At 41.7% G+C, this 72,089-nt stretch overlaps 1 long non-coding RNA gene across 1 annotated transcript; it reads right to left on the bottom strand.

Moving 5' to 3' along the window:
* Positions 1-23,607: 23,607 nt before the first annotated feature.
* Positions 23,608-38,036, bottom strand: LOC137096438 (uncharacterized). The gene is made up of 3 exons (XR_010909475.1): positions 37,775-38,036; positions 28,603-28,690; positions 23,608-23,673 (listed from the first exon to the last, which is right to left on the bottom strand). It is a non-coding gene; the product is annotated as an uncharacterized lncRNA (long non-coding RNA).
* Positions 38,037-72,089: the final 34,053 nt, after the last annotated feature.

Genomic DNA, 72,089 nt, shown 5'->3' with positions numbered 1-72,089 from the left:
ATTCAGGAAAAAACTAAAGACCTGGGTTTGGGACCAAGCCTTTGGACACGCTGGCAGTTAAATTAAGGATCTGACGACAGACAAGGACAATGGAATGGAATGGATATATGGACTCTGTACCCGAGCATGTGATTGTTTTAATATTTTATTATGCGCTGATGTTTTAATTCTAATTGTTGAACTGTTTTTGTATTTGTATTACTGTCAATTGTTAGGCATCTAATTGTGCCTCCTCTGTAAGCCGCCCTGAGTCCCCCCCCCCCCCCCGGGGTGAGAAGGGCGGGGTATAAGTAAATGAAATAAATAAATAAATAAAACTGTATTTTTATGGATGGTAAAGGTGGTACATTAAATACATTTCCTGATGATTTTGATTACTTTTTTTTCATTTGAAGGGAGTCAAATGATTGTGCGTCATAAACTGATAAAGCTGTTTGAGAAGAAAGGAATTTATTTTACAAATGTATTGAAATTCCTTGTCTTGAGTTTGAATAAGCTGCACCAGGAAAAGCAACAGTAAAATGGAAAAGAAGAGGAAAAACACACACATAAAACAAAAACGAAGTTTCAGAAATACTTGTCAAATATATGTACATTATGGATGATGGATGATAAACAGCTCATTTTCTAGCACCAAAATATTCAGAAAGAGAGAGCGGGGGAAAGAAAGAAGAGGAGGAGGAGGAACAGCGTTGTCGCTTACTTCCACAGCATGTAATCTGTGATAACCATGCACAGTAGGATAGTTAGTTCGCTACCACATGCAAAGCAGAAAGCAGATGGTATAGCTGATATAGATCACAGGAACGTAAGTGACTGTCAGTGTGCCTGTCTCTGTACGTTCGTGTGTAAATCAGCAAGGAGTTTGACATTGACATACTCCATCAAGTTTCGTTTATAAAGAACAAGTAGTTGCAACATTCTGTGCATCTGGCAATGTAACACGTGCTGTCAATCTGTGGGTACTACTGACATTGTACTGTTAGCATCACTTCCATCTGTGTTGCTTATAGAGGGCTACTTTTCTTACACTATGAGAATTGGTGGGAAACAGAGTGGGTGAAAGGATTCCGGATCAGATGAAGCATTTGCTTGTCACGCTATTTGGGTTGTATAACACACGGTGAAGCAGTTTCAGAAAACAGCAGCTAGGGTTGTTGCCCCTGTCTGCTCAGACCTCAAAACTTGCAAGTTTGTGATATCTGTCTATAGACAGACAAAAGAGAGAGAGATGGAAAGATGCTATCTGAAATACATTTTAAAAGGTACAGGTTGTTTTTTTTTAAAGACATATGTGTCAGCCAAGGATCTTTAGGTACCTTGGTGGTGTTAAGGTGGGCTGGCAAGTGATCTGGAACTTTTCTTTTGTTTCCTGTAACGTGTTATATTTTCTAAGGACACTTTATAAGCAAACAAGTCTTTCTATCTTCATTATTATTTCAGGAAAACAGATCATATCTGATCGCAAATAGTTTTGATGGGCTTGTTCCATTGTTAATTCAAATGGCTTAAAGGTTTAGCATAAAGGTTGCATTTTCCCATAACTAGCCTATAAATTGCTGACAACACTCAGGTTGTGTATTAATGTAATCAATGTGTTGTTGTTGATAGTGACAAGGTGTCATGACCTCCTTTTCTGGTTTTGTGGGAAATCATGAAAGTAGGCCATGCCTTGGCTGGTAGCACACCTGAAGCAAGAGAGAGCTGACCAGAATGGAGGGTCTCCATGGAAACAGGGCAGACACCCAGACACAAGGGAAGGGCCAGGGTGAGGGGTATGAGGAGGTGAGAGGGAAAACAACGTTCAGATATAACTTTGCTTTGTAATTGTACTGTACACTTTGAGAAATAAAAGCCTTCCAGCCTGCCTGTGAGGCAATATTGTCTCTAGAGAGCTGCAGGGTAGGACATAAAGTTCTGAAAAACACCTCTTCCTGGGGATCCAGTGAGAGGAACTTGCCTGAATAATGACAGAGGAGGAAGCATGCCATAAGCTGGGTAATACGACTCCTGAGGAGACATCTCCACAGGGGGCTGAGGGCTTAGCAGAGGAGCCTGCGGGTGGCATTATCGCTGGAAGGTGAACCTGGAGCAGTGCTGAGCTCAACCCAGTACCCTGCAAGGAAAGGAGTCACTGTTTGGAGCAAGAAAGAAAAATACCCCATCTGGGGGTTTGATGAAACTCTTCCCTGAATTGGTGCTCTGGAAGCCCAGATGGAGTCAATGGAGGCTAATTTGCAAACTATCTCCCTTCAGCTGAGATGTAGGGAGGAGCTCTAAGAGCAGATCTGAAATCTCAAGCCGAATACTGGAATATATGGAAGGGGGATAGGGCCAAAGGGGCCCAGACACACCAGAAAGCTCCACTTCACTATGAGGCAAGAGGAAGAAACCTTAGGTGAGGCACTCCCTGGGGAGTCAGCACAGACAACCCATCTGAGCCAAATGGGTGCTGGCCTCTGAGGAGAGCTCGAAGTTACATTCAATGGGGAGCCGAGTCAACTGCCATACTTCCTCACAAATGTAAGGCATTACATGCAGGACTATGGTCCAAAATTTCTGTCTGAGGAAGCTAAAGTGCACACAGTGGGAGCCAATTTAAAGGGGCCTGCTGATGACTGGCTAGTGCAGATATATGAGGTAGAAGCACCAGAACTGTGTAGGCTGAGAGACTTCTTTGCTGCCTTAAAGTCCCTCTTCTAAGATCCATTAGCTGAGATGAAGGCAAAAGAGCAGATTAAATAGCTGAGCCAGGGTTCACAAGAAGTGTCCGAGTATGCTTTCGAATTCAAAGTGGTGACAGGGAAAATCAGAGACTGGTTGGAAGCCACCAAAATAGAATACTTTATAGAAGATTTGAAGCCTGATCTGCTAGAGTGGGCATTGCATAGAGATGACCCTGGAAAAATTGGAGGAATGGGTGGTGCTAACTGGGCAAAATTCCATTTGAAAGTTGTTTTCCTTCTCACCTGCTCATATCCTTCACCCTGGCCCTCCTTTTCATCATGCCTGCTCCATTTCCATGGAGACCCTCCATCCTGGTCAGTTATCCCTTGCTTCAGATGTGCTACCAGCAAAGGCAAGACCTATTTTTGTGGTTCCCCACAACACCAGAAAAGGAGGTCATGACATATCTCCACACCTTTTTTAAAAAAACCCAGAAAACAGTAGAATCAAAAAGTGAAAAGAAAATTAACTACATGAACTGAAATCCAAGTTGTTGTACATATACTTTGACAAGTGCCTCACCAAGGATTCACTGGGTATTTTTGATGGAACACTGCCCGCAAATGTGGAACCCTGACATGTTGGCTATCCATCCACTCTGGCTGGGCAAAATCTTTCCTGACAGTTTTTAGGTGTGGCTTGTTACTGCCTGGGGGAGTAACAAGTATATGGACAATTTCAACAGAAAAGAAGAAACCATGGAAATGAACAAAATCTGGCTACCAGTATTTTTAAAAAAACTCTAAAATTATAGCAGTAAATAAAGAACAACACTCAAACAGGGGAACTCCAGAGAAAGTAAGATTGCTTACCTATAATCATATTTCTTCGAGTGATCAACTATGAAATTCACACCTGTGGTATTTCCTGTGTCCACACAGCTGATTCAGATCCTTATTGAAAAGCTTTTGCCAAATCAGGGACTCCAGCCCCACCGATCCACTCCAGTAATAAAGCCAGGCAGCGGGGCTTGAGGCCTTAGTTCCTTCCGTCCGCGAAAGCAGCAACAACTCGGTGTTCTCTCCTAAAACAACTATTGGTTTGACTCAAGGACTCCAGTTTGACTACTCTAACAGACTACTATTCCAACTTGTGTTCTGGGGCCTTTGTTTATCCTACTAAGGCCACTATGGCATTTTCTTCAACTTCGAAATGTATGGCTTATGGGGAGAAGTTACTCCAGGGTGACTCCCACCCCCTTTGTGTTTCTTGCCACTGGGAGGACAAACCCACTCCCTCCTTCCAAGGTGCCATATCCTCTGAGGCGCAGGCTTTTTTGCCCTTGGCAATGGGCAGTAACTTACCTTCTTTTTCTTCTGTTCCCTTTGCTCAGAAAGCGGAAGGGAACAAGACTTTTAAACAGCCTTTGCAGAACCAGGAAGTGGCAGAGCTTGTGCCAGAAAAATGCCAATGCGGCTTGGTACCAATAGCTTTGTTTTGGGTTGCAGCCTAGCCTCTCGGCTGTTTCTATCTTTGGAGGACAGCTTGCTCACACTGCCCATGCTTCCCTGGCCTATTTACCCCAGCAGGGAGTGGACGCTGCAGCAATCCCTGCCATGCTTTTGCCCCCCTCAGGAGAGGGGAGGCTCAAGGCTGCCAGGCCGCCTATGCGAGTGATGGCTAGCCAAGGCTTTGGGGCTCAGCCCATGGAGTATAAATCCTTGGAGAGGGCTTCAGGCTACCATCCTCCCTCTGCATCTTGCCACCTGGAAGCTCCAGTGACGGCTCAGAATGTAAGCACTGTGTCTTTTGGGCCCCATCTGCCACTTGGCCCATGCCTCAACAGGTAGGTTGGTACTATTTTGAATAGGCACCGTCTGAACCCTCTTTTTCCTCTCAAGGTTTTAGACTCCCTTCTTTTGGTTTTCAGGAGTTTAATAAGATTTTCCCCCAAGATCATTCTGGTGCTTCCTCTCAGCTGCAACCAGTCAATGAATCCGATGTAGAAATCTGACTCCTATGAGGAGCAGATTTCTCCTACTCTTGAGGAGGACTTTTCCATCCCAACTTCCATAGGAGATGAGTTACCTTATTTTTCCTCCTTGATTGCTCATCTGGCTCATTCCCTTCAGTTGCCTTCTATATCTTCTTTTGATACACCAGTAGAGGAATCTGCCTTTCTCAGTTGAATAACAGCAGAAACAAGCTCCAAGTATAGTTCTCCCAGTACTTCCATACTTGCTTAAGCTTGCCCCCCCCCCCAAAAAAAAAAACCCAAAAGGCAACTCCAGCTTCTGTGTCTGGGATTTCTAAGTTTGTAAATGCTCTTTATTGCATAGGCACCTCTTCAGCAGAGTGATTAGTTAAGACTACTAAACCAAACTTTATTGTGGTCAAAGTCATTCAATCCAAGAAAGCTAAGAAACCTCAAACCAGTCCACAGTGGTAAGAAGATCCACACCACTGCTAGCCTGCTCACTTGCATGATTCATTACCATGCTTGTATGGCAGCCTATCAGTGCTCTTATGGCATAACTTAGCACCTTATTTGGATCTCCTTCCCATACAACATCAAGAGATCCCAAGGGTTTTCTGTCAGGACGCTCTCACCATATCTTCTCATCAGAAAGATATGGCAAAGATGTTTGCTGCTGCAACAGCCATCCACCACCATGCTTGGTTGAGTTTGTATACCCTCTCAGAACTGCCCATGGCAGAACATAGTCTGTTTCATCCTGATACAGACTCTCAGTTCAAAAGTACACAAAAGATTTGACAGGCTGCTTCTTTTCACCACAATCCTTTTCCAGCCTAGATTTTGGTGGCCAGCCCCTCAGCTTAATTATCATCAACCTTCATGACCTGTTTCCTTCAGGCCTCAGCAAGGCCAGAACTCTAGTACCTCTGTACTTGGAAGACTTAATTTTTCTACCAGGGGCGACAACAAACTAAAGGGAAAGAACAAGATCAGGGCCAACAGTGTTTTTAGCATACATTTTCCCTTCTTTAATAGCCTTCAACCCTTCCGCTCCTATTTTCGGAGCTTGACTACATCATTTTTATATGCATGGCATCAGATCACTTCTGACTCATGGGTGTTGGAGATTATAGGACATGTTTATGCTACTGAATTCCTCGAACTGCCCCCAGTAGGGACTCTACGGGCTACTCCTCCTTCTCCTGCGTTATGGCAGGAGGTACTTACTTTGCTTCAGAAAGGAGCAGTAGCTTCTTTACATCCTTCTATGTTTCCTTCTTTTTCCCTTTTTCCCAAATACTTTTTGGTTTGCAAGAAAGGCAGAGGGCTTTGGCCAGTTTTGGACCTTAGAGGACTTTATGCATATATTGCATATCACAAATTTCAGATGTTGTCATTACCAACCATCCTCCCTCTGTTATCCAGCGATGCATGGTTCAGTAGCATTGTTTTGAAGGATGCCTATTTTCATGTGGTGATTAAACCACAAGACGGTAGATCTTTGTCACTTTTAACTAACAGTCAGGCCTTTTCATTTCAAGTTCTTGCTTTTGGTATCTTCATAGCTCCATGGGTGTTACTAAGGGGATGGCTGTGGTGTCAGCTTATCTTTGGGTTCACGGGGTAGTAGTTTATCCCCATATTGATGGCTGGTTGTTGGTGGCACGGTCCTATGAGTTTCTACAGAGGAACTTGCAGTTTACTCTGTCTTTAGAGCAGAAGCTTGGTCTAGTTATCAACAAGGAAAAATCTCTTCTTCAGCCTAGCCAAACAACCCAATCCACTGGGGCTGTATTGGATTCCTGGCATGCAAGGGCCTACTTGCTAGAAGACAGGTTTCAGAATCTGCATGCATTAGCTCTTTGAGTTTGGCAGAAGCCATTCATCCATGCCAGGGATGTCCTGTGCCTTTTGGGACACTTGGCATTCACCACAGCTGCCACTCCTTTCTCCTGTTTGTACCTTCGGCCCCTCCAGAATTGGTTTCCAACAAACGTCTCATTGTCCCTTTGGCCATCCACAGGTCTCTCAACTAGTGGACTCATCATTCCAATCTGTGTTGGACATATTCTTATGTCCTCTGAGACCCTCAATAATATTAGCAACAGACACTTTCCTCTCAGGATGGGGAGGTCACCTCAAGGGTCACACCATCCATGGTCCTTGAGCGGCCATAGAGGGCACAGAGCACATCAACTATTTGGAGTTACTCACAGTGGAAACGGCACTGTACCTTTTCTGTCATTTGCTCATGGACAGTATTGTCCAGCTTACTGCCCACAACACGATTGTGATATTTTATATTAACAAATAGGGTGGGATGCACTTTCACACTTTGCTTGCCCTCATCATCAGAATCTGGGACTGGTATATAGCCAAAACTATAACCATCAGTGCCGTTCATCAAGAACTCTCTTGCCGACTCCCTCAGTCAGACAGTTTAAACTGACCACTAATGGTCCCTTCATCCTTCCCAGGCATGGCAGCTCTTTTTCAGATGGCAAACTCCCCTTGTGGACTTGTTTGCCTCTCTTGCCAACACGAAGTGCCAGTTCTTTGGAGAACGTCTTCCTCGCCACCACCAGACAGGCTGTTTGAGAGATGCCTTCCTCCTGGATTGGACATCCGCCCTCCTGTACATCTTTCCACCACTGCCACTGCTGTCCAGAGTGGTCTCTCGTCTTCAAGCAGAGCTGGTCAATTGCATTCTCATTACACCATGGTGACCCCGCCAGCCATGGTTTGCCACTTTTCTCCAATTTGCAGATAGCTATAACATTCAGTTGCCACTCAGACTGGACTTGCTGACTGTAGGCAACAGCCCAGTCCCATACTCCCAGATCACTCAATCCTCTCTCAACCAGTAAAGGGCATTTTGGGCCTTGCCCTGAGACTTGCCACCAAACATTCTTACATTTGTAAGTGGTGTCGTTTTTGCATTTTTTTCATAAAAGCATGGGGTTCAGCCTCTGTCTGCTCCCACTTCCCTCCTCCTTGATTTTTTGATTTCTCTGTCAGATTCAGGACTCTCTTTGTCATCCTTGAAGGTCTATCTGGCAGCTATAGCTTCGTTTAGAAGAGAGCATTCTCTTCCCTCTCCTTTTGCTGATCCTCTTGTAAATAGGTTTCTGCAAGGCTTTAGAAATTTCCAGCCGCAAGTACGGCCTGTGCCCCCCTCTCGGAGAGGTTGTTCTTTCTGCCCTTACAAAACCACCATTCGAGCCAGTGGCCACTTTCGACATGTCCCATCTATCATGGAAAACAGCATTTTTAATGTCTATTACTTCTGCTCGTCATGCTAGCAAGCTTACGGCTCTTCGAGTCAATAGTCCTTACCTGAAATTTCATAAGGATAAGATCGTGATGTGCACATAAATTTCCTTCTTACCTAAGGCAGCATCACAGTTTCATATGTCATAGCACATTGTCCTTAAAACCTTATTTCCAAACCCCTCTACTCCTCTGGAGAAGTCTTTACACCTTCTTGATGTGGAAAGAGCCCTTGCTTTCTATGTCCACCGCACAGCTCCATTATGAAAGTCACTAAGACTTTTTGTCAAGTACCGTAAGGACTCTGTAGGCCTTCCGGTTTCTACCCAGAGATTGGCAGCCTGGATAGTCGCAACTATCCGACTAGCATATCAGATGGCAGGACTAGACTTACATGTTCAGATCCATGCTCATTCCATTCAAGCAGTGGCAGCCTCTATGGCATTTTTGCATGGTGTGCCACTGGATGACATTTGTCAGGCGGCCATTTGGTCGACACCAGACACATTTGTCTCCCATTAGAAATTGGACTTGGCCACCAAAAACTGGTGGCTTTTGGGAGAGCAGTTCTTTTTTCTGCACTAGCATGATGCCCACCATCCATGGGACTGCTTGCTAGTCTACCACAGGTGTGGATTTCAAAGTGACCACACTGAAGAAAGTAAGGTTGCTTACCTGTAACCTTGTTTCTTCGAGTGGTCAACTGTGAAATTCACACAACCCGCCCATCCTCCCCGCACTCCATCATGCCTTCTATCTTTGACTGGCTTTCATGGTACGGAACCCTGCTAATAAAAAAATCAAAGTGGTCCCTGGTCAAAAAAAAAAAAAAAAAAAAAGGTCAGGAATCACTGCTGTACACTGTGATGTGATCTGGGGCTAGCATGTTTGAGGGACTTCTTTTCCTCACAGGAACTGACTGAATTTATTCTAAAAAGTACATCTCAAGTGCCATCAGAAGTACAGTCAACATGAATGGATTAATGGAACTTAGGAGAGCAGAGCTGTTTGATTGCCACACTTCAGCTCTGGAACTAACTTCAAAAAATTACCTCCTAACTTGATTTGTTTGCATTTCTTTGTTGAAAACAAGATTTTTTACCTTTGCTTCAGTAGCTTCTGCTTTTTAAAAAATGTATGACAGCAAAGGTGCAGGGAAGTAGAGATAGAAAGAATGATCATAGCTATCCTTATATAGATTCTGCCTTTGTTTGATCTTTTTATGATAACTGGGGAAGTGGACATTTAATATGTCCTTTATGTTGATGCAACCTACTTGCTAAATAATGGTTCTCTCTATAACAATATAGAGTTTGGTGGGAAAGGCAATCAGACAACGTCTGGATGGGTTTTCAAATCCAGATGTATATACCAATCATAATCTTCCCAGAGGATATCTGCAAGATAGCTGCGTTTTTCTGCATTCAGATATCAAAAATAGCAAGATCCTGCCTAACCACCTACCCCAGTCATTTGGTGATCATGGGAATACATCAGAGGCATCCAGGTAGGTTGCATGTTTACAGAAGGAGAATGGAGCTATGTTTAGGAGAGCTTCACATATTGCCGAGTTGATGTGGGATCTTGGTATGCAAGTATGCATTCATCCATGCATGCATCCATTCATCGTTTGAATGAATGTACAGATGGGATTGAGTAATATGATCGCACATCATGTTTGCCATACCTCATAAGTAAAACTTCAGATCTGGAAATATGTGGGAACCTATACTAGGATTGTTTCTCCTATTCATTCTCTATAAGATGATTGTAATAGCTGCTGTAATAATTTGCAGTGAAAATGTGCTTGCCCTTGCAACAGAGAGAGAGATATTTGTCCAGGAGTGGGGGAGTCAATGAGTTCTGTAGTATCACAACTGATTATGGTACTTTGGAATTTAAAGTTCCCCCCTAGTGCATGGAAGAATGAACCTTTGCCCAAAGTTCTGGCATTCTGGAGTGTATTAAATAATGACACAAGATGCTCCAGTGTAATGGTTATGACACTTCTCCTTACCAGACAAAGCAACAGAAGGTAATTATTGAAATTGGAAATTGGAGAAATGAAAGCCAGCTATCAAACTAGCATCATCACAGCACAAGAAGAGACTCAATCTTGTATGCTATACAAGATTGGTTGGCTGCCACCTTTGACTGTATTCCACCCAACCTGTTCCCACAGACTAAGTGCATCCAGATCCAAAAACTCAATCAAGGAAGAAAAAGATTGGAAGCCAACACTGATTTGCACTGATTTGCAAAATAACTGACAACTTAGAGTTGAAGCATAAATATGATGCATGTATTGAAGTTTGTAATATTTCCAAGGCATTTGAAACAATTTGAACTTTAGAAATTTATTCTCTCCCCTCATGTCATGGTACATTAACTTACTGCTTACCTCCAAATTTTATGTTCTAGTTAAAGAACTTCCAAGGGCTGTTGCTGGCTTTCATTTGATGGGGCAATCAAAGTATGTTGTGGTGCCTCTAGACCATGACCATATAACCTGAAAAAACCTACAACAACCCTATGTTGTGGTGGCTGGTAGTTTCAAAGTCACTGACATAGTTCCATTCTGAGTTTTAGTTTGAACATGCAAGAGTTATGGTTGTTTTGGAGATATGAATTCCCATCTTAGATAGCTCCTCTAAAAATCTAAGATTAAAACCCCCAGTTGATCATTGACATTGAACCCACTAACCAGCACAGCATGCTTTGACACATACTCTTAATTCTTCAGAGTACCCATCTTCTCATATGTGTGTGTATGTGCCTTCAAGTTGTCTGATGACTTATGATGATCTCATAAAGTTCACAAGATATTTTTTAGCAATACAACCAATAGGCTGAACCACATGTCTTTGCTCTGGAGTGCATTCATATGGCATGCTATAACAGTTTGAGTGCTATCATTCCATCCAATGAACAGCTGTAAGGCTGAAGCTCACCTTTTCTCTCTTTTAAGCGTGAAGTACTTCACCAAACAATGAACCCCAGCATTCTATAACAATGGACCATGACAGATAAATGCTACAATTGTTCAATGTACAACAAAACCATAGCCTCTGTTCTGGTTTGGGTATTTGTCATTTTGGCTGATCCCTTCACATTGTAGAATAGCTAGCATTAATTTCTACCTTTCCTTGTGTCCTTAAATCAGGAAAAGGGAAATGTTTAGTAATGAATTTTTGCAGTTTTCAAAAATAGGCCTCTGCATTGATGTCCTGCGTAACATGGAATTTTAGTCTGGGTGCTAAATGCACCTCTAAAAGTAAACTCTGTTTAAATGTGTGGCAGATACACCAAATTTTCCATCACACTAAAGGATCAGCTAGGCCAGGAAGATAACAGAATACATTCTTCTTCACCTGGGACAAGCCATCTCTATTTAAGACAAATCAGTAAGATTCCAAATTCATTTCGCTCGTGGTATATAATGCAGTCTGCTAACCAAATCAGATGTGACCCGTTCAACACAGTAAGCCTCTTGTCTTCATAATCAAAATGCAGTTTCACCAATTCAAAAATGTTTTCACCCTGAACTCCCACTGTGTCGAAGCAAGTGAGATGATTGACTCAAATTTCCTTCTGGCTGTCAGGTATCACCTCAGGCAGAATTCTAATTTTCTTGGGTTTTTTTTTCCATTTAGATATTTTTCTACTTCAGCTATTTACAGCACTGTTCAACAGCAAACACAATCCTCAGTCTGAGAGTAAGGTATGCATTTGCCTTCATTTGTTGAAGCACCTGCTGAGCAGTCTCTTGTCCTCAGTGTCTAGATGGATTAACTAAATCCAGCCAGAAAGACAGCTAAAATATGTTTACTGTGAGCAGAGTGTCCCGTTGCTCTCCTTGTATATCCCATCAGATACAGAAAATAAATTATCAAAAAAATTAGGTATACCCAGTTTAACCATTTGCTTGAAATTAGTTGGAACCAAAGTCAAAATCAGTGTGTGCAGAATGTGTGGTCATAATAATAATAATAATAATAATAATAATAATAATAACAACAACAACAACAACAACAATAAACTTTATTTGTATCCCGCCACTATCTCGATAGGGACTTGGAGCAGCTTACATGAGGCCAAGCCCAAACTAAAAATACATAAAATAAAACTGAAAATGCAAATAATAAACAATAATAACGTAATTACATAAAAGAAATGAAAACATAGCAATATAAAATTACAATAAGCACAATCACAATCACAATGGGCAAGCTACATGTAATGAGTTTAAAGAAAGGCTGATTAAAAGCAGATTAAAAACTCAGGCGAGATAAAAGAGAAACAGATTATTTGTGGAGAAGAGCTCATTATAGTGGAGGTCGTGGAACCAAGCTTTCCCACAAGGGGGGGATGTCCTCCAATGACAAAAAAAACAAAACAAAAACAATAACAAAAACTGTTGAGGCTGAACACTAGTGTGAAGATGTAAATCTATTCATCAAATACGCAGAGGAAGAGCCAGGTTTTAAGGTTCTTTTTAAAGGTTTCTAAGGTAGGGGCTTTCCTAATCTCTCCAGGTAGTGAGTTCCAGAGTCGGGGAGCCACAGAGGAAAAAGCTCTCTCCCTTGTACTCACCAAGCAAGTCTGTGAGACTGGCAAGGGCGAAAGAAGGGCCTCCCCAGAAGGAGGGCCCGAGTTGGTTCATGGAGGGAGATATGGTCACGAAGGTAGCCGGGTCCCAAACCGTTTAGGGCTTTATAGGTGATAACCTGCACCTTGAATTGGGACCGGGAGGGGGGTTGACCGCTCCCTGTAAGTTGCCCCAGTTATTAGTCTGGCTGCTGAACATTGGACAAGTTGTAATTTCCGGGTCGTCTTCAAGGGTAGCCCCATGTAGAGAACATTACAGTAATCCAGTCTAGAGGTAACTAAGGCATGGACCACCATGGTCAAGTCAGACTTCACGAGGTAAGGTCGCAGTTGGCATACAAGTTTTAATTGCGCGAAGGACCTCCCGGCCACCGCCGACACCTGCGCATCAAGCGTCAGCACTGAGTCCAGGAGGACCCCCAAACTGCAGACCTGTGATTTCAGGGGGAGTGCAACCCCATCCAGCACAGGTTGCCACCCAATACCCCGTACCGCGATCAGCCAAACGGCTGACCTGGATGACCTCTGTCTTGTCAGGATTGATCCTCAGCTTGTTCTTCCTCATCCAGGTCATCACAGCAGCCAGGCACTGGTCCAGTATCCTTGGGGCTTCCTTGGAGTCAGATGGAAAAGAGTAGTTGAGTTGGGTGTCATCTGCATAGAGATGGCACCGCACTCCAAAACTCCGGATGCCTCTCCCAGCGGTTTTATGTAGATGTTAGCATGGGGGACAGAATAGAACCTTGTGGGACCCCACAGGTCAATGGCCAGGGGTCCGAGCAGGAGTCCCCAAGTTTCACCAGCTGGGAACAACCCTCCAGGAAGGACCGGAACCACAGCAAAACCGTCCCCCCGAGTCCCATTCCAGCGAGTCTCCCCAGAAGGATACCATAGTCGATGGTATCGAAAGCCACTGAGGTATCCAAGAGAACCAGCAGGATCACACTCCTCCTGTCCAGTTCCCTACGGAGGTCATCCACCAAGGCGACCAAAGCTGTTTCGGTACAGTGCCCAAGCTTAAAGCCAGACTGCGAGCGATCCAGAAAATCGGTGTCATTGAGGAATCCCTGGAGCTGCAACCACCTGCTCCAGAACCTTGCCCCAAAATGGGAGGTTGGAGATTAGTCTGTAGTTGTTGCATACCGTCGGGTCAAGGGAGGTCTTCTTTAACTAAGGTTTTACCACCGCCTGCTTAAGGCAGGTCGGGAATTTACCCTGGCCCAGTGAGGCATTAATTATTGCCACAAACCACTCCAACAACCCCTCTCTGGCCAGCTTCACTAGCCAGGTAGGGCAAGGATCCAGAACACAAGTGGTTGCCCTCACAGTCCCAAGAATCCCCTCCACATCATCAGGTAGAACAAGGAGTATATGAACAGCAAAAGTTTCTTTGATTCATTAATGAAGATGCCAGCTGTCCCTGTACAGGTTGAATTTCCTCTATCCGGAATAACTTCGGACCAGAAGTGTTCCGAATTTTTGTGTTTTTTAAAAAATTGTGAAATACTTCCCTATATACATATCATGTCTTTAGATTAGCATAGATTGAGTGGTTGCTGCTATGCCTCAGGTAACAAAGTGTCTTGATCTGGCCTTGATCTGGGAAGCACAGTGAAAATCAAACACCTGATGTGAGATCCCTTAATCTGAATGTATAGGTTTAAAATAGGTAAAATTATATAGTACATAGAAACACTGTGGTTTCTTCACATGTCTATAAAGAAAACAAGCAACAAGCAAATAACACACCATAAAGGCATGACAAGGCAGGAACACATTTTGCTATAAATTCTTGCTATAAGTGCCAATACCCCTGCTTTATATGCATATGGAAACTTGGGTTTCACAGATGCTGTAATATCAGGAAGCTAAGTGTTGCATTCCCATAACTTACAAGAATATTGTCAGTTCTTAAGTCGACTGAAATATCATCATCCACCTTCACTTTTTTGCCCCATCAATCATTGCGGCAAATCCTAAGACTAAAGCTGGCATTGACTTAGAGCTTTTTTTTCTCTTTTTTTCTTTTTTTTCTTTCTTTTTTCTTTTTTGCAAAAACACTTGCAAAGGACATTAACACTTAACAAGATCTGGACTGTGCATAAATGTTACCATTTCCTTTAGTTATACATTTAGATTTGAGCATATGGTGTGATCTGAGGGGGAGAGCAGCCCCAAGCCCTGAAACAGGAGACCAGTTGAGATAAACATAAGGTAACTAGAGTACCTAGCACTTAGATATAGGAACTGAAAGGTTATGTACAGACAGACTGGTGAGTTAGAGTGCATGAAGCTTTTAGGTTCCCTCTGGTTTCACGCTATTCCCTTTCTACATCTCAATTATGAGGTTATGATTGCAAGTGGAAACAAAGAACCAGTATGGTTTTGTAAATTGTTCATATTTTTTTCTTATCATTTGTTAATCTAGGTACACCTGAGTGCCAGTGAATGCTATGCATTCCCTGTAGAAGCAGGTCATTAGTTCACTTACTATATGTTTTGCAACAGCGATCCACTCCCTCCTCCATTTGTTTAAAAGCCTCTGAATGAACAATGATGGACAGACCCAAGGCTTTTAACATGCTTTATACTTTTGAACAACAAATTCCCACTATTATAAAATTTCCAATGCTTTTTAAAAAAGCATCTTCCAGTGCAAGAATCCGTCAGACATATTGTGCTAAAACATTGCAATGTTTCATTTATCACATAATTACGATGATGTGATATATCATTGTGACGATATATCGGTAATTTTATCTGACTAAGTATTGAACAAAAAACAAATTACACACTAGTTCTGGTTTGTAATATTCACTTTGACCCATTCTACACAGCTATATAAAATCCACACTGAACTGGATTATATGGCAGTGTGGACTCAGATAATCCAGTTCAAAGCAGATATTGTGGATTATCTGTTTTGATATTCTGAATTATATGGCTGTGTGGAAAGGGCCCTTTGTCTCTCTCCCTCCCCCCCCATGCCTTCTTAAAAGCCCATGGCCTTAAAATTAAAGTCTAAAAAGTAAAGAACCCTGAGGTCAAGATAGTGTAAACTGTGCTTTAAATTCCAGAATTAAATGGAGATTATGGCCCTTCTGCATGAGAAAATGTGAAAATTGGAGGAAGACACATTCAGTTTAGGATATATGGATGACACCATACTACTAGCAGAAGATAGCAAGGATTTGGAACAATTGCTAAAGAAAATCAACACAAATAATACTACAGATGTTTACATAACTTTAAAGTTTATGATGAACATATTGAAATTGTTCAGGTTTGTTTTATATACTTTGGCTCAGTCATTAATCAGAATGGAGGCTACAGTCAAGAAAAGGATATGGAAGGAAAACTATGAAAGAACTAGACAAGACCCTGAAGCATCAAGATGTATCATTGAATGCTAAAGTTTGGATTGTTCATTCCATTGTATTTCCAATTTCTATGTATGGTAGCAAAAGCTAGAAAGTGAAGAAGTAGTAATAAAATTATAATTGGAAAAAACCACACGGAGCATCCAGTCCAACCTCCTGCCATGCAGAAATCCAACAGAAGTGCTTTGATCCAGGCTCTGGATTGTGGATTGGTAAAAAGACAAATAAATGGATCCCAAAGCAAATCAGCCAGAACTGTCCCTAGAAGCCAAATGGATTAGATTATGAATACAGTACTGTACTTTGGCCATATCACAAGAAGACCCAGCTCACTAGTAAAGACAGTGCTTGGTAAGATAGAAAGCAGTAGGAAAACTGGAAGCTCATATTCTGAATAGGTAGATTCACGCAAAGAAACCATGGCTGTAATCTGCAGGACCTGAGTCCTGCAGATTTGCTGTTGATAATAAGGTGACTTGGGCTTCTATCATCCATCCATTGCCATAAAAGAAAGTCAATCATAGCAGTTAAAAACAACAAATGTTGTGACACTGGCAGAAGTGCCTATGTGACCAAAAAGAAGGAGAGAGGATAATTCATCTTCTTTATGCTGTTCACACACTGGCACCCATCCTGATACCAGCAAGATTCCTATGCCAGTCAGAACCTCTCATGGAGCTCCCTGGCCAACTATCAGTGGTGGTGGCAGCAGCAACACAGAACAGCTAAGATGCACACCACATCTTATAGTAAGTATTTCTTGGGAGATGGCAGATCACCTTTATCTCCAGATACACAGGGCACAGCTTCTTGTTGCACGGCTAGCATGGAGCCCAACAGAGCCTCACCAGAAGTAGCCCAGTGTCATTTGATGGGCTCTGGCAGACTCCATGCCGGCAGCACCAAGAAGTTGAGAAAAACACCAATGTGACGAGGTGGATAGTTAGATGTTCTAGATCTCAACTGCATTTTAAACTCCAATAATCCCTTTAAGTCTCTTCCTAACAATGCCTCTTGTTAGTAATATCCAAATAACATTAATGTACCACTACATATTTTTGCAAAGTTTTTTTCTTCCTTAAAAAACTCTAATGTCTGCAAGGTAGGCTTCTTCTCCCTCACTTTAATTAAAGTAATAACTGATTTGATTAAAAAGTAGAGATGTGGGTGGTGGACAGCAAGAAACCTGCTGCTACTAAAGTCCCCAGAGGCAGAGGCATTAACAAAGACTTTCAATTTTACAAAATTAAGTGCCCATGCCACTATTTGAATGGGCAGACTTACTTGGCTCCCATCATCTGATGAGAAAAAAAGTACCATAGTTTAGAGAGCCAACTGGGAGAGACTGGTTTGAGGCATCTCTGAAAGAAAGTGCATCTGAAAAGATTTTAGAGGCCTTAGTTTTGCGAACTAATGAGCATATTTGGAATTTTGAACCATTTCCTATACAACTAACTGATTAGAGCAAAAGAAAAATACGTACTGTATCCAGGAATTGAAAGGAGAAACAGAAAAGCATTCTTTGGAACACCAGGTTTTCTGCTTGTAAGATGTACTTCACAGAAAACAGAAGGGTCGAGGCTCAGAGCCAAGTTACTTGGTGAAGAAACTGTCACTTATTTCACTCACTTACATGTACACATAGGTGAATACTCAAGCACAGCACTAGGTGGACACCATCTTCATTGATGGTGTCTATCCATCTTTTCTTTGGTTGTCCACGTGGTTGTTATCCTGCAATCTCCAAATGTAGTGCTGTTTTTACTACTGATGTTGGTTCTTCTCTCATGAGATGGTCGTACCACCATAGTCTTTTTTCCTGCATTTCCTTCCTGATCGCTTTTATTTCTAGTCTTTGATGGATGTCATCATTTGGCACATGGTTAAGAAGTGTCAAGCCAAGTGTCAATCTCAGCATTTTCATTTCGATTGTGCATGTTTCTTTGTTGCTGCGCAGCAGTCTGCCCTGTGTAGAAGGTTGCTGGGTGAACAACTGTAGTGTAGATCTTAGCCTTGAGTTGTTCAGGCATTTTTGAGTCACACAGAATGCCAGTAGTTTGCCACCATTTCAACTAGGCTACATTTATTTGTAGCCGTACATTTGGCATTGTGTCATCATCTATTGAGACCAGTGACCCTATGTACTTAAATTGGGTGGCCTTCTTTGGTATTTGTCCATTAATTTGAATTGTTTTTCCAGTTTGAAGGCCACATTCCAGATACTTTGTTTTGTGTATGTTCAGTTGAAGACCATTTTCACTCAATCACTCAATGTCCCAGCTGTCAAATGATGGCGGGGGGGGGGGGGGTGCCATTTTAGAATGGTTGCAGAAGCTATGCTCTTAGGGTTTGAGCAAGTTGGTATGAAGAGATGCGATAGGATAATTAAGTTGGACCTGAACCATTTAAAGGTCAAAACCAGCACCTTAAATAGGGCTTGGAAACAAACTGGCAGCCAGTGTAGGTGATGTAGCAGGGCGTGGTGTGCTCCCTGTGTTCAGCACCTGTAACCAATCTGGCTGCAACTCTTTCAACTAGTTGAACTTTCCAAGCAGTCTTCAGGGGCAGCCCTATATAGAGCATGTTACAGTAGTCAAAGTTGGATGTAACGAAGACATGGACCACCATGGCCAGATCTGGCTTCCCAATTGTGCAAATGCCCTCCTGGCTATGGCAGACACCTAGGTTTTAGCAACGAGTCCACGAGGACCCCCAAGCTGTAGACCTGTGATTTCAAAGGGAGTGTTAGGCCATCCAGCACAGGATGCTACCCTGTACTGTGATCTGCCTTGTGACTGGCCAGGAGGATCCTTTGTTGGGAGGTGAATAGCTGGCCCTGATTAGTTCCTGTCTGGAATCCCCCCCCCCCCCATTTACTGCACAGTCCTACTCTATAAATGGTAAAAAGTCTTAATTGTACAATCTTGAGTATCATTTTACTTGTGTTAGAAAATTAATGTAATGAACCAATGGTTACTGCTATCCTTGATTCAGAACTGAAAAGCATTTTGAAAATTCTTCACATGCCTCTTTGTAATGAAACCATTTAGGGTTGGCTTGTTTTTTATTGTTATCTGTGGTAGTTGAATCCTATTCAAATTATTTTGTTTGTTTGTTTGTTTGTTTGTTTGCTGTATTTGTATACCACCTTTCTCAGCCCACAGGTGACTCAATTATATTATATTGCCACCACAACAGTATACCAGCAATTTGTATATGTAACAGCACACTGCAAATAAAAACAAACTAAAAAATCACTGAGCACCAAAAATTCTCCCTCCCTCGCTTTCCTCACCCCCCTCTCATTTTTTTTCTTTCCAAAGAGAGGAAGTGAAAGGGATTTTCAGATAAGTGATGTCATGGGAAGTGTCCAGTGGTTGCCACTGGTGTGATAATAGTGCCTCCACAGCAACAGAGCAGGCAAAATTAGAAAGAACTGGGCTCAGTCAAGGAGATGTGGAATCATATTTCTCCAGTAACTCCAAATACTGAAATAAAAGCTGGGAGAATTTATGTGACAGAGATGGGTTATCTGTTACATAAGGTGTATCTGCTGTGTGTGTGTGTTAGATAAGTTACTCCTCACCTTTGTGTCCTATATCAGGAACCAACCGTGTATGTGTGTGCATGCGCGTGCATGTCAGTGTGTCATGTAAGTATCAGCCGTTTCTCTTCCACCCACTCTTTCCTTCCTTCCTCTCTAATAGCAAATTGTTCCAAAATATCTTGTCAGCAGACCCTTCCTGAATGTGTGACTCACTGCTTCTTGAAGTCCTGTGAACTAATCTTGCTTACTTTGCTCTCACAATGCTCCTAACAATTCCTGTTTGTGAATGAAGTGTCCTTCACAACACATAACTCACACTAATGCTAATGTAATTAAAATAATAGGCTAGAGCCAAATTGCCATTTCCAATAACTGGGGTGTGTATTGCACCGTATCAAAAAAGTAATGTTTACAGACTGCTGTCACACTGTAGTATTTTACTATTTTTGTCTGAATGTATTGTATTGTTATCTTTCCCCTTTAAAACAGAAGGTAAGGAACTCATTGAATAGTTCTATAGTTTCTCTTCACAGTCCCAAGTCTCATTTCTTTATCTTTTCAGTATTTGGCCTATGATGGGAAATAGGTTGCTAATGCTATTTAGTGGTTTGGTCTGCAGTCCACCCTTAATATCTGCAGGTGATACGTTCCATAGTTACCTGAAAGTGTGGACAATATTAACCATATATTTTTACTATATTGGCCCACAAATACTTCTAGGGGAGGGATCTTTTTGGAGCATTGGTAAGTGAAATTGTGGGTATCAAATCCATGGATAAGAGGATTATACTGCATAATTATTGCCTACCTCTTTCTGTTCCCATTTTTTTATTCTGTATTTGATTGTTGTATTTTCACATAGAAGAGTGGGTATACATGTCTGTATCTGAAACACATTTTTGGATGAATAATGTTTGCAAATTACTGGCAGTCCTATAAAATGGAAATAGAAATAGAAATATGAATAAAATATTTTTTGAATACAATATTTGCTCAAAAGTAAGGCAGTGTTATTGGGCTAAAATGTTTCTTTCATTGTTTAAATTTTTAATTTGTCTCCAATGGCTAAAAATATTTCAACAGTAGGTTTGAAGATCAACAATATTGTGTTATTCCTGCTGAAATAACCATGTAAAAAAGCAAAATAGGCCTTTTTAACTTGCAATGGTGGGTTTGAATGTTTGGCTGATATTGATTTAGGGCACTTATTGTTAGTGAACCATACAAAATACTTTCTGTGCTGTTAGTTGAGCATAGTAACCTTAGGGGGAAAGGACAACTCATAGAGCAAGTCATTCTTTTGATGTAAACAGGAGAGGTCAAGACTTTCTAACAGACAGTACTCATTGTGAATACAACTTCAAAGATGAAAGATGCAAGTATATATCTGGACATGCTTTCTCTTCATATCTACAGGGATACCAGAATAGCAGGAGTTGTACATGGCTCCTTTTTTCCTATTGTCCTTCATACATCTGATCCGTGCCAAGGTACATTACAATAACATTATACATTAAGCTGTGAGAGCAATGGGACTTTTCTGTCTCTATCCATCTCCTCCTGCCCAGCCCTTCCCCTTGAGACATTTCTCTCAAGAAGTGCTGTGGGGGCTTTCATTTCCTCAACCAATTCTTTTTGAGCTTATTTATAGAACAAATTGCGATAAAAATAGCTCCTGAGTTGACGCATTGGCTGTTCTCTAGGGTGAGAGCTGACCTGTCCCTTCATGTCATGTGCTCTGCTGGCTGAAACTGGCTGATCTTCTGAAATCGTTTGTGGGAATATTCCCGCACTGTTCCAAAACAGAGTTGTTTTACAATTTATGGCAAGAAGCACTATTTTTAAGGAGTGTTAGTCACAGAGTATGTTACCCTTAGGGTATTTTGCAGGAATTGTTTGATTTCCATCTTAGGGTGTATCTACATTGTAGAATTAATGCAGTTTGATACTACTTTAATTGTCATAGCTCAATGCTATGGGATCCCAGGCATAGTACTTTTACAAGGTCTTTAACCTTCTTTGGGAAAGAATGCTGAGGCTTCACCAAACTACCAATCCCGTGGCTTCATAGCATTGAGCTCTGGAATGTAGGGCCTGTTCAGACAATACCTTTATCCCCGGAGCTTCCAGAGCAAACAGGAGGGTGGCCAGACACCTTTCCCTGTAAACGCGGAGGCAATCACTACAAAAGGCAAAAAATATTGAGATTTCCAGGTGCAGGAATATCACTGTTTTGAGCCAAATACATGCATCTTTGCATATCTGTATGACCTTGCACTCGGAAATCATGGGATTTTTAATCTGGCTTTGTTCTCAGAGTTTAGATGTTTGTTCTTGATGGGTTGGTTCCTAAAAAGAAGTTGACACTTCAGTAGAAGGCAAAAAAATTGTTTGTGTGTTAGAGACTTCATGAAACATGTGGAGGGTTCATTTTCTCTGGCCAGGATAAAGTTGTGCCCCCCTTGTCAATGTTGTACATCTTTTTGCAAGAAGAGCAATCAGGAACAGTCATGTATAACCCAGGAACAGCATCCTGTTATTTGATGCACAAGTACACAACTAAATCTGTCTGGACAGATGGCCAGGCAGCCAGGCTCTAAAAAATGTCAAAAATGACAAAGTTCTGTTCCTGGCTTGAAAGTGTGTGTTCCTGTTTGATTGTGCAGTGCTGACTTGGGCAGAAGTGGTCCTACCCTGTAAACTTTGTGTGGCAGATATTTCATGAAATGTCTGGAGGGAACCATTTCTCTGGCCAGGACAAATAATGGAACTTTTACAGTGATTCACTACAGTGATTCTCCACATTGCTACATATCAGCATCTTGAGGTTTTGAAGTCCCACGGCGACCATCTTGGTAGCCTCTAAATTTCGCAACAAAGCATCAAGTTTGGACAACAGAGGCAGAAATCCCGAGACCTACAGGTCTGTTTGTGGATCTCTTCTGAAGTCCAGGATTTTCTGCCCTGTTTAAAATCCGTGATTTAGTGCTATCTGAAAGCGCCTTCAAAATGGTGTCAAACTGGATTAATCCAACATCCCTAACTTTCCTTGACAATTCTATCAATCAGACTGTCCCTTAAGAGTAAATGGAGCAAGCACATGGTTGAACATAAACTGATAATTGCTTCATCTATGGGTGTTTTGAACAACTGGCTTTCTCCCAGGAGACTTTCTGCATTCTTCATTGTATGTTGCATAATATTAACATCTAGTAGCTGTTCCCATAGCTGGCTCCTGGTGCTGAAATCCAGCGAATACTTACCTGAGAGTAAAGCCCAATGAACTCTATGAGGCCTTCTTCTGAGAGATAAGCTTTTATGCCCCCCCCCCCTTTGAGGCGCAAATATACCATTTACACTGAGGAAAAAACATCAGAAAGCATTAAAAAACAAGTTCTGAGTCCAGAATTTTTATATTCTCATCAAATGTTTTGTTATAGCCAGATTTGGAAATAGTTAGCAAATTAATCAATAGCCAATCACTAATAATGAGCTCATTCTTCTAAAAACAAATGTACAATTGCATTACAATATTATTGTCTTACATTCTGATTGTAATTCAGTGAGGGGCACCTTCACGTCTTTTGTACATTTTAGTTACTTTTATAGTAAAAGTTCAGATGCACTCACCGTTTATTTTGTTTAGTGTTTGGCCCACAATCGGATTGTTGCTGGTACAAAACAACATCCTTCTATACAAGTGCTTTTATGTAGATGTCTTTGCTGACTGGTTCATTTTACTCTTGTGAATGTGAAGCTGAATCAGCACAGTGTATTTCCAAAGATATTTTTGTGTTGCTGTATGGATCAACGTAGTCACAACTAACACTGCTTTTCTTGCTTATCTTCTATATGCAAAGGGGTGAATTTTGGGTTATTAACTATGATGAAACTATGAGTTTTCTCCTTCCTATTCTCATGATGTTTCTTCATTTCCTGTAAGCACAAGTGTTAAACTATATTAATTGGCTCACTCCTTCTTCTTTATTGCATGGGTACCTCAGTTGATGTCAGCACAGGGTGCCTGTGATGGCCAAGATCTCAGTGGCCAGCTTGGAGTGGAGATTATGACATGGATGGTGAGGTGATGGTACAGTGGGGGCCATGCAGTCTTGGCCATAGAAGATTCAAGATGGTCCATATGGCAGCCTCCAGGTTCAGCAGATTTATGGTCAGTGTATAAATGGCCCAAGAAGACTTCCTAGCTTTATTTCCAGTAGAATCTAAATGAAGGTGTAAGGAAAAGGTTTTTACAGGTATTTTCTTTGCAATAATTTATATTTGAGTCCAAAACAGAGGGTTATGAAAAAAAACCCTCTTATAACTTTTTCAGCATCCTACACATTTTATTCAAAGTTTTTGAGGTACTGCTTATTCTGGAGCAGAGCGGAACTGTGATATAATAACAGCATTTTAAGTAGATTTCCTTACCGTTTTTTAAAAAAAAGATTGTGTGTTGTTCTTGAATATTATTGCCGGATATGACATAACTGGGCACACTGTGATACCATTATTTTAGGCTTCATGTGTGTGTGTGTGTTTGTATGTGTCAGTAACAATAAAGAATTGTGTTCCTTATTTATGGTAATCCTATATGGTGGATCTGTAATTGGTTAAATGGACGAACCCAGAGGGTGCTCACTAATGCTTCCTCTTCATCTTGGAAAGAAGTGATGAGCGGAGTGCCGCAGGGTTCCGTCCTGGGCCCGGTCCTGTTCAACATTTTTATTAATGACTTAGATGAAGGGTTAGAAGGCAGGATCATCAAGTTTGCAGACAACACCAAATTGGGAGGGATAGCCAATACTCCAGAGGACAGGAGCAGGATTCAAAACGATCTTGACAGATTAGAGAGATGGGTCAAAACTAACAAAATGAAGTTTAACAGTGACAAATGCAAGATACTCCACTTTGGCAGGAAAAATGAAATGCAAAGATATAGAATGGGGGATGCCTGGCTCGAGAGCAGTACATGTGAAAAGGATCTTGGAGTCCTCATGTACAACAAGTTAAACATGAGCCAACAATGTGATGTGGCGGCAAAAAAAGCCAATGGGATTTTGGCCTGCATTAATAGGAGCATAGTGTCTAGATCTAGGGAAGTAATGCTACCCCTCTATTCAACACTGGCGCGGCTGGCGGGGACGAGAGACAGGGCCTTCTCGGTGGTGGCCCCTTCCCACGGACATCAGATTGGCCCCCTCATTGATGGTATTCCGGAGGAAAGTGAAAACCTGGTTATTTAAACAGGCGTTTGAATAAGCCGTGCAATGAATTTCAGGAAATGGAACTACGACTGACGAGTTTGGATCATGATTCTAGTTATGAGACACCACTGAATGTTTATTACTGTTAAATTGCTTAATTTGTTTCTGTGCTAACTGTTTTTAAGTACCTTGTTGATGCCGCATTGAATTTTTGCCTTGATTGTTCGCCTTGTTTTTGCTTGTTGTAAACCGCTATGAGTCGCCTTAGGGCTGAGAATGGCGGTATACAAATGAAGTAAATAAATAAATAAATAAATAAATATTCTGCTCTGGTTAGACCACACCTGGAATATTGTGTCCAATTCTGGGCACCACAATTCAAGAGAGATATTGACAAGCTGGAATGTGTCCAGAGGAGGGCGACTAAAATGATCAAGGGTCTGGAGAACAAACCCTATGAGGAGTGGCTTAAGGAGCTGGGCATGTTTAGCCTGAAGAAGAGAAGGCTGAGAGGAGATATGATAGCCATGTATAAATATGTGTGAGGAAGCCACAGGGAGGAGGGAGCAAGTTTGTTTTCTGCTTCCTTGGAGACTAGGACGCGGAACAATGGCTTCAAACTTCAAGAAAGGAGATTCCATCTGAACATGAGGAAGAACTTCCTGACTGTGAGAGCCGTTCAGCAGTGGAACTCTCTGCCCCGGAGTGTGGTGGAGGCTCCTCCTTTGGAAGCTTTTAAACAGAGGCTGGATGGCCATCTGTCAGGGGTGATTTGAATGCAATATTCCTGCTTCTTGGCAGGGGGTTGGACTGGATGGCCCATGAGGTCTCTTCCAACTCTTTGATTCTATGATATGTTTTTAAAAATGTTAATTTAGACTACTTTGTGGGTCAGTAGCTTCAATTTTTCAATTTTTAACTAAAAACGTTTAAAATAATGTTCCAGTATCTGATTATATGGGCAGTCCCCAAGTTATGAGCAAGATAGGCTCTGTAAGTTTGTTCTTAAGTCAGGACAGGTACAGTTTAAGTGTAACTCCAGTCATAGATAGATAGAGAGAGGGGGGGGGAGAGGGGGAGAAGGAGGGAGGAGAGAGAGGGAGAGAGCATGCACTTTGGAAGGGTGAACACCCACCCCTGTGGTGTTTGTTTTGCTGTCTGTGCCCCTGTTCAGAAGATTTCACTTCATTCTCTGTCCCTGTGAGAATTAGATTTTGAAAAATCTGGCTTGTTGTGATGAGAAAGCTTCCATGGAGACAACTTTTCCCCATGATAACTCTTCCAGGAGTGAATTTCCTTTCCAAGGGGTACATTTCTATTACCCCCTGTTGTCTCACCCTCATTCTGACGTATGAATCATTTGTAACTTGGGACTGCCTGTATAGTCCAGATTTCATCTTAGATGGATCTTTGCTTCATCTTTTATCAAGTTGTAGACAGCCTGCTGAGAGGTGGTTGAATTTTGTTGTTGTTGCATGAATAGTCTGCCACTCCACAATTCTTTCCTTGCTCCCATCATACAAGCAAGTTGCATTAGTCACACATAGATAGACATATAGTTAAGAATAGTTGACTTTTCAGTACTATTCACTGATTATATGTCCCTGCACTGCCAAGAAAATGTCTGTATTTATGAACAAGCATGAACTTTATTCTTCTATAATTTCCACCCTTTTGAATCAAGTTTGTCTCCTTCTTTAGGAGAGGTCTCTTCTTTAGAGTACACCCTGCCTGATGTATTTCATAAACTGATATGAATTTGATCTTCCTCACCTTATCATTTGCTTTCAAGCCAATGATGTTTTAGCTTTGATAGCAGCAGGTGGTAATCCAATGTGACTTGGATTTCCTAAAGCAATAACTTTTGGCAGATTCACTCTTCAATGTGAAGAAGCATTTCTAATTTTGGCTACATTCTTAGAGAGAGCCATAAATATAGAAAGCCTAATGGACAATGAAATAAAAAATGTTACATTGAATGAACCCCATTTGTTCTGTTTACTAAAAATAGTTAAGAGAACAAAAGAGTGAGACCAAATATTAGAGAAGACTTGTTATCTATGCCCTAAGTATAGCCCCAGCTATTCGCAAATAAGAATATATGACTTCAAAAGGGATTGTGACACAGGCTTTTTGATTTAACTATCATTTTCTGAATAATTGGCAGCCAAATAATGAACAATCAAAATTTCCCCAAACAATGTGCAAGCTGCTGGGTCTGCCCAAAGTCTTCATCAGTGTAGCTAACATCACAAGGACTAAGGATCTTTTTCATTTGAAATGTATTTATTTATCATGTCAGAAGCGAATTGAGGATACTGTAATGTATTTAAAAACACAAACAAAGTTAAAAACTTGGCATTATACTAAATGCCCTCCCACCAGTACCTGGCCACTTGGAGTGCCTTTGGTGTTGCTGTAAGACGGTCCTCCATTGTACATGTGGCAGCGCTCAGACTGCATTGTAATAGGTGGTCTGTGGTTTACTCTTCTCTGCACTCACATGTTGTGTTCTCAACTGAATTTGGAAGGCTGCCAAAATCCTGGATTTGGGGGCCTACCAAAATCTGGATACTGAAAACAGAATGGGGTTTAACCAAATTGCACACCCCTAGCATTTGATGTTGCAGCATCTGACAGAGCTAACCAAAGAGGCCAGGGGATATTCAAAGTGAAGCACAGGCCCATTTCCTGCTTCTTGGCAGAGGGTTGGACTGGATGGCCCATGAGGTCTCTTCCAACTCTATGATTCTATAATTTGGCTGACACTCTAGAAAGCCATATGGACTGCTCACCTGTTGCACCAAATACTACATTGGGAGAGAAGCTGCCATACTTCCAAGTTACCCAATGCTTCAGGGCTTGGCATCTTTTTGAAAGGATCAGGCTGCACAGATGTGAGGAATAGAGTAATAGTTTGATCAGAAGAAAGATTATGTTAAGCCCTAAATTTCATGTGCCCTTTGAGTTTTGAAGTTTTTTCCCCACAAAACTGAAGATTTTTGCTTGTAATGCTGTTGATAAAAAAAAAAAACAATGGTCCCTTTGCTCTTTATTGGACCCTCCTTATTAAATTCTCTTATACACCTATGAAAGTCTTGGATATGTTGATTTTTGCAATTGATATTCTAATCTCCTGACATGCCAACAATAGCTTTTGTACCTTTTTACTTGTCTTTCCCTGCCCTATCTCAGAGATCTGAATCATTTACTCATTTGAGCCTTGGAGATTTTGACCTGCCCTCAGTTCATCCTTCCCTTATGTTTTTTCCCCTCTTCATCCATGTTTCCACCTCACTTTCTGCTTTTATTGGAGAAAATGTTGAAAGTGCTCATGGCTCTTGGATACAGGATGATAGACAGAGTAGCTATGGAGAAGTAGGTGTATAAACACAAGGATGATGGAAGGAGTAGGTGTGCAAACCCAAGATAAGTAAAAACTTAACCACACAATTACACATGAAGAATATACTGTGAGAGCACTTTTTCATGTTTTACCCATCTTCTCTCCAGTAAAACTCCATAGAGAATTAAAAAACATGATGCCATTTTGGAATGTTTAGAATTTATCAACACCTTAAAAATACATTATCATCATAGTTGGCACCATTGATAGGTTGTTACATATTCATTCCTTCGGTTTCATCAGGATGTCTCTGAATTTGACTGAAGTTAAAGAGCTGTGTCTGCATTTTCTAGATGTTCAACATGGCCTTTATTTATTTGAACCAGGCCCTCTTGGCAGATGGACAACTATCTGAAAAATTTGATAAAAGGAAAGTGAATGTGTGGGTGGGTGTTATGGCATATACTAGGAGATTATGTCGTTTAACTGACAGAGAGGTCTGCTGTTGGAAGACAGTATGGTTATTATTATCAATCATCTCATTGGCTTCAGAAGTGACATTTGCTATGCTGTTGTCTTTTAGAGAATTGCCCACTCACCATGTTTGTATTTGTGCCTGCATGGGCCTGTCTGGGTACATCTCTTTCCATATACTTGGCAGGAGGAAGTATTGACACTGGGCTTAAACTGTAAAAAGAACAATGACACTATTTTAATTTGCAGCTGTGACTGGAGATTCAGTGATCTCAAAAGAACATGGAAGCAGGAGTGTGCATTGGGCTTCACATTTCTACTATAAGAAAGCACAGCTCCATGTGTTGTCAGAAAAGAAAACTTAAGGTTCCATTGCCCCCAACTTCTTTAACTTTCTGAAGGCAAGTTTGAAAAACGCAGATTTGCAATCTTAAACAGGTAAGATGTCATACAGTTAAATATAAATACAGTTAATTCAAAGCATGTATTAAACATGAACTCACAAGAAATGTAAATTATCTCATTCTCAGTTTTCTTTTCATGGGCGCAGATTCAGAATTTGGTCTCCTCCTACTGCCCCCTTCTCTCACTGTTTTGATTTCAAGGAAGATATGTAAACTAACTTTTGGAATCATTTGTTGTGAACACAGGTATCTTTTCATGTCTCAGTAATGTAGGTTAATTACTGGATTGCATTTGTGAAAAGCACTTATAATGACTTCATGTTCAGTCCCTTTGTGGCCTCATAGTTCTCATTAAATTAACTGAGGTTCCATTGCCTTTCAGTGGTTCTTATTCAGATTCCAAATCCAATACCTTTGGCTTAATGGCTGGTGGAGTGGGCTGTTGCCTACTAGGAAAATGATTGTGCTGAGCCATTTGGTTTCTAATGCTGCACAGACACAATAAAAATCAACAACCCCTACACTTTTCATAATTATCCTACTCACTGTAGTCTTGGCAGTATGGCTGCAGTTCACTTTCTGCTGAACCAAAATAGCTACTGTAGGTGGGCTCCAATATGTTGAAGTAGAATGTGGAGGGTCACAGCATTTCAAGTTCTAATTTTATATTGTTATTTTGAGATTTGTGTGGTTCTCCAAACACTTTCACTGTGGGGGTGGCAAGGAGTTAAAGAGAACAGATTGTATGTTCAAAAGAATAATAGTTGTGATTCATATTGGAAATGGGAATGTAGTATTTTGTTTTAATTTTTAATTTTTTTTTACTCAAGACAGCAGACAAAACACAGAAGGAATCACTGGGACTCAGATTCTGCATGGTGCATGAATCATAATGCTATCATTTAGCCCATAATAAACACTGTCAGAAATTTCTGCAACATAAAGCCAGACACCAATTGCTCTAAAAAGAAGCATGAGGAAACAATTACTATAAGTAAAGCAAGAACTGGAATAATAAAAGCAACCTATTTACATATGTATAATCAAAAGGGATATTAAGTGACCACCAATTCCAAACATCATATCATACTGGAAAAGAAAATTCTAATGTTGGCTAGTGGCATTGAAAAACCATGGGTTGTTTGCTGGAAATTCTAGTCAGAAACTATAGTTTGAACTGGATTTGTGGTGACTGTATGTGTATGGTGCTTCCTTACGTACTGTGGTCTCTGGGTACATTCCAGGCATGCCTTACTATCCTCTCCTTCCAATCCAAGGCTTGAGTGGGTTTCTTAGCTTGTGTTGAAAAAGACAGTAAAGTAAAGTGAAAGTCAGGAGGAAGATTGGAAGATTAATCCATTCAATTAAGCTGGGTTTGCAGGGATCTGTGAAGTAGGCATTATTTCCCAACCAACTGAAGGACCGAATGTTCATTGCTCATCTGTCTCTAGTTAGAGTTCTTTAGACTTTACCACTTGGTTCATCTGAGCTTTCAAGGTTGCACAAAACAATATTGTCCAGTAAGCAGGTCAAGATAAATTTTCCCCTTATGAACCTCATGCTTGGATTTTCGGGAAATGTATCTGATTTGGATATCATTTTTTATCTGTTTTGGATATCAGTTAAGTAACCAATTTAGTTTATGCAAATGCATATTTTGGGTGGAGGAGCATTATATCAAATAAACATTCCGGTCCGGGCATTTTATCTTTCATAGGCATCACATAATCTGGGTATGCTGCTTCTATATGTATTTTAATCTTTTAAGCGTATTGTGCAAATAATCTCTAAAAATAAGCGTTTTTCATGCTACTTGAAGTACATTACTATGGTATTTAAAGTATATGGTAGTGGTAAGAAACATCTTCTGAAACAATATTGACATCAGAGCTCATGTTTCTTTTGTTATGGCACATCTTATAAGGCAGTTCCATATATTATAGTGTTGGGTGGCATTTCAGCTTTTCCAGTGTACTGCATACAGGCATGTAGCCGGGGGGGGGGGGGGGGGGGGCTTGAGGGGCTTCAGCCCCCCACCCCCGAAATTCTCATGGTGGTTCGCGAAAAGGCCTTACTGGTGCATTATTTAAACTGTTATGTTTATTCATATCATGATCTGATTACCATACTCAATATATCCCATATGCATGGGGGTATTGGGGTAACAATACAAAAGGTTTGCTAGGCTAGAACCTCTTTCACTCAGACTCAGCCCCCCCCCCGAAACTCAGCCCCCCCAACCCCCCTGAAAATTTTTTAGCCCCCCCCCCCCCGAAACGAAATCCTGGCTATGGGCCTGACTGCATATCTGTAAGGCATCTAGTTTCATATAAAATAAATTTCAGATACTTTTGAACTTAGTTCAGCATTATAGTGCACTTAGATACATTGCACTTATTCAGCATAGCTATTATTACAGACAGTAAAAACTTTTAGTTCTGTAAAGTGCTTGTTAAGAAAAAAATGAATTTAGTATCACATTAATGTCAGTGGTAGGATGATGCTCTGGTCCATACAGTTTCATCCTGTTTTAGCTCAGTTTAAAGATGGCCTCAACGTGTTATCCATTCAGTCTTCCTAAAAGTGACTTTCCAGATTCTGTGCCAGGATGAAAAAACCTATCTTATATCTGCCTCCCATGTAGTTTTTTGAGAGCTGAGTTTTTCAGGAAAAAACCCCCAAGAAAGTCTTTTGGGGGGAATTTTTAAAAAATGGAAATAAAGAATTTTTTTTAAGTGACCAGGATGAATGTGTGTGTGTGTGTGTGTGAAATATCCAGGATGTGAATATGAACTAGATATCTATATTAATATGAAGTGACCAGAAAAGCTATTTCTTTGGAAGCCATGCCCACAAAATACATGTTTGCGTATGACTAAAGAAATAAAATGTTTTATCTATTGAAGTATGAATAATGAATATTTTCCAGTCTCAGAACATAAGTTTTTTGCAACAGTAAGAATATGAAACCAAGCCATGTGGGCTATAAATTAAATTCCAAGTATCAAGAATATAACTTAAAAGTACACATGCATCTATAAATACCAAATCTTTTTCTCATAAAAATATATACATTGCAATGTATCTAGACAGTTGGATAAATATCTGTTTCGCATAGTACTCCTCTTTCAATATCTAGTGAGGTTGCATGCCCATACTTATAAAAGTCACCCAAATGTTACAGGCAGGCCTATAGCCAGAATTTTGATTTTCTTTGGGGGAGGGGGCTGAAGTTTGATTCAGGGGGGGCTGCAGATCTACCCTAGCAAACCTTTTATATTGTTATTCCAATACCCCCATGCATATGGGATATATTGAGTATGGTGATCAGATCATGATATAAATAAACATAACAGTTCAAATAATGTACCAGTAAGCCCTTCTCATGGACCACCCTGAGAATTTGGGGGGGGGAGGTGAAGCCCCTGTAGCCACACCACCACCCCCACCCCCTCAGCCACATGCCTGGTTACAGGGATACTTCAGTAGTTCCTCATTGCTAGCATCCCTAGAGGAAATTAAGCAGAGTTCAGTTTGAAAGGCAACCTCAACATTTGCATGTGTATGCTATTGGTGCCATGAAATGAAGAGACAAGAAAAAGCTGTATTTAGAATAAACCAATCAGAATGAACCTCTTTGCATTTTTGTCTCTTTCTAATGTTCAGATGCCATTTTAAAATGTGTAGTAAAAAAAAAGATGTTCTTCAGAGAGCTTTGTCAAATCTATGTCTCAGACTCGCTGGTGAGAGCACATTACAAAGATGAATGTATGGCTGTGGCTATTTTAAAAACTCATCCTTTCTTACTTGCTCAGTTCACCTGTAAGGAAAAATAATATTAGAGGCATCTGTCATCATCATTCTGTACTCCTCTTTAAGGATTCAGCACACAGTAACACTGTCATGAGTATATTTTGCATGGTAGTGGACCAGAAAGCCATGATCCAGGATTTCAACATCTTCCAAATACTTTTCTAATTGACTGTTGTGTTTGTCCGGCTTGAGTTGGCAGTCAAATGGACATTCTCAGACATGGTGATGAGTCATTTGACATAGCAGGAGTCAAGGATGGAGCCTGCCAATTGGTTGCTCGGTCACAAGATTATCCTGGTTGCTATTTAAATCATCAGCATATCTGCAGTATTTTTAAATCATGGTTCAGGAAGAAAGACATTGGAGGAGGAAAATGTTGATACCCTCCTCCTTTCCTGGGCTAATGTTGGATTTGCAGTGTTTACAAACAGCTGTTACAACAGCCCAAAGCCTCACAGAAAAAATGTGACACATCTAAGAATCTGACAGTCAAACTCTAGCATTTGTTCAGATGGTACCCTTCTATGGTTTATGGTAATAGGAGCTCGGTAGCTGTGGTATTTATCACGATAACAGCTGTGTCCATGGTAGTGGCAGCAGCTGTGCTCTTCCTTGGTTTTCAGCTTACGACAGAGCACATCAAGATGTAGGAATTTTTGTTCGTGTCGGGTGCAGCGTTCATGGTAAAGCTAAGCTGTCCTCCTAGCAACGGTTAATTCATATTTAACAGGTCTAAATGTATCTCAATATCACTTCTGCTGTTCTCAATTAAATGACATGCAAAGTGAGAAGCAGGGCCAATTCAAGACATTTTGCTCCCTGAGACTGAGCAGCAAATGGCATTATCCACCCACACAGGCTAAGGTATATAATACTTAAAGTTAGCCAAGTTATTGTAGCACATGGGGTTTAAAAATGCCAGAAGCACCTCTCCCCATCTTGCAAAGCAAAAAGAGAGAAAGTGGGATGGGTGGGAGGGAATTAACAAATTAAATAACTAACAACCATCTGCCACATTATTTGGACTACTATAGTGCATAATGCATAGAACTGCCTTTGAGAAGTGTCTGCAAACAGCAAAGGGCCTAGAATGCAATAGCCAGATTGCCGACTGGACTTGGTTTCAGGAGAAAATAAACTCATTGGTATGGCAACTTTACCAATCTGTTTCCAGGGGTAGTTAAAAGTGCTGGTTGTGACCTATTAAGATCTATACCACTTTAGTCCACATTATATTGATTAATTGATTTCATTTATTTTTTCATTTACCCCTGCTTACCTTCTGGTGGCAGGCTAAGGCAGGCTTTTAAAGAGGAAAGGTTTTATGATCGAGCCAGGGGATGCTGTGTCTTATGTAATTTAATAGGTTTTGAAATGGTTTTATTGGTTTTAACTACAGTAGAACCTTGACTTAAGAGTGTCCCAACTTAAAAGCATTTTAAATTAAGAGTCGTAGCTTAGTCCGGGTCTCACTTTGACATACAAGCAGCATTTTGAGTTAAGAGCTAGAACCAGAGGAAGTGCTAGCGTGAGAATACAGGACTTTAGGTCTTCAAGGGAGCAGCCTCTGTGCCTTGTGCCTCCATGCCTTGTGCTCTTGTCCACTTTGGAAGATTGTTGTCTTCTTTGCTCTTGTCCACTTTGAGAAACTTTGGGTTAGTTGATTTTGTGTGGTTTTTATTCCTGATATGTTTGGCTTCATGAAGAGAGAAGGAAAGAGAGAGTAAGAGAGGGAGGGAGGGAGGGAGGCTAGAATGAGTACAGTATGAAGAAAACAATGCTTCTACATCTTCACTTTGTGCTTTGTGCTTCCTTGCCACAATTTTGTGCTTCTACCATTGTGCCACAACTTTGTACTTATACCATTTTAAAGTGGATCATTCTTTTTTTATTCTTCCATGCGAATGTGCAGTTTTTGCCTTGCTGTTATACTGGCCAACACACATTTTGTTGCCTCAAATGTGCTTCCTTGCCACAATTTTGTGCTTTTACCATTGTGCTACAACTTTGTGCTTCTACTATTATTGAGTTGATCTTTCTTTTTTATTTTTCCAAGTGAATATGCATTTATACATTATTTGTTATTTATAAAATACATTTTCTCATTTAAAAAGACATAACAAAAGGGGGAAACTTTGGAGGGCTGGAATCGATTAATACCATTTCAATGGGAAATTCATTTTGAGTTAAGAGCAATTTGAGTTAAGAGCTCAACACAATAAATTAATCTCTTAATTCAAGTTATCACTGTATGTATTTTAATTGCTTTTATGTTTAATTATATTTTAATATTTATATGCTTAGGGTTTTAATTTACATATTGTATGGTTTGCAGCATTGAGTTTCTTTTGGGAGTGAAAAAGTTGGATATTGCTATTGCTACTACTACTACTAATATAGCCCACCTTTCTCACTATAATGAGATTCAAGGTGTCAAACAACATATGTTATACAGTACAAATGGAAACCTATAGAAAAAGAATAAATATAAGATGTTTAAAAACAATGTTTGAAATTAAAATATTGAAGTATTAAAATACATTAAAAGACTCTATATAAATCTTTAAAAGAGCACCAAGTAGCATTAAAGGCCCAACTTGAGTCAGTTTGTAAAAGCCTGATGGCACAAAAATGCTTTAAACTGCCAATGGAAGGAGATCAAGGACGGGTCATTGTTGGTCTGGGAGCAATCACCAAGAAGGCTCTCTTCCTTGTTACCACCCAACAAGCCTGATACCCCACTTTTCTCTCAAAACAAAGCACATGAGTTATATAATTGTAAAAAAAAGTTTAAATAAAATTAAATAAACTGCCATATTAGAGCACCAATATTTTAAAGTAATGTATCACTACCCAAAAGATTATTATCTCCTCACATGAAATATCCAAAGTTTGATAATCTCTAGAGGAGATAGGGAGAGTAGGAATGGAAATGTTCAGTTTTCCCACTCCCTGACAAATGTTGAGGAAAATGTTGAGGTGTTTCTTCTTGTAGTGTCAAAACATGAAGAGCTTTTTATCTGACAAAGGACAGAAAACTCACTGTAATATTTAAATGTTTTCTTTTTCAAGGAGTTCACACAGTTTTACTCAGAACTGTACACCTTTATGAAGAACTACAGTTCTAGGTCTGACTAGCCATGATACTTTAACTTTGCAGAACATTTTGAGAAAGGAGAACAAGATAACACAGAAATTGATGGATTAAATACCAGGAATTAATTAATAAGGGTGTATTGCATACTGGAGTTTGGGGGTTAGTCCTGAGACAAGGTGTGCAGCACAAATCACCATTAATCCCTTTTCATGCTCTAGTCTAAGGCAATACCCCTAAACAGTAATAATTATTTATACCCTGCCACCATGAGCTTTCTGGACTCTTAAGACCACATCACATGAAGTTGCCTAATGTGGATGACAGTGGGTGGATTTTCCAGGCAATGTGGTGAGCCTGGCAGGCAGTGGGGGAATCCATCACCCTCTGCCTCGCATGACAGTGGGGATGAAATTTTGCTTATTAAAATTTGAGGGGTCCCAAAGTTGAAACAGACATGTTTTTTTAAAAAAAATCTGAACATGACAGGAAATGACTTTCCGTGAGGAGAAATTATACTTTCACTCTCTGCTGATTCCGCTAGTGCAAGCTGCTAGCAGTTGGGATGTGTTGAAAATGGTGCTTAGACCATTGGCATAGCCTCACTCCTGCAGTACGTAGATATAGGAGGGTTGGTTTAAGGGTCCAAAATAATACAGCTTTTAAAAAGAAAGCCATGCTGGTTGTCTGTATCCACCATATAGATGCATTATATTTAATACAAGCTGAGTCTCTCTTGTAAATCCAAAATACTCCAAAACCTACAACGTTTTGCTGCCAGCCATTAACTTCCATCTTTGGAGAAGGGGGGCTAGTCATTGCCCAGTACTTTTCTTTCCCTCAAGGATCCCTGATGGGGAAAAGAAAAGAGAGGGAAGGAGGGGAGGCATCTGCTTACATAAAACCCTTGTAAAGAGCAGGAGCACCAGGCATTTATGTCCTCACCTTCCACTGTACTAATGGTGGTGTACAGCAAGGTGGATGCCCTGGAAATGGCAGTGAAAGCAAGTGTAAAGTGACCCAATTGGCCACCATTTGTATCAAGCTCCAAGAGAATGAAAAAGACTAATAGCTGGGGGTGGGAGGAGCAATTTCCCCCTCCATTCTAGACTATTTTACAAAGGGTGAAAAAGAAGTCAGAGAAGTATCAATTTTTACAGGGCTCTTGTGTAAGCAGAGTCCTTCCTCCTGTCCTCTTTTCTCATTCAGCCATCAGGCGTCTGACAGTGGTGTAGTGTGGATTCCATGGTATGGAGTGAGCCTCCTTTCTCCCCTATATCACATTCAGTTTGTGCAGATACATGGGGAAATCTGAAAATGTCCCAAGCACTTTGAAGGGAGACTCAACTGCCCCGTATATCATATTAATTTCAAAGCAAAGGCACCAATCAATAAGGTTATTTTTTCAACCTATATGTCACCCTTATAATTCTTCTGTGCATGTATCTTCAGAAGCAAATCTCTGTCCTATGGAATTTACTCCTAGGAAAACATATATATGATTGCAAACTAAAACCTGTCTATTATCTCAGTACAGGTAGTCCCCGACTTAAAAACATCTAACTATGACTCATAGTTAAGAATAGGGGTGAGACAACTGGAAGTGAGTGGAATCTACCCTTAGGAAGGAAAATTCACACTTGAAAGAGTTATCGGGGGGGGGGGGGGGGGGGAGATGTCTCCACTGAACCTTTATCGCCAGTCCTTGTTTCAACAACAAGCTGTTTTTTTTAATCCAGTTATCACAGGACAAAAAGCAAGGGGAAATCTTCTGAACAGGGGCACATACAGCAAAACCATTTCCACAGGGGTGTTAACCCTTCCATAGGGTATCCAAAGCTTTTAAAAAATGGCTGGAGTTACACTTAAAAATGTACAGTACCTATTTTGATTTACATGCAAATTCAAGTTAAGAACCAGCCTACAGAACATATCTTGTTCCTAACTTAGGAACTACCTGTATATATACACAGAGGAATACATTACCTTTCTGTCATTGAGAAAATCTTCAAAAAATCAGCTGAATGATTATTTGGCACAAGATCACAAAGGAGAAAATTCACCAATTTTCTTTAAGGAAGCTCTTTTTCTGTGATTCCATGGAAAAGGAACTGCTGACATCAATTCCTCGTACTCTTGAGTGATTGGTTGCTTTCCTTTTGGATGGAGACTATGAGTTAATAACTAGTAAAGACAAAATAAGTCTCTCAAAATGTACTGAAATCATTAAATAACATATGGTAGTTCCCTCCTCCTCCTTCTCTGTCTTTTTTAAAAATGGGATCGGCTGTTAAGATCTAGCCCTGAAGGTCACATGCTTTATATAGCCCTTATGTTTTTGTGTGTGCAGTTCTACCGAAATCCTAGAACTTTTCTAGCAAGTGCAAAGATGATGCTTAGCATTTCTCACATGAGTACACTTTAGTGCAAATAGATGTCAAGAATATTTTTCTCTCTTATTCTGTTAAACTTTACAGGTTGTAGCAGTGCATCTGAATACTTCTGAAAAGCTTTGACATGCATACGTTCAAGAAATTCACAGAGCATCTGTTATGGAAAATAAAAAGATTATAACTTCCCATTTAAATTACTAACCTCCCTCCTTCTCTCTCCCTTTCCTCCCCCACTCCTCCCCTTCTCTCTCTCTTTCTCAAACAATATCACTCATGGAAGAAGCAACAGAACTGACAGCAGGGAAGGACAAGAGTGACAAGCTGAGGTAGGTACAGCTTGTGAAATTAATTCACCTGCAGAGCAGAATTGCATGCGTAGCTAGCTGTAGCTAAATCCCAAATTACAATTGTATAGGTCTGAATTATTATAATCTCAATTGGAAAACTTGTCCAGTAATGCAAGTCACTTCCTCATTCACTCCCAGAGGAGCCGCTAGTGGTGCAGTGGGTTAAACCCTAGTGCCAGCAGGGCTGCTGACCAACAGGCCAGCAGTTCAAATTCGGGGAGAGCAGGTTGAGCTCCCTCTGTAGCTAAATCCCAAATTACAATTGTATAGGTCTGAATTATTATAATCTCAATTGGAAAACTTGTCCAGTAATGCAAGTCACTTCCTCATTCACTCCCAGAGGAGCCGCTAGTGGTGCAGTGGGTTAAACCCTAGTGCCAGCAGGGCTGCTGACCAACAGGCCAGCAGTTCAAATTCGGGGAGAGCAGGTTGAGCTCCCTCTATCAGCTCCATCTCCACATGTGGGGACATGAGAGAAGCCTCCCACAAGGATGGTAAAACATCAAACATCCGGACATCCCGTGGGCAACGTCTTTGGAGATTTATTTATTTATTTATTTATTAATGCGCTTGTATACCGCTAATATCTCAGCCTAAATCGGCGACTCATTGCGGTTTACAACACTTAAAAAACAACAATATTCAGTTTAAAAGCATAAAACACATATACAATACAAATTATTGGTCCACCAATAACCATCCAATGCATCTAGTAACTGGAGTCGCAATCCAAATTCATCGTCCATGATTACCAGTCCTTTAGTCATCGTAATTTGTTGCAACGGATTAACCGAATGCTTGTTTAAACATCCATGTCTTCAATCTTTTCCGAAACACCATCAGCGAGGGGGCTGATCTTACCTCTATGGGGAGGGTGTTCCAAAGCCGAGGGGCCACCACAGAAAAGGCCCTGTCTCTCGTTCCCGCCAGCCGCACTTGTGAAGCCGGCGGGATAGAGAGCAGGGACTCCCCAGAAGATCTTAGGGTCCTGGTGGGCTGATAGGTTGAGATACGTTCGGATAGATAAGTTGGGCCAGAACCGTTTAGGGCTTTAAAGGCCAACGCCAGCACTTTGAATTGAGCCCGGTAGCAGATCGGCAGCCAGTGGAGCTGGTGCAGCAGAGGAGTTGTATGCTCCCTGCGCCCCACTCCTGTTAGTATCATGGCTGCCGCCCGTTGGACTAATTGGAGCTTCCGGACCGTCTTCAAAGGCAACCCCACGTAGAGAGCGTTGCAGTAGTCAAGATGGGATGTAACCAGAGTGTGGACTACCGTGGCCAAGTCAGACTTCCCAAGGTACGGTCGCAGTTGGCGCACAAGTTTTAACTGTGCGAATGCTCCCCTGGTCACCGCCGAAACATGGGGTTCCAGGCTCAGCGATGAGTCCAGGATCACACCCAAACTGCGAACCTGCGTCTTCAGGGGGAGTGCGACCCCGTCTAACACAGGCTGTAACCCTATACCCTGTTCGGCCTTGCGACTAACCAGGAGCACCTCTGTCTTGTCTGGATTCAATTTCAATTTGTTCGCCCCCATCCAGACCGTCACAGCGGCCAAGCACCGGTTCAGGACCTCGACAGCCTCCTTAGTAGCAGGTGGGAAGGAGTGACAGAGTTGGACATCATCTGCGTACAGATGACATCGGACTCCGAAACTCCGGATGATCTCACCCAGCGGCTTCATGTAGATGTTAAACAACATGGGAGACAGTATTGAACCCTGAGGAACCCCACAAGACAAAGGTTGTGGGGTTGAACAGGAGTCTCCCAGTAACACCTTCTGAGACCGACCCTCGAGGAATGAGCGGAGCCACTGCAGAACAGTACCTCCAAGACCCATCCCCGCGAGGCGTCCCAGAAGGATACCGTGGTCGACGGTATCGAAGGCCGCTGAGAGGTCGAGCAGCACCAACAGGGACACACTCCCCCTGTCGAGCTCCCGACGCAGATCATCCACTAAGGCGACCAAAACTGTCTCGGTACCATGCCCCGGCCTGAAGCCAGACTGTGCCGGATCCAGATAATCCGTGTCTACCAAGAATGCCTGGAGTTGTGAGGCCACCACACGTTCCATGACTTTGCCCAAAAAGGGGAGATTGGAAACAGGCCGACAGTTGACGAATTGAGTGGGGTCCAGTGATGGTTTCTTCAACAGCGGTTTTATCACAGCTTGCTTTAAGCTGGCTGGAATTTTGCCCTCCCGAAGGGAGGCATTAACCACCACCTTCACCCACTCAGCCAATCCCCCTCTGGCCTCCTTCAGAAGCCAGGATGGGCAGGGGTCTAGGATGCATGTGGTAGCTCTCATTCCTCCAAGCACCTTGTCCACATCCTCAGATTGAACCAATTGAAATGAATCCATCAAAACCGGACAAGCAGATGCTCGTGTTACATCCTCAGATACTGCCGTTAATATGGTATCCAGTCCAGAGCAGATCAAAGCGACGTTGTCTGCGAAGAACCGAGCAAAGGCTTCGCAGCGAGCTGCCGAGTCATCAGGGCACCCATCCTGAGTGGCGGGTTTTAATAAGCCTCTGACAACTCGGAACAGTTCGGCCGGACGGTTCTTTGCAGACGCAATAGTGGCCGCGAAGAAAGTCTTCTTTGCGGCTTTTATTGCCGCGGCATATGCCCTTAAAAAGGACACAAACCGTGTTCGATTTGGCTCGCTCGGATCCGAACGCCACACGCTCTCTAGTTCCCTCTTCTTTCGCTTCAACGCTGCCAGCTCCTCGGTGAACCAAGGAGCTGGTTTAGCTCGGCTACATGAGAGGGGACGTTCTGGAGCGATCGTGTCTATTGCCCTAGTCATCTCCCCATTCCAGAGAGCGACCAGAGCATCAACAGGATCACCAACCGAGGTGGCGGGAAATTCCCCAAGAGCCGTCAGGAATCCATCCGGATCCATAAGCCTCCTGGGGCGGACCAGTTTAATGGGTCCTCCACCTCTGCGGAGGTTGGGGGGTGCAGTGAGTCTAAAACTGACCAGGTGGTGGTCGGTCCATGGCAACGGAGAGATGGATAACTCCTCAACACCGCCACCTTCCTCCCATCCCTGACAGAAAACCAAGTCCAATGTATGTCCAGCACTGTGGGTGGGGCCAGATACCTGTTGGGACAGCCCCATGGTTGCCATGGTAGACATGAAGTCCTGAGCCGCTCCCAATAAGGCAGCCTCGGCATGGACATTGAAGTCCCCCAGCACAAGCAGCTGTTGGGACTCCAATGCCAGGTCCGAGACCACCCCCGCTAGCTCAGGCAGGGAGACTGTAGTGCAGCGAGGTGGACGGTACACTAACAGAATCCCTAATCTGTCTCGGTCACCCACCCTCAGGTGGACGCATTCAAAATTTGTTGACTGCGGGATGGGGGCCCTGGTCAGAAGAATGGAATCTCTATAGACCACTGCAACTCCGCCTCCCCGCCCTCCGGATCTCGGTTGGTGCTGCACAGAGAAACCTGGTGGGCAAAGCTGGGTTAAATTTACACCTCCCGCTTCGTCCAACCAGGTCTCTGTGATGCACGCCAGATCTGCCCGTTCATCCAGGATTAAATCCTGGATGAAAGTTGTTTTACCATTGACAGATCTGGCGTTCAACAGCACCACTTTCAATTCGGAGGGACCGCCATCCTGGTTACACCGACTTACCATATCAGGAGACCGATTTGGGATTACTAATGTTGTTCCACATTCCCTAGGCCGAATTAAAGGTCTCCCTTTCCCCTATCTCCCCCTCCCCACCACGACTTCTATGGGGGCTCCCCGGTTAACGGAACCCTCTCCCTCCTCCATGACGCATTCAGCAGCCAAAGTATCCACTCGTAATTCATTGTTGGCTGTATGGTATGTTATAGTTCCAGGATGCCATAGTCCTGCCTTCCGTTCATTTCCTATTCCTATTATGTTAAACTCCGGTCTTTCTGATCTACTCCGTTCCCTCTCTCTATCAAAAACAGTTAACAGCAAGAATAACAGATGCCAGGGAATGGGTAGTGACATGGATAGTAGCTATTAACACTGTCAAAGGAGTTCTTAAAGTGCAGGAGTTCTTAAAGTGCAGATAGATAATTGTATCAACATACACGATGGTATAAGTAATTAAAGTGCAGTAGCTTAGTCAATTGGCTCTAAAGTGCTCGAATGGAGTGCGTCATGGAGGACTTAAATTCAGTGCAAGATGGTTGAGTCGATTAAAGTGCTAAGGCTCAGTAAAGTTAATGGACCACCGAGGTAGTAAGTTAAAGTGCTGATGGAGTAAAGTGCTAGAATCACGCTGAATATATATTCACTGTACTTAATAACGGTGCACCATTAGTTCTTAAATTCTCCGTTAATCATTAAGTATAGTTGTTGTTAATTACTGTGGTTAAGATCCCCCCCCCCCGGCCTCTCGGAGTTTAGGTTGCTGTCCCGAGAGATGTATCAGGTGCCAAAATGGACAGCACAGTCCTTTTAGAGTTAGCGCTAGTGGGGTGCTCCGCACACACACAATACAGATAGTCAGCACAGTCAAATAAGATGGTCAGTACAATCAGAGATGGTCAGCACAGTCAAAAGAGGTCAACACAGATGAGGATGGTCAGCACAATCAAAAAAGGTGGTCCACACAGTTAAAGGAGGTCAACACAGACGGATTAAACGATGGTCAACACAATCTGTCCAGAATTGGATACCACGAGATGCCAAAAGATGGCAATAATCAGGCCAAATGATTGTCAACACAGTCTTCCGGAATTGGTAGTTACCAGCCGAAGTGATGGAATCTCGTGTGATGGCGGCAGATTAATCCCGGGCGGGCGAGGGAAGCTGGAGCACTGGAGGCCAGCGCACCAGAGGCCGGCAGGGTGGAAGAACTCCAGCGCTAGGCCGGCGTCAGCAATCGCTGGGTTGGGGCTGGAGCGCTGAGAGGGCGATGGAGAACAGGCGCGGTAGAAACCGACGCGCCGGAGGCTGGTGCGATGGAAGGCCCAGCCAAGCGCCAGGCCAGGCGGCAGCAGCCGCTCAGCTAGCGATTGGGGCGCTGGAACGCCGTGAAGGCAACAGAAGACGGCTGGAGGCAGGCAATGGAAGGCCCTCGCTGAACACCAGGAGGAGGCAGGCGATGGAAGGCCCTCGCTGAACACCAGGTCAGACGGCAGCAGCAGCCGCCGGGCCCAGCAGCCGCCGGGCCGAAGCCGTCGCTGGAGCGCCAAGAGGGCGACGAAAAGCGGCGGAAAGCAGGCGATGGAAGAACCCAGCCAGGCCACACGGCAGCAGCGCAGCAGCACAAGCCGTCAGTCAACTCAAGCAGCACTCCAAGCCGGAAAATGGCGGCACGGCTTCACTGCAGTTCGTCCGCGCTCCGCGTCCCGGCCCTCGAGCCCAACAGAAGCGGTAGGCGAGCAGTTTTTTTTAAATGTCCTCTTCGATGGTGATAGCCCCCCTGGCCCTCCAACAGCAATGGGGCTGGCGGCAGGGGCTATGGAGGCTACGGGAGAGGTGAGGAGGGAGCGTGTGCAAGGGCCCTTAATGGCGGTGGCCCAGTCGCTCTACCTTCCCCCTTCCTTCTCAAAGCCTTCTTGAGTTCTCCCTCGGTAATGCTCCCCCAGTTTGACTCACCACGGCCACCTTCATGACCGTGGTTTGTTACTGGTAAAGGAGCTAGTTTTCAAGGGTTCCAGAAGGAGATTCTGGCTAAATTAGAACGGATTTTGTCTCCGTCCCTACCGTAGCTGAGGCTCGCTGCTGTTACCTCGCCGCCATCATACCGGAAGACTCCGGTAAGATGCAGCTGGGAGGCAAAGGTTTTAAAGCTTCCTTTCCTGGCTTGCTTATCTCACCAGTGTGGAGGCGAGGCAGCCAGGACGCCGATCCTCTCCTGTTCTTGCAGGCCAAATGATAGTCCAATTCTCTCACACCAAAAGTGACCTGAAGTTTCTCTCTCTCTCTCTCTCTCTCTCTCTATCTCTATCTCTCTCTCTCTCTCTCTCTCACACACACACACACACACACACACACACACAAATCACTTCCAGCATGCTGATCTGGGCCACATGAAGTATGTGGATCTTTTTTAAAAAATAAGGAAATCTCTTTTAATGTATAACTGCATCCTCTTATTGAAACACTCTCAAAACAAACAAAAAATACAGGTAGACCAGACCCATAGCCGGGGGGAATTTTAAGGATTTAACCCTCCCCCTCCCACCAAAAATGTGCAGGTTAAAAAAAAACAGGTTTATTCATGAATTTTATTATTATTATTATTATTATTATTATGAATTTTAACTCATTAACCAATTTATGAGTAAACTGGGGTTTTTTTTTAACCTGACACATTTGGGGGGAGGGGCTATGGAACCTTAGGCCTCTGGCTATGGGCCTGAGGTGGAATTATTCGTCATCTAAAATGTTGAAATTTCAAAATACTTGAAAATCTGAATTGTTTACAAAGATCTGGCAAAGGTAAACTAAGGCCTGGGGGGTGGATGCAGCCCCCTGGACTCTTAACTCAAGCCCTCCTTATTTTATCAGTTCTTGTGGGTTTTTTCGGGCTATATGGCCATGTTCTAGAGGCATTTCTCCTGACGTTTCGCCTGCATCTATGGCAAGCATCCTCAGAGGTGAGGTCTGCTGGAACCTCTGAGGACCTCTGGAACCAGCAGACCTCACCTCTGAGGATGCTTGCCATAGATGCAGGCGAAACATCAGGAGAAATGCCTCTAGAACATGGCCATATAGCCCGAAAAAACCCACAAGAACTGAGTGATTCCAGCCATGAAAGCCTTCGACAACCTCCTTATTTTCTTTGTCCTGGTGGCTCACTGCACCCTTAGGCCAAAAACGAGGGAGGGAGGCATCCATCAGCCTTCTGGAGCACTCTCAGCCAATGCCTGTCTCGTCCTCCTCCTAGCATAATGCCAAGAGGACAGCCTGAGGATTGGGAGAGGAGGATCAGGGCAATCGCAATGTGTCTTGCCTTTCTCCCAGCATAAGGATGGGGTGAGCAGCCCCATTCTTATGCTGGGAGAACAACCTGAGAATAACCCTTGTCCTGTCCTTTCCTGGCCCTCCCCACAGCATATGCCTGCCCCACCTCCTGACCTGGCCCTCCTGGCTGGACCCACAATGTGGCCCCAAGGCAAAAACATTTGCCCATGCTTGACATAGATAGTTGAGGTAGTAACACTTTTGCTTTTTGATGATTTAATGTACACCAACTGTTTTTCATGTTCAACATCATTTTAGAAGACACTAAAAATTATGTACCTGGACAAATGTAGAAAAAAATGCAAGGGAGGCTAATCTTTTGATGGTCTCCATGCTCAGAGACGAAGAGTCTTTGTATATGGCACAAGGTACAGAATGCAGCATGTGATGTGGGCAGGGCCATCACCTTCTCACATGTTTCTTTGGATCATCACAGTGTGGATAAATGCCTACTATTGAACTCTAGTGTAATTATGAGCATTCAGCCTCTAAAAAGGTAAGTACTCATTAGGAGACCCACTGTACAGAACAGCCTTCCTTTTCCATATTCTATAAAACGTAGAGTCCCTGTACTGGATCCATAAGAAAGGTTAGGAGGTTTATGCTCAATCTATGAGCTATGGAAGTGTTCTAAGTCTCTCAGTAATCTGGCAGTACTTGATAAGAACAGCAAACATAGGAAAGGACAGCAGAGGTTTTTTCCCCCTACAATCAGGTAGGCTTTTATCTTGCAATACAGAAATGCAAAGCTCTGTACAAAAACAAGTGTTTTCACTAGTTCCTTCTCTCAGCAACCTTCATAGCAATTATCCGATGTAGACCTCTATTCTTCTTTGCCCATAAAATCAGCAACCACATAAGCATAAACACACCCATAATCATTATGTCCCACTTTTATCCTAAATCTGACTGATCACATATTGTATTACATCACTCATGGTGTCCCAACAGTGCACCATGGTTGCATTAGACATCAAACATTTCACTCTAGTTTCATCATCCTCTGAAACTTACTTTGTCATTCTGATTCTGCAATTAGTGCTTGGATATGATGACACAGTTTGTTTTCATTACTAATTCTGACAAGAAGTTGGTGGTGCTATGGAGCTTCCCTGAACTTCAGGGCTGATGAAAACACCTTGTAAGAGAAAAGCTAATTATAGTGAAGTTTTATTGTATATGTTTATTAGATTTGATATCATGGCAAGGGCAGTCAGGAGCTGGTTACATCTGATTGGTCATTGTGTTACTATGGATATGTAGCCGTTGCAGTAGGGTAGAAATGTATCCATTTTAGAGTGGCTAGCAAGGGCAGAGTGAGATAAAAAAGAGGGGAGCATTTTAAAAAGTAGAGAGTCTTTAGCCAAGAGCTCACTGTTTAAGTTTGTAGCTTCCATCACTATACTGAAGCAAAGAAAAAGCTAGTATAAGTCTAAATTATCAGTTAAGTAAAACTGAGAGACAGAGATTCCTTTGAGGAATAAGATTTCAGTCAAGCTATTGATGAGAGAGAGTGACTAAAAGTCATAAGCTAGCCAGCCAGGTAGCTGAGGAGAAATATATTTTGAAGGAAAAGAAAGAGGCTTAACAGAGTAGAAACAAGTTAACTGTTTGAAAGTTATGTAATAACAATTTTCATGTATTCAAAGGAGTGAAAGACAGTTGCAATAATATTTAAGCGGAACTGAAGTAAAGTACTTTGTAACGGATAACCTATGTACAAAAGAATTCATAAATAAATACTTCTTTGTTTCAACATATATATTGAAGTCTCGTGTCAAGTTACAGGACTAAAGTTACACCGCTGGAAATCAGTCTGTGATTACATTAATGTAACCTGTGAGGAGATGTTGGAAGCTACATAGTGACTCCAGATTTGGATTATACATTGAAGAAATATACACAGACATATAAAGATTGCATCCTGTAACAAACACATATTAATAAAGACACTGAGACAGAGATAATGTGTTCCAAGCATAAACTTCAAATCACTGAGTTTGTGAGGTTTGATTCCTCACTCCCCCTGTATCACCTAATTGCCTCATGTGCACATACATATATGGTCAATGTAGACAAAGGTGGGATATCCAAGGTCTTGGTATACGGCTCCCTTGGTATAGTGCTCTGTCTGTCCTTTGCTTTTACGTTACACACCTGCTTCTAAATGCTTCTAAATTGGAACAGTCCCACTGTTGACTTAGGCCAATGCTGCCATCCCATTTCTGCAACATTGGGGAAAGGGGTCATTGTCATTTGTCACCACAGCAGCAGCCACGGAACTCCAGAGAGCTCCTGGCCAACACTGGGTGCTTTTGCCATTGTCAACAAAGATACACATGCGACTTGGAGAGGAGGGAAACCACCCATCCTTTACCTCTCTTCTCTGCAAGTCACTCAGGTGCTTTTGCTGACATTAGCAAAGGTGCCAATTGGCTGAATTTTGTAGACACTATTGCAGCAAGAATCGATGGCAAAAGTTGAATACATGGAGTGTTGAGTCACAGACTTCCACTGTCTCCCCCATTTGAGCTCCATTTAGTTAGAAGGGTTTCATATTTTATGTATGATAATTATGGGAGGGAACCAGTTATCCCCTTCTTTTTAAGATGTCACCTTCCCCCTATCCTTTAAGAATTTTCCCCAGGAGTGGAGCCTTTCAGCTAGACTCAACTGTATCTCTGAAAATCAGCCATTAAGCCAGGAGGTGTTAGAGGAGTAAAGATGCTAAAAAATATTGCACAGCAATGGTTGATCAATAGAAGTTAATAGAAGTTGAACAGTTAAACAGATGAACAGTTGGTTGTACAATCAAGGAGACTGCTGAAGAAACAGAAGACAAGGATACAGAGAGAAGTAAGTAAAGATCACAGAACAAATCCCAATCTTTTAAAAAGACTTTTGGCAACTAGATTAAGAGGAGTTGGGATTTGAACCTTTTTATTGTTTATTAAAGTCTATCAGTTGTTCTTCTGAGTATATCTCTGTTCTGTAAGATCAAGACACCTCCTGAAAACAGCAAGCATGGGCAGAGCATTGGCCTTCAAATGGAGAAGTTTTGCCCACTTTTTTTAAGTGTTAGTCACATGCCCTTCCAAAATCAATTTGCCCAATTGATTTTGCCCCAAGATAATTCTACTCTTAAGGAAAGTATTCAAACCAGGTGACTATTTCAGCCCATTGCTTTAAATCTTCACAATATTGATGTGCTGATGTGTTTGGCATGTCAATTCTCCAATTAAATATCATTTAACTATCCAGTAATATCAAAGTCTATTCACCTATGAACAATTCGAGGCCATTCTCATAACTAAGTTTGTCATGTGAAAAGTACAATTATCCCATTATAGCTACAATAGTTGCATGAAATTGCAATTACAGAACTAATAAAGTCTCATGCATCTTCTATAGCAAGGGGCAATGGAATTTGCCACTACCTTAATTATGGGCATATCAAGTAGGTACGCTGGGGAAAAATGCTACACCTAGATGTCAAAGAAGAGCTCCTGATAACAATTTAAGAATCAATTAAATTCCAGGGGAAATAATCTAGGAAAAAGAAAATAGAAGGAAAATGTCATAGCAGTGTGGCACCTAAAACCAAACCAAAACAAAAACCCCTGTTGGATGAGTACAGCACGCTTCAGATATATCATTAGAAGGTGTGCTACTGTGGTAACCATCTGTAAACTTGGCCGCAGTATAGTTCAGCCTGACTCCCTCCCTGTTAGCTCAGCAATTTCCCAGTGGTCAGTCTGTCTTGCCATAATCACACACTGGCGCCACGAGCATGTTTCTTAACTGTACACTGTACCTTGTAATAAATGCATACTAAAATATACCAACGTCCCAACTCAGGGACAGTCATGACCTCAGACTCAACAGCTCAACACCATGTTTGCTTGTACAGCATACCTGATAAAAAGGATGTCAGCTGGAATGAATGAAGCATTTCTCCCCTTTTCCACCCCCTCCTCGTGGTCTCTCTCTTTCTATCTTGATTTTGTAACGTGTGGAGTGTGGACTATTTTGTATCTGTTCAGGACCAACATTTGATTGTTATTGTGAAATTATTAGCACAATTCTTTCCACAGTCCTTGAAATACTTGGACAAATAATATATGGTTATACCAGCATAGGTGATGTGACAGCAACCTTAAAGCAATATTCACATTGATGTAAAGCGATTTGAAGCAAATAGAGAGACTGGGGACTCTTTTACACTACCATATAATCCAGAATATCAAATCAGATAATTCACATTATCTGCTTTGAACTGGATTATCTGAGACTACACTGCCAGATAATCCAGTTCCAAACAGATAATCCAAATGTTATACAACTGTATAGAAGGGGCCAGTGGAGGGGGGCACAAATTCTCTCCAGTTGTACTAACATATTTGGACAACTAAGTTAAAGTGTTGTAACCAATAGAGAAAAGACCTTTTTAGAGCCCATCTGCTTAATACCTTATGGAGTTGTAACAATGAAATGAGAAAACAAAACCTTATCAGAAAGATGTATTTGCAGATAAACAAGGTTATTTATGTAGTCGGCAATAGTATGATAGCTGTGACCCTTCTCTACACTGCTTGCACAACGCGGGTTTGAATTAGGGGAACACGTGCGCGAGTGAGCACACTGAGTGAGAAACACAGCTGCAGTGGAGTGGAAAAAAGGATAAAAAGGAGGGGGGAAATACTGTTACATGACCTCACCCTTTTCCTGTCCCTCCTGAGTTAAATTAGTTCACTGCTATCCTGTCACAGCTGCATCTCTCACTCGCTCTGTTGTTTTGTGCATGTGTTCCCTTTATTAATTCTGACCCGCATTGCGCAACTGGCATAGGGTCCCAGCTATCATACTTTTGCCATGTAATCTTGCATAAATGAAACTGATAGCTAAATAGCCCCTTTTGTGATTGTTCCTTTGGACCACAATGTTGAGAAACTTAGGCTGGTCAGCAATCCATGAGACATTCTAAGTCTAAAATATTTAGTTTAAAAAGACCAAAAATCTCTGAGTTGACTTCTCCATGGGTCAACGTACCTCACTTTAAAAAAAAAGGGGGGAGGGAATCAGCCCCTTCTCTGAGTGGCAATATCTGAAAACCTACTCTGTTCCAGAACATAAACAAGCACCAACCCACTCTATTCTCTCCACTGCTGTGCCCCTTTGGCCTTTTTTCAAGTCTGTGCAGAAATAACGGTGGCAGTGGCAGCTTTTTTGGCACTTCCCTCAAAAGATTGAGAAGTGAGTAGAGACAGTGAGTACTTCTGTTAGGTTATCTCTGACAGACTAAACTCTACTCAAAGGAGAAGATGTTTCCTTTTAGGTAAGAATGAATGCAGTACCTTAACTTTTTTTTTTTAAAAAAAGGAACCATAACCTTCTCTGTGTAGAGTGGCAAAAGGCCTTTTTGAATGCTAATATGTGAAAATGGCAATAGCGGCAGCAGGGGCAATTAACCTATGAGACAGTGTTGGTACTTTCCCATCTCCATGGAGCAATCCTCATTTTTGTAGGTCATATAAAATTCTTATTTTGGGCCAAAAACCTGCCTTTGACTTCTACATGAGTATACAGTACATGGTAAGTATTTTTCTAAATGTGTTATTGCATTATTCATTTAAATACTTATTTAGCACTGAAGTTATAAGAAACTACTCCTTGCATAGATATGTCTCTGTATTTTCTTGAATGCTAAAGAATCTCATACAGCCATGCAATGTTTGTCTCATTGTTATAAACTCTTCCGGAGCTTCCTGCCAATGAATTCTTAGGAAAAATGTGCCCACATAGGTTTTCATCTTGAAATTCTATACAGAATCCAGCCAAAAGAGAATAATATGAAATGCAAAAGAAATTAAAGGGTAACTGTGAACTCTGCAGATCCCTGATATAAATGAAAGCTACCCTTTCTTTGGTCAGAAGTCACATATTTACTTCCAACTCTTCTTTCTTTTTTTTAAGCTGCCAAATAAGGGAAGCCATCATCTGAGGTTCTCATACATATGGCATAAGAAAGATTTACATATAAAACTGTAAGAATACATAAAGTCAAATCAATAGCACTCAACCCAATAGCATTCATTCCAGCCTAGATAAGACACAGGTAGATTGCTTCAGCTGTTCCCCTTGGTCATATGGATATCAAACATGAGTATAAGGTAGACTCAATTTCTAAAACATTTTCTGAGGGTTCTTTCCCTCCTCCTCTTTTCCCAACTTCATGACTGTAAAAAGAGCTATAATTCACCAGGTAAAGCTCTTAAAAGCACCTTGCATTTGGATAATATTAGCTAGAGCAGCTGCTAGCTTAGCTCTGTTAGAACAGGAGCTATTTATCATCAATTTTCAACAAAAATGAATCTTAAAAATGAGAGTGCTGCATATAGAATATGTTTTGTATAATAATTTAATCTTATTTTAATGGAATACTTAAAAGTGAAGATAGAACATTTGTGTAGTGGTGAGTATTTCAGAAGTTATTTCAAGACCCTTAGATCATGCAAGGGAAAGCTTTTTAGGTAAGAGTAGTATGTGATTCTTTGCCTTGAATAGTGTGATTTAGCAAAATAGTTCATTTGGAACAACTATTAGATTGGGTCAATTCTCTTGTTGTAAGTAGCTTCACTGGCTGCCAGTTAGTTTCAGGACACAATTCAAAGTGCTGGTTATCATCTGTAAAACCCTATATAGTTCAGGTCCAAGCTGTATGACAGATTTTTTTTCTCCTTGTATGAACCTGCCTGGACTATGAGGGTCTTTCCACACAGCCATATATAAGAATATCAAGGCAGATAATCCACAATATCTGCTTTGAACTGGTTTATTTGAGTCTACACTGCCATATAATCTGGTTCAAAGAAGATAATGTGGGATTTTATACAGCTGTGTAGAAGTGGCCTGACATGCTCAGGAAAGGCCCTTATCTCATGTGTGTTTTCTCACATTTTTATATTATTCTTCTTGACTAACGCTTTTCTAAAAATTCCTAGATATTGTTTGGCAACCCAGTGGGTCTTGATGTGTGGTCATAGTGTCATATACAGGATAGCACACTAGGTCTGAAGTGGCTACTTATGGGATTAACTGGGATTGAAGCTTTGGGCCATAGTGTTACTATGTTACTAGGAAGGAGAAGCCCCCACTGGAATGGTTTGTTGACTCTTGTTTGAGGCGTGTACATGACCTCTTTCTCATTTTTTAGTCATTCAGCTTGGTGGGTTTGCTGAAATGCAAGATCCCCTTTTTGCAATTCCTGTGTGATTTTCATGTTATTCTGAGCAGACCAAACTATAGCTTTGTGTAGCTATAGTTTGGCTGCTATTTTTCCACACCAAGTTTTGTGTGCTGACAGAAACCCCCAATGTTTTGCACAGAGAATAGGGATGTTCAGAATGCCTTGAAAAAAAGGTTGAGTCTCTTTCTTTCACATCCCACAATGTTTCTTTTATTTCTCTCCTTGGGGGGGGGGGGGGGGCACTGAGGATGGAACATTTTGGGGCTGATAAGAGCATGGTGTAAGCCTGCCATTCAAACAAATCTTGTCAAGATGGCTCCAAAATGCCTTTTCAAACTAGCTAGAAACTGTTGCACATTACACAAATGTTGTTCTGGCTGTTGTTCTTGCTGTTGTGTGCCTTCATGTCATTTCCAATTTATGATGGACTTTTCCATCATAAATTGGCCTTTTCACACCAGAGCATGGATTCACTTTAAATCCAGTTTCTGCCTTCTACAGAATTCTGGAGATTGTAGTTTAGTGAGCCCCAGGACCTGTCTCATTGAGCAGCTTAAAGCCCCCCCCCCCAAAAAAAACCTACAAGCCCCAGACTTCTGCAGGAAACAGAAACTGGACTCAAAGTAGATCCATGCTCTAGTGTGATGAGGTCCTAAGGCAAGCCCACAGGGTTTTCTTGGCAGAGAATGTTTGCCTTTACCTTCCTTTGAGACTGAAAAGGGTTTCCAGTGTGATTTTCCCAAGGTCACCCAATGGGTTTCCATGGCTGATTTACACATTGATCTCCAGAAGAAATTTTATCTCCAAGTCCAATTAGTTAATGACTAAAAAAACTCATCGGAGGCACTGGAAAATCTTTACTTTAAAGGGGCTTCCCTGTTTTGTATCTGTTCTCAACTTTGTGTGCAATTAAATTGGAATGACTTCTATATTAGTTAGTAAGGACATATATTGCTGGGGACATATTTTGCTTTGAAGTGAATGGGTGACTAAATGAGTATTGAATGCAAGCAAGACAGCAGAGCTGGTTGAGATCCACAGTGGAAGTATGAACTACTCTTCTTGAGTCACATGAGATTTTCCAAGAAATACTCCAGCAAAGAAGCTTTACTAGAAAAGCAATGACAAGTCACACACAAAAAGAAAAAAAGGGGGGGGAAAACCACAGACATGTCCTCCAAGTTCAAAATGCATGAGAGAAATGAGAATGAAACAATTTAAAGGAGACAATGCATATATAATCTAAACATGTAAGTGCAGTTCTCAGACCTTGCATCAGCACAATGTTAAAGCACTGAAAACTGCAGGACTTTAGTCAGTTCATCAATGGTATGTGAATGTATTATGAGTATACAGTTTCATATAATTTCATTTGTGATCATAGTTTCTATAATATGAAGCCATGACAGATTTTGATTCCCTCGCTATGCAGCAGTCTGCAACATGCTTCCTGATCAAACTAGTTTTTCCATTTTGATATAAATACTCTATTTTTATTTTAGAGTACATCTGAGGCACCTTCTACACTGCCATATAATCCAGACGATCAAAGAAGATAATCCATATTATCTACTTTGAAATGGATTATCTGAGTCTACACTGCCATATAATCCAGTTTAAAGCAGATAATCTGGTTTTATGGCAATGTAGAAGGAGCCTAAGTTGTTTTGGTTTTTTTTAAAAAAAATGGAATAAGAACAAAAAAGATAGGAGTTAAATTGATGGGTATTTTATTGTTGCGTGCAACTGTGTGTGTGGACTTGCTCTCAGGTCCTGGGATTTTTTGCCCCAGATTCAGAATGTGCATTTTTGCGCTGTCTGGAAGCACCCTGAGAAGACGTGTCCTAGGTTACATCTATACTATAAATTAATGCTATTTCACACCACTTGAACTGCCATGGCTTATTGCTATGGAATCATGAGAGTATGAGTTTTACAAGGTCTTTAATTTTTTCTTCCAATGAGTGGTGCATCATGATTCAAACTACTACTCTGCATTGGCTCCTGATGGATAGAAATACCTTCTGTTTTAACTGATGTATGAATTTAGAATTGTTGTCTTATTGTACTAAGTTCAATAATGTAGTTTTCCCTTTTGCAGTGTTATAACAATTTGACAAAATTCAGATTGCCAGTCAGATTGTAAGAACACACTGACATTTCCATTATTAGCAACCAATGAAGACCAAATAATTAGCACTGTATTCTTTATTTTTGGTTTTCAATTTAACAGCAGACTATAGTAAATATCTAATCAAATTGTCAGAATCTCACATACCTCCCACTCACCTATCTACAATTTTGAATTATGTAACTTGGTAAAGAATTCTTGAGAACTCAGAAATGTTCATAGTGTTGTGGAATTGTAACTGATCTTAGCAAACACATTTCCAGCATGTGAATTTGTGATTTGGGCAATAAATATTTGATCTTTGTTGGCCACTCCGAGAGCTGACCAGACCACACAAGAGAAGCACACAAAACTCAAATAAAAACAACCAAAAGGATGTTTGCTATAACTAAACATGATGATGGGGAATATACCAACAATGCACACATCTATTTTTCTCTAGAAAATACAGCATATGTTATATTCACTCAATCAACACAAAATAGTAAAAGAACAATAGCTAAAAGAACTTCATACATGTCCAGAAACCTATTGAAGTAGAACTGTTTTTTAGGGATTCATCTCTTTATGATGACTCTATCTTTGAAATTAGAAGCAAAATTACAAGATTGACTGTGCATGATATCAAAATATTATGCACAGAAGAAACAGCAGAACCACCTCAGTTTCTCAGTAACATTAATAAATGAGACAATGGGCTTATTCATTACACATTTGTAAAGCTATGCTCTATCTTAACTGCTACAATCGCATCTTGTAGAATCCTGGGATTTGCAGTTTAGAAAGGCACAGGAGCTTTCTGTGAGCATGCTAAATACTTCTCCCAAAACTTCAAATCCCAGGACTCTGTGGAATGTTGCCATGGCAATTAAAGAGGACTGTAGCACTGTAATTTTTCAGTGTAAATGCATCTTCCGTTTAGTAGCCATTCAGATTATTTCCCTTATGAAAGCAGTAGATACATATTATTGCAGTTGAATATCTAGTATTACCTTCCATTACCTCCTGGTCTTCACCTTTTCAATAACAAAAACATTAAAATCCTTCTCTGAATGTCAATAACCCACAAAATGTGGGATAGGTAATGCATCAGACTTTTCATTTTCCCTGTATTTCATTATTCTGGTCTTAAGTGGCTAATTTATCTTTCCAATATACCACAGGCCTGATGAAGAAAAGCAATTATTACACACAATTTTATTATATGTCATTATAATAGGAGTCTGCTGTGCTTGCTGTGAAGGGGCATCAAACCTCTCTCTCCAGCCTGCTCCTAGGACTCCTTGTGAGTAGCCAGCAGCCCAGGTCTCTTCCAGCGGGGTGTGGCTCAGCAACTGCAAGGAGGCCTCTACTTCCATAAAGCTGAGCCCACAGGCCTGCCAGGGACTGAGTCTGCTGTGCTTGCTGTGAAGGGGCATCAAACATCTCCAGCCTGCTCCTAGGACTCCTTGTGAGTAGCCAGCAGCCCAGGTCTCTTCCAGCAGGGTGTGGGTTGTGAAGCTGCTTGTAGGTTGTGAAGCTGCTTGTTGGAGTTGGGTGGTTACCAGAAGAAGGTCATGGAATCGGAATTGAGGGAAATGAAGGTGCTGGAATCTCATAGAAATTATGAACTTCCACACTTGTGTGATCTTATGGGGAAATCGTTCAACCTTCTTTTACATCAACTTGAAATGTTGAACGAGAAAATAGATCACCTCTTCAAAGGAATTTCCTCCATAATAAAAAAAACCCCTATGCAATATGTCCCCCCAAGGGATAGTAACTCTGCACTTTTTGGCTCAGATAAGGACTTGTGGTCATTGGGAGAGGGAAGGCTGCGGGGCTCAGAATTGGATGAAATACCAGGGTCTGAATCTATTGATGGGGCAGGAGGGTGGGATGTTAAGTTGAATCAGGAGGGTGCTGAGCTACGGGAGGCAACCTTGGCTTTACAGAGGAAAACAACTATTACGGCAGTGCCAGACTTTGTTGTTTGTTCTCCAGAAGCCTCTTTGTGCTCTCAACATCTACTACAAACAAACAATTCGGTGCTTGAAATTGCTGGCTTAATGATTAATAGAGGCAGATGGACTTCAAGGAGAGCGGTTCAGAGGTCCTTGGCTCAAATTCTATCCAAGAGCCTGCTGGAAGTCAGAGTGAAGACCGCAACCTGGCTACATAGAGACTATCAATCATGTGATCGCTCTACCTGTCTTTTTATCTCTCTTGAAGACAACTCTTTGCATGCTGAGCTACTAGCACTCCGACCCTGACTAAAATGGTGGGGCATTACCATCAGGGAAGTGCTTGGGGATCCCCAAATCCACCCCCTTTTTAATGATCTGGAACCTAAGCCACATGTTCCATCGTGTTCCAGTAATAAATCCACAGATAGCTCCCCAGTTAGGACCTCTCCACCCCCAGATTTTCAAATTCAGACTCCTTCCTTATTTGTTGCTACTGCCCAATCTGCACCTCTATCCTGCCCAAGGATGCTCCCCATGTTTAGTCCTCCCACCACCCTAGACGATTCCCTTTTTTCCAATGTCTTTGGAAATACCTTCAATTGCTAGTCTAAATAATTTGCAATGTAGTGCCCCATCCTTGGAGAGTTGACAAGCCCCCCAGGTTGCCAATTCTAGCACTTTTATTCCTCAGGGCGAGGGAGGGGTTCAGGATGGGGGGCCATTGAGGTTGTGTGGGGGAGGAGGAGGGTCAGTCGCAAAAATCATCCCAGGGAGAAGCGCAGTAGAGTTCTTGCGACCCTGGAGAAGGTAGGGTGTGGAAGAATCCATTACAGAACCCCGGGACTCAAGATCCTGCTGGTAAATGCCAGATCTGTCAACGGTAAGACAGCTGTCATCCAGGACTTGATCCTGGATGAGGGGGTGGACCTGGCTTGCATTACTGAGTCCTGGTTGGATGAGTTGGGTGGGGTAAATCTAACCCAACTGTGCCCACCCGGCTTTGGAGTGCACAAGCAGTCTAGGTCTGGGGGGGGGGGCAGGGAGGAGGGGTCACGGTGGTTTATCAGCAGCCCATCCCTGTGATCAGGTGCGCTGTTCTGCAGTCCACTGGGGTTGAGTGTGTCCACTTGAGGGTGGGAACCCGTGATAGCTTTGGGATTCTGCTGGTGTACCGTCCACCTCGCGACACAGCAGTCTCCCTGCCTGAGCTAGCAGATGTGGTCTCTAATTTGGCCTTGGTCCCCCAGCATTTGGTCCACGCAATTCCTTCGATCCTCTGGAGAGGGCTTTATTTTGCTCCCGCCCGCATCACAGGGGCGACTTGTGGGGATGAGAGAGAGGACCTTCTCTGTGGTGCCCCGCCCCCCGGCTCTGGAACTAACTCCCCAGAGACATTAGACAAGCCCCCACACTGGCAATCTTTAGGAGGAATTTGAAAACCTGGTTATTCCAACGTGCCTTCAGTGATTGATTGTAAGATTCTCCCTGCCCACACTTTGCACAAAATGTCCTTAGATGCACTTTATTTTATGGGTTTTGCAGTGAAATCCTTCCTCATTCTTGGAGCCTCCTCCTTAAAAGTTACACTGTTCTACCTCCCAGTATTTTTTAAAAAATATATAATTTTGTCCATGCATCTGGCCCTGCCTAGTGAAATTCCCTGTGTTTTTAATGTTTGATGTTATATTGTTGTGTTGTATATTATTTTGATTTTGCATTTTATTTATTTTGCTCATTTTATTGTGTTTTGTGTTATATTGCTTGTATTGTATCAATGGGTGTGGCCTCATGTAAGCCGCACCGAGTCCCCCTGGGGGAGATGGAGCGGGGTATAAATAAAGTTTTTTATTATTTATTTATTTATTTATTTATTTATTATCATGATATCCCCCCTTAAACCAAACAAAAGACAATGATCAGAACACAACACAATTGTTTTGTTTTTTCTTTTGTTTTGATTTATTTCTGTGTTTCAAGTAACACTAAAATTATTTACTTAGCAATAATGCTTAGGAGATGATTCCCCAAAGGTGAAAGTGACCAACAACTTTCTAAAATTAAATAGCCGAAGTTGTAAGACATAAAAGAAACTAAAAGTTAAACAGTAGTATCCTTATCAAATTATAAGCAGGGGCTAATTCAGTCATTGCTCAAGTCATTTACAGCAGCAGTAGCAGGCTTTTCTCATGGAGCAGGATTGTGAGATCTGTGATCTTCAATGGATTTAAAAAAATGATCATCTTATACAGTTATGGTGCATCACAATTCTAGTAAGTTCATATCAACTATGAAAAAGGACAAATGAAGTGGTGGAGGGTGTGTAAGAATATGTTTAATCCTATTATCATTGTTAAATCATTGTTTAATAGAGACACCAACCTCATTTCATCATACTATCTGATGTCTTCTTCCCCAACCTATGTTGTGGGTAGTGTGGATTTATTAGAAATAGAAGAAAATTACTACAGAAATGTTGTTATACACAGCCAGTCAGATCACCAAGTGAAATGTATCCAACAATTACAAGAAATATGTATACCAGATTTGGATCTGATCATTTAGCTTTTGTGTACAGATACCTCCACAGTCAGTAACAGCTATTATCCCATGATGTTTTGTTTTCCTGACATGTGTACACACACGTAAAATCAGATGTGGCTCCTAGAGACACTTTCTCCATAAACATCCTCCCACATTAAGGATGATAGGTTCTTAGGAGATAACTTCAGCAGAAACAAGCTATATCAAAACATTAATGCAAGGTGATAATGCAGCTTATCAAAACAACTCAGCAAGAAGCCAAGCCTTCACTTTCAAGCTGCATTATTCCATTTGGACTAAAATTTGCATAGATTGATGACCAGTGCCCCCAAGCTGTGGTTTGGTTTCTTTCCTTGGCTCATTTCCAATTCCTTAAGTAGCCCAGATTTATCTGCTTTTCATTTTCTATTGGTAGGAGGCTTGATGATGTAAGATGAAGGAGCAGATCTGTAGATTTAAAAGAAAAACATGTATGCAGTGAGATGAGGGAGATCTTCCAATTACTTGAAAACTGCAATATCCTAAGAAAGAATTTCCCCTTCCCTGCAGCAGCCAGTTCCCTTAAAACTGCCAGTTTGGTCCTCTGGTTGCCACCACACTGTTGTGTTCAGTGCCCTAACACAAAACCACAGCAGGGTGTGGTTCCTCCTTGCACTGCCCGCAGAATAGGGAAGCTATTTATTTTGAGTGCCTCTCTCTGTTCTGTGACTCATGTTTCAACTGGAAAACCAACCACAGGCTTTCAGCAGATCAGAAATGCAAGCTCTTTGCTGGCATTTTTACCCAGTTCTCCCTAGTACTCTTCTCCCCCTCAGACCCAGGCTGCGGCTCCAATACTGAAAAAAACCCTGTTCAATAATAGCCATTGTTGCACATTAACCTTGAAAGTCTGGGAGAAAGGACGGTGAAGGGCGTTGCTGTGTGCTATAATGAGCATTTGGTGCTATAGCAGGTGGGAAAGGCTTTTGGGATCTGGGTAGATTAGGAGGAAAGAGGGCTCTAGCAGATGTTGAAGCAGGATGATGTATTGCTGTTCACTCTGGGATTCAGGCAATACCAGCACAAAAGTAGAACAAGGAAAAGTGGCGAAAATTGATCCCTCTCATATAATATGGGTTTAAAACCAGATACATTTTGAAGAAAGTATTCAAGAGTAGAACAGATAAGGAGATGGGAGTAAAGACCCATCGTGTGCCCTTTACGGCTTGTGGTAGATTCCTCCTTTAAAATATGGTCTTTGGTTTGATTTTTTTTTAACTTGAAGTCTCATTAGTGTTGTTCAATTCTCCTTGGAGAGATGAAGTAGGAAATGTTGGAAATCTTTTTTCTCCTCCCTTGAAATATATGAAAAACAGGCAGCTCATGTTTAGTCACAGAGATGTATACAAAGGCTTCGACCTACATTCCAAAGGTTAATGGCACTTACAAATCCAAATTGATTTCCAGAGATCTCATTGCAACTCTTCTAAAATCATTTAATGGTTTAATTCTTAGTACAGTTGATCTGCAATAGTATACTAACCTCAGTGATCCAATAATACAGTACTGTCTCTTAATTAATGATATCACTGGGTTTTTATTTGTATAATCTTAAATATAGTTGAACAAAACAAATCAGATTATGGTTATTTCAGAAAGAAATTAATTCAGAACACTTCACGAAAGCAGGTAACTATCAATAGTTCCGGCCTCTATGAGCAGCTAAAGAGATTCACACTAATCTCTGACCTTTGCTTCAATTGTCAATACAGGTTAGGAGAAGACGTTAGAAGTACATCTGAAAGCCTAGTTTGAGATAATGTAAAATGTCTCAAGTTGCAAGGTTCATTTTGCTTCTTCATCAAATTTGGAATAAAATGCAAAAGCAAAAGTTTCTGTGTGCCAGTTTGAGCACTAAGTTTCAGAAGGAAAGAAAACACAATTTGCAGACTCTCACTTAGGGCCCTTCCAGCCTAAAATGCAAGACCTGTCTTGCTTTTTACCTGAGGCATCCAAATGATGCCTCAGGTAAAAGTGAATTAATGCAGAGTAAACTGGGTTTTCCCATATTACTCTGCATTAATTAAACACCTATAAAGATCCAGATCTTAAGCTAAGGTCTGGGTCTTTAGAGGTGAGGGCCCCATGGGGACTGACTTCTGGGACTGCAGGGACTAGTCCCCACAGTCATTCCTCTTATTCAGGGTCTCAAAAGCTTGGAGGAGTGGGAGGGCACTCACCCTCTCTCATCCAGCCCCCCATTCTCACCTTAAAACTTACCAGACGGGCCTCCAGGCAATGCAGGCCCCTTTCCACAGTCCTCAAGAGGCTTGGAAATGACAAATTAGGAGGTGTGGGAGATTTCCCTTCTCTGAGTTGTAGGTTTTTTTAGGCTATATTGCCATGGTCTAGAGGCATTCTCTCCTGACGTTTCGCCTGCATCTATGGCAAGCATCCTCAGAGGTAGTGAGGCAGACAAGAGTCCTTTGTCTCACCCTGGTGATTCCACAGATATACAAACCCCTTTTTCCTAGTTCCAACAGACCTCACTACCTCTGAGGATGCTTGCCATAGATGAAGGCGAAACATCAGGATAGAATGCCTCTAGACCATGGCCATATAGCCCGAAAAAACCTACAACAACCCAGTGATTCTGCCATGAAAGCCTTCGACAATACATTTCCCTTCTCCTTCCTGACACATCATTTCCAATCATCAGGAGAACTCTCTGGAGGGGCCTGTGTGACCAGCAGGCCTTTTTGGGTAAGTTTTGTGGGAGGAATGGGGAGAGGGGCTGGGGGATGACAGGATTTGCTCTGCTCAAGGTTGTGTAAACAGTGCAAATGATAAGAAGAATGAACCCAGCATGCTCCAGAATGTAGCACTTTGATTCCACTTTAACTGTAGCCGCTCCATCCGATGAGGTCCTAGGATTTGCAGTTTTGTGAGACACTCCATCAAAAAATTCTAAATGTGACATGAAATTACAAATCCCAGGATTCTATACATTTGGAGCGTGGCAGTTCAAGTGGGGTCAAAATATTTATTTATTTATTTATTTACCCTATTTATATCCTGACTTTCTCAACCCCAAAGGGCACTCAAGGTGGCTTACATATAGGCAACTATTCAATGCTTAAAACAGCACACAATTGAAATAAAAAATTAATTAAAATTAAAATTAATACATATTAAGCATTTGTGTGGAATTGACCCAGGCCTGCAGCAGATTACAATTTATTTACTGTGGAAATCAGCAGCAGCAATAACAACAACATAATGGTGGTGATGTTTTTGTCTAGCATGCAATTTCTTACTGTCTTTTAAACAGTCAAAATGTAATAGAAACACATTTCTGAAGTGAAATACTGACTGAGAATAACAACAGTGGCCAGATGGCCTAAAATGGCATCTTTAGGGATTATGTGGCATAAGAAGCTGTGTATAAACCATGTTCTGAGTCCTTAAACAGCCACGGCCATATATTGGGCATGCTCTGTGTCCTTAGATGGCCACATTAAGCAAGTTAATGTACTCTGCCCTTAAAACCTGTACAAATCATCCCTCTGCTTTAATCTCCCTGCCCTCGGTTGTCCCCAGCACTTCATCAAGCTGCCTCTGCTATGCCCTTTTTCTGACTCCACCGTCATTGCAAATGAGAGAAACTTCCAAGGAGGTGCATCTGTGCAGCAAGTCAACCAGCTCACAACTGCAGCCAAGTTGAAGATGGGAGGCCTACTAAAGTGCCTCACTATTGTGTTTGGAACCCATCCTATTAAAATGTATTGGTGAAAAAGAAGATGGGGACTTCAGTGGTGTTTCAGTACGTATCCCTAAGCACATACATTAACAGATGAAAACATCAGATGTGAATACTCCTTAATGTCATGTCACAACATATACAGAATTTCATAGTTCTCAACAGGTAAGGGGATTTACAGGGGCGGCTCAACCCATTTGCAGTATAGTTGATTTTGCCCAGGGGCGCTCTTGAGGCGCTCTTGGGGGAAAATAGACCTTGACATATGCAAGTTGTAGTTACTGGGATGTATAGTTCACCTACAATCAAAGAGCATTCTGAACTCCACCAATGATGGAATTGAACCAAATATGGTACACAGAACTCCCACAATGAACAGAAAATATATATCAGTGATTGGTTGGCGGGGGTAGGGGCACCAAAATACTGATTGCTTACCATTGAAAATTACCTAGGGCCGCCTCTGGGTACTTACACTTAACATAAAGAGTATATCCTTTCCCTCTGTTGCATTACAATCACAAAGGTTTCTTCAGAGATATAAAATACACTCCCATCATAGAGATTTACCTAAATCATCTTAACAGTAAAGAAGACTTTACTCCTCCAGCCATCAGCTCCTAACCATAGTCTTTCATGGAAGTTTTATGCAAGTGGAAAGAAATAAACAAGTCAGCTTGTTTTAGTAACACAATAATATTATACTTCCTCAGGTTTGAAACAGATGTTTCAGATTGCTGTTAAACAATTCTCACCTGCATTGCACACATCTTGCATTTTTGTGCCACAGAAAAAGGATATAGAAACAGCAGAAATATGCAAGCCATAATAATGGAGTGTTAAATTGTGCGACTAAAATGGGGTTAGAATCATGTGGTCCACAACTCTTGGAAATTCTCCTTGCATCCCCAAACATCAAATTTGGGGAAGAAAAAAATGTAATTTGACAGACCATAAAACAGCACAAAAACTAATTTAAAAAGGACTAGAACTTACTCAGGAAATCGAACATGGTGCAATAGAGAGCTAAATTTGGGGTAGTGGTTTGAGTCTTCAAGACCAGAATTCAAGGCCCCATCTACCCTGCCACATAATGCAGTTTCATAATATAATTTAACTGCATTGAACTTCATTATTTGGCTGTGTAGACTCATATGATACAGTTCAATGCAGTTAAGCTGCATTATGAAACTGCATTGTGTGGCAGTGTAGATGGGGTCCAAATCTTCACTCGCAAACAAGCAAATGTTAAACTATCCCAGTCCAAGATAATCATTGGCACAAAATTCATTCATGTAAGCTTAGCCTTATGGTGAAAAGCATACCAGATTTTCCAAATGACTCCTGAATACTCAGAACAAATGACCATGGGTTTCAGAAATATCACGATCTCACTAATTCACCAGAATTCATTTCTCCTCTCAAAACTGAGCTTTTGTGCACAGGAATCGTTATTCTCGTGGAATCTTCCTATGCTTCTGTTTTGGTGACTTAGCTTTGAAAAAATTGTTGGATTGCCACTCCCATAATCCTCCAGCCATTATAGGCACTTCTTGATTTATAGTCTTTTCTTTTTTAAAAAATTCTAAGCTCCAATGGTGGGGAATCAGCTAGTCTTTTCCATGCCAGTAGGTCAATGAACTTGCTTTGGATTTTAATTGGAATTTCAAAGGCTCTGTCTGTGGTGTTATGCTGCATTACTTTTGCAATACAGTTCAGAGTTTAGATAACTTTTTTTAAAGTTCAGACTAAAACCCAAAGACTGAAACTCACTCCATTGACATGAAAGACATCAGACTCTACTGGGAGATGTAAGAAAGTAGTTCCACAAAAGAAGGTACTATACTATGCAGCTTTTGTACTTTTGAAGTGACTTCATCTCACTCAATCTGCTGTTAGGCATTATAAACAGCATGAGTATTTTGTGTCCTACAGGACTAAGACACACCAAATTGCTACAATTTTTGAAAAAGACAAAACACACATACTAATGTATCCAACTCCTCAAATGGCCTCTGTTGACAACATGCCACTGAAATCTTTTCAAGAGCACTCATTAAGAATCTTATTTTAATTGATTTTTAAGATTCAAGCAAAATTATACTTGTTTATACAAGATGGAAACATTAACAACATACACTATACTTTCAGATATTGCATGTCGAATGCTCAGCAGAAGGAGCAGCACTACATGTATACTCTCAGTCTCTAAAAAAAAAAATACCCATCATGCAATGTGGAGGCAAAACAGCTGTAGTTAAATTCCACCGGGACTCTGTTACCACGGGGAAATGATGTTAGTTCAAGTTAATGGAAGCCATATTATAGCAGTAAATTATTTTACTGCTAGACTAAGAAGGCCACGGTCAAACAATTGCTTTTCAAATCTACCGAGACCACATTAATAAAGCCATTATCTGAGTACAACAATTTCAAATATGATCTGTAGGGATTCAAGTTTAATGATTTCAGCATATATGGAAGACCCCTTGCAATACTATTCTGAGCATCACTCTAAAAGGAAAGTTATGGGTAGCCTACTAGGACCTCATGGCTAATACTTTTCTATTGATCACTTTTCAACCTCTCTTCAGATTTTTAGTGGAAGGGAGGGAGAAATGCAGAGAAAACCAGAAATATGCTGCTGCTGCTTCGGTACTTGTTTTCTGAATTGCCCATATTTTATAACACAATGTTTTCTTCTAAATAGATTTATTTTAGGATCACCAACCTATAAACTCTTGATAGTCATCAATGTATTCCTCACATTCTAGGAATAAATCAGAAACTGAAGTGAGGTGAAAGAATAAAGCCCAGGAATAAAATTAAAGATGCAATCTAGCTGCTATTCCTTTAGCGATCAGTAGTTGTTTCTGGTAGATTGCACCTGAAATTCTCTTAAAATCAAAGGAAGTCTCATGAGTGTCTTAAAAGAGGCAGAAAGTCTATATGACAGTGGCCACTGTTGGCTGTGAGATCAGAAGAGAGAATCGATGAGCCTGAATGAAAACTAAAGAAAACTGGGGAGACTTCCAGAATTCCCCGTGGCCATTATGGTAAATTTTAAAGCAAAAATAGAACAGCCAACGTTCACCCTTTTAATTGTTTTACTATGCCAGATGTTTTAACATTGATTATTTGTATCCTGTTTTTCATTTTTGATGCTTAATTTTTTTTCATGCAATTAGTTCACCTGATATTATTTTGTATTATGTCATATTACATTGATGTATTTGCACTTGTTTGGGCATTGAATGTTTGTTTGTTTTTTAATGTGTAAACCACCCTGAGTCTCCTTGGGGAGAAAAGGCTGTCTAGAAATAAAGCTTTTATTTTATTATTTGCAGGTGCTTCAGTACAATTTCCTTGCCTCTTAGAATCATAGAGTCATAGAGTTGAAAGAGACCTCATGGGCCATACAGTCCAACCCCCTGCCAAGAAGCAGGAATATTGTATTGATGGCAACAACATTGGTGGGTCCCCCCTTGTTCTCAGCTTTAGCTATTGGCTTGGTTTGGCATCTATCATCCTTTATTATCTTGATTCTTTATTTAATGGTAATGGGTGTTGGAAAGTGTGGGTGGGTGTGTGCGAAGTGTTTGGAAAGTTGTGGGTGGGTGTACTTTTTCTTTAGCATGGCTCTGAGCTTAGAGTCACCCTTTAGTGGCTTTCCCCCTTTAGCTTATTCTCTTATCTCTCCTCCCTCCTGTCTTTCAGAAAGTACTTTAAAAAGATTATTATTAATAATAATGATAAGAATTCCAGCAAACAGCAAAGCCTCATTCTCAGAAAACCAGTGTGGCAAGTAAGAGGCTCTTCAATATGGCTGGAGCCCTCAACGTAGCCAACTGAACCCTGCTACAGTGGAACAGCTGTTGTTCATTAAAGTGAATTTCCCACTCCTGGGTTTGCTGGATCTTGAGCCTGTTGTGCAGTGAGTGAGTCAGCAAGGCAGGCTGGCTCACTTGCTCTCAGAACCTCTCTTTTCTTTCTTTTATTCCCTGTTTAAGAGAGATTCTTTTTCTTTCCCCAAATTCAAGCTAAACTACCTCTCTCTCTCAACTCTCAGGTAGTGCCATGGCATATGCCAGTGTCATGGCGCCAAGTCTCTACCCAGTGTGAAGGCGCTTGTTCTCCAAAGTGGGACCCACCAATGTTGTTGCCATCACTTGCTGTTGTTGCTGCTAGGTCAAGTCTCAGTCTCTCCACTCATCTGTGTCATCAGACTCTCACTCTCTCTCGCTCTCTGGTCTCTCTGACATGCTGCCTCCATGCTCCATGCCACATGCCAGTGGTGTGGGGCCACGTCTGCTCTCCCAGTATGCCTCAGAGTTCACCAAGTTACACCTCAACTCCCATGCAACACTGCAGCACATGCCCAGTGTTATGCAGCCAGGATGGCTGTTGCAAGCAACCCCTCTCTCAATGTTTTGCAGCACCATAATGTTTACAAACAACATTTTATACAAGCTGCCTCAACGGCCACATGGCAGGCACCAGTGTAATCCCACCAGGATGGCTGTTGCAAGCAACCTCTCTCTCGATGTTTTGCATGACAATGTTTACCAAAAGTAATTTCTATGAGTTGCCCCATGGCACACACCAGAATCACACTGCCAGGAAAGCTCCTTCATTATTTCAAACTATTACCTCATCCTCTCCCACTTTCCCTACCTCTCATTTTTGACAGAAATGGCAGGTGGAGGGGATGCATTTTGTGAGTGTCCTCTTGTCTGGGCTTTTGCAACATGCTACAAGAAAAGCTGAAGAGCATTTTTCCAGCATTGCAATGATTGTAAAATGATGCTTCCAGCGATGTTGATTGTGCCTACTTTATTTATTTATTTGCTATATTTATATACTGCCCCTCTCAGCCTGCAGGTGACTTGAGGCGATTCACAAGGCAACAATTCAATGCCTAACAACACCATAAAAATTTAAAAAAAATTAAAAACATTGACATATCATATAAGACCATAACAAGTTATGATGTTTGATGTTTGTGCAGGCTTGTGTTGTTAGCCATATGTGGCTGGTATCCATTAAGATTATTTACAGGCAGGGGATGGGATTTGGGGCAGATAAACATCTACTCAGTGATCATTGTGGACCTTGCAACTATTGTTAGGGCCAGGTTTTAGAACAGCAGGTGAATTTCCAGCTGCAGTAAATCTTGCCAAGGAAAAGGTTGACAGTTCGAAGCCTGGGTCAGGATGAGCTCCTGGGCTTTAGCCCAGCCTCTGCCTACCTAGAAGTTTGAAATCAAATATGAATAGATACATAGGCACTGCTTTAAAGCAGGGAGGTATTTAAGGCATCCATAAGAAAATGCCAGAAATATGCTGGCAATTCCATCAGGAGGAACTTTACAAACAAAGCTCTTTCGCAGGGACAATGGAGGGGCAGCACTCCCCCCTCCCATGGCCAGAAACAAACACAAGTCTACAAGATGTCAAAGAAGGGGAAAGTCTATATTTAACTTGATCTATGTACAATTGTCAGAGTATAACAGCATTGAATGTTTGCTGAATATGTGTTCTGTGTTCTGCCCTGAATCCCCTTTGGGGTGAGAAAGGCAGAATAAAAATACTATAAATAAATAAATAAATAAATAAATAAATAAATAAATAGTTACATAATATTAAAGAACTGAGCTGCCTGCCTCTATTATTCAGATCTCCCATCTGATTACTAACTGATCCAATCCTACTTAGCATCGAAGATCCAAAATGATCTGTTGCCAGCATGGTATTCAGGACATTGCTCTGAGTATCCTCTGCCCAGTACTGCAACTGGGCAATCATAAAGTTTATTGAAAAATTATTATTGTTCTTATTAGCATCAATATTATTTTAATAAGGCAAATCACAAGGCATGTAGATTGTCCTAAGTTGGCAACTGTAAAGTAATTGCCGCACTATTCCAATATTGCCATGATTGTGTGATGAGGCTGCAGGCATTGTGCATCATCATCAGCAGCAGCATTATTTGCAGGTGAGTCACAAGTCATGCAACTGACTTAATTTGAAACAATTAAATGTAAATTAGATCAACATAAACCATGGCATGTCTGGCCATGTATACAGTGTTGCAACTGCACCCAATTTCAATTAGTTCAGGCCACAAAATAGCTGATGCCAATTTGTGTATAAATGCTTCCAAAATGGCTACCACCACATGCCAGTATGTGGGCCCCTCAAAGATGGTGGTGATAAGTAGAAACCCGCCCCCCCAACCCAGGTGGCAATAAGCCCCCCCTGCTGCAACATGACTTAAAAAAGGGGATGGAAAGAACCCCTGAGATGGCCCCTGCCACAGCCAGTGGGCTTGCACAGCCCTGCCAGCTGCCTCCAGCAGGAAGAAGCCAATCTTTTACTTCCATGAAGTGGGAAGCTCTGAGGTGGGAAGAGGAACCAGGGGGGAAAGCAGGCTCCAAATGCTGAAAAGAGGTTGTGGCCATGACCTGAAGGAAAGTGAGCAAAGAGGGAGGCTCCAGACAGAGGGAGGCTCCAGGGCAAGTTTTGTTCACAGCCACAATCTGGGGAAAGGAAGCAAAGAGGGAGGCTCGGGTGGGGTGGGGTGGGGTGGGGGGCTCATAGTGGGAAGAGATCACAGCCTCAACCATACAAATCCAAGGGCCATAAATTCTGAGAGCTAGTGCACCCAGCTTGCCAGCACAACAGAGGCGCAGGCCTATGTCACTTCCACCAGGAGGCATGGCACCCAATGACTTCCTCCCCAAAGGCCAGCCTTACAGCAGAGAGGAGGGGAAAAAAACAGCAAAAGGGGCCCACTGGTGAGCAAATGGGTGCCTGATGGAACAGCACTTTCACCTCCCATGCATCCAAACCACTACTTACATGTACTGATAAAATAATAAAAGCTCTAGGCGTTAGAGAGAGAGAGGAACTAGTCTGCCTGTGGACCTACGTCTTCTATTCCAATGCTGGAGATTGTGGCAGGGGGGCTTAAATGTTGTGCCCCACCCCCAGAAATTAGTCCTGGCTGGGGCTATTTTATGGTCTCTATTCATTAGGGAGTGTGACGCTGCTGGTTCTTTTGGATATCTCAGCGGCTTTTGATACCATCGATCATGGTATCCTTCTGGGACGACTCTCCAGGATGGGCCTTGGCGGCATGGCTCTGTCATGGCTTTGGTCCTTCCTGGAGAGTCGTTCCCAGATGGTGAAGCTGGGAGATACCTACTCAGACCCCTGGCCTTTGACCTGTGGAGTCTCGCAAGGTTCCATTCTGTCCCCCATGCTTTTCAACATCTACATGAAACCGCTGGGAGAGGTTATCCGGAGTTTTGGAGTTGGGTGCCATCTCTATGCGGATGACACGCAACTCTACTACTCTTTTCCACCGAACTCCAAGGAAGCCCCTCAGTGCCTGGCCGCTGTGGCTGTCTGGATGAGGAGGAGCAAGCTGAGGATCAATCCCAACAAGACAGAGATCCTCCTGGTCGATCGTAAGCCGGATCGAGGTACAGGGTGGCAACCTGTGCTGGACGGGGTTGCATTCCCCCTGAAGTCACAGGTCCGCAGTCTGGGTGTCCTCCTGGACTCATCACTTACACTTGAAGCTCAGGCATTGACGGTGGCCGGGATGGCCTTTGCACAATTAAGACTCATGCGCCAGCTGCGACCGTACCTCATGAAGTCGGATCTGGCCAGGGTGGTGCCCTTGAAAACGGCCTGGAAATTTCAATTGGTACAATGGATGGCAGCCAGGTTACTTACAGAGAGTGGTCAACCCTCCTTTTTAAGGAGCTCCACTGGCTGCCGATAATTTTCCGGTCCCAATTCAAGGTGCAGGTTCTTACCTACAAAGCCCTGGACGGTTTGGGACCTGCCTACCTGCATGACCGCATTTCTGTGTACGAACCCACATGATCTCTTCGATCATCTGGAGAGGCCCTGCTCGGGCTCCCACCTCCTTCACAGGCGCAATTGGTGGGGACGAGGGAGAGGGCCTTCTCGGTGGTGGCCCCTGACTCTGGAGCTCACTTCCCAAGGACATCAGACATGCCCCAACTCTGGCAGTCTTTAGGAGAGCCTGAAAACATGGTTGTTCCAGTGTGCCTTCCCAGAATAAAGAAAACCCTCAGCAATATGCCCTCAAAATGCACTTTACCATTGATTTGGGATTGATTGCATTCCTTCATCTCTCCTTGGAAATTCTACCCCAGTTATATCCTACCTTGTCCATGTCCAGCCATATTTTTAATTTTAATCTATTACATTTGGCCCAACCATTGCTTTTAAATGCTTGTGTGTTGATTTATTGTTTATTTTTTGTTATGTGATTTATATTAATTGTTTTGCTTTGATTGTTTTGTTATTGCTTTTGTTTTGATGTACTGTGGGCTTGGCCTCATGTAAGCCGCGCCGAGTTCCTTGGGAAGATGGTAGTGGGGTACAAATAAAGTATTATTATTATTATTATTATTATTATTATTATTATCAGCTTTAGGGAAAATAGAAGTAGATTGCCCATTTTAACTGAAATAAATAGGCAATCCTGTACATAAGTATAGTACATTCATGGGTGCAGATATGGTACACTAAACTGATATGAGTTGCCATATTTTCAGCAACATTGTGTGAAGTGTATGAATGATTCAAATGCCTATTTGGGCAAATGAACATTTCTCAAAAAGTTTCCAAACTGCAAAAAATAATTTAAAACTGTTGAAAAAGATCTCAACACTCTATAAATCATTCACTCATGCAGAAGAAGAAAATAAGCAAAGATTTATATCCACATTTTGCAGCACTACTTTGATACATTTAGAAGACCTTTTTCCCTAGCTGTTCACCTTTTTGATGCATGATATATTATTGGCTTTAAGCTTCATACATATAATATATTGCTACAAGCTGACACAAGTAAAGCAATAGTAACATGGGATATAAGTGAACCAGGGACCCAAAACTATTTTTTGACAAAATGCTTACAACTCATTTCGTATGTTTCTATTTAATAT

The sequence above is a fragment of the Anolis sagrei genome, chromosome 2 (assembly GCF_037176765.1).
Source record: "Anolis sagrei isolate rAnoSag1 chromosome 2, rAnoSag1.mat, whole genome shotgun sequence".
In the NCBI taxonomy this organism is placed as follows: Eukaryota; Metazoa; Chordata; class Lepidosauria; order Squamata; family Dactyloidae; genus Anolis; species Anolis sagrei.
The sequence above is the reverse complement of the archived record's forward strand: the minus strand, read 5'-3'. Positions and strand labels throughout refer to the sequence as shown.